Source organism: Nelumbo nucifera, chromosome 2, assembly GCF_055504915.1.
Source record: "Nelumbo nucifera cultivar China Antique chromosome 2, China Antique-T2T, whole genome shotgun sequence".
Classification (NCBI taxonomy): domain Eukaryota; kingdom Viridiplantae; phylum Streptophyta; class Magnoliopsida; order Proteales; family Nelumbonaceae; genus Nelumbo; species Nelumbo nucifera.
The window spans coordinates 87,754,727-87,826,815 of NC_142650.1; the positions used below are offsets into that span (position 1 = coordinate 87,754,727).

The 72,089-nt window shown below is 42.9% G+C and overlaps 2 protein-coding genes and 1 non-coding gene across 3 annotated transcripts; 1 reads left to right on the forward strand and 2 right to left on the reverse strand.

Annotated features, from left to right (window-relative positions):
* Positions 1-11,157: 11,157 nt before the first annotated feature.
* LOC148802424 (small nucleolar RNA R71) lies at positions 11,158-11,264 on the forward strand. Its single transcript, XR_016083228.1, has one exon. It is a non-coding gene; the product is annotated as a small nucleolar RNA R71 (small nucleolar RNA).
* A 54,917-nt stretch (positions 11,265-66,181) lies between these two features.
* On the reverse strand, positions 66,182-66,733 carry LOC104606084 (pectinesterase inhibitor-like). The gene has a single exon (XM_010271134.1). The coding sequence runs from the start codon at positions 66,731-66,733 to the stop codon at positions 66,182-66,184; it is 552 nt and encodes a 183-aa protein (XP_010269436.1).
* Positions 66,734-68,248: 1,515 nt separating this feature from the next.
* Positions 68,249-68,782, reverse strand: LOC148802425 (uncharacterized). Its single transcript, XM_088897899.1, has one exon. It carries the CDS (start codon positions 68,780-68,782, stop codon positions 68,249-68,251), a length of 534 nt encoding a protein of 177 aa, XP_088754025.1.
* Between the last annotated feature and the right edge of the window lie 3,307 nt (positions 68,783-72,089).

Consider the following 72,089-nt stretch of genomic DNA (forward strand, 5'->3'; position numbering starts at 1 on the left):
AGCGGGGGTCAAAACCTAGGTATGTTGGGACAGTCTGAGAATTCATCCCGGTGAGTGATCATTGTGACATGATCAACCCCTTTGTCGGACAAAGGTAATGATCGGGGATGCACTCTTTCTAATAGAAACCAAGACTGCCAGTAGCCGATTTCAATCGTTGAGATTTGTTTTGCAAAACATATTCTATATGAGATATAAAAGTATATATATATTATGGTTTCCAAACGTTTGCAAAAGGTTTTAATTCCCGGGATTCATGTGAGTAGAGAGTGCAGCACTGTTCCTTGCAGCCGAGGGAGATGTTCTCTCTTGTCAGACAGTGTTTGATCATTATGGGCTGAGAGGTTAAGTGTAAGACCATTGAGGGTAATACCTGATGGGCTAATCTTGCATCTGCCCACAATCCCTGGGTGTTACAAGGTGGCTTGGCCCAGGGACCACTTAGGGTAAGTGTTGGGCCCATAGAGCCCATGTGATGGGTTTCAGGGGGTGCACTGTCCATAACAGTGTATTCGGCCAGGCCTTGTAACAAAGGCTGGGCTGAACCCATGTGGCTGATGTGTATATCAATGTTTGGGTCCCACGCCATACAAGGAAGCCCAACTGGGCAGCAGTTTGGAAGGCTAAGTGAGCACATAACCTTATTGGGCCTAAAGCCCATTTCGAACTGGGCTGTTTGATCAGTTAAATAAGCGAATTCTGGGATTGGATTAGTAGATAGGATAGGGTCTTAACTCTATCCACTCAGAGAGTCCAGATCTAAATCTGGAAAACTCCTAATGAGATTAGGAGAAGGCTGATCTAATCTGCAGATAAGATAAGGGTTTACCCTTATCACTTAAAGGGAAGTCTGATCCAAATGCGATTTGGATCAGCAACTCCTAATGAGATTAGGAGCTGATCCCTTTAAAGTTATAAAAGGAGGAGGGGATGGCAGCCTTTAGAAGATATACATTCGCATCCTCTTCAGACCTGAAATCACAGAAGGAAGAATTCAGCAACCCTACGAAATTTTTTCTTGCCACCTCCTTCCTGCCGCTGCCTCATCTGCCAGTTCGATCTCCAGTTCAGTAGGAGAAATCAAGATTGGATCTTAATACCAGATCCTTGTGAAGGGACTGATAGGAAGTTGTACTCACGTGCCATCCTGCTAATTCTTGCGAATGATTAGGTTCTTGGGAAAAACACTGTTGATTCTTCTCCATCCTGCACTGCGCCATCTTCAGTGGGAGCAGTCTTTGGATCCTTCCTTGGGCGTGAACACCTTGGTTGGGAGATATTATTTCTCTGTATCAGGTATAACCCTTTCCTATTGCTTTTGTTCCGATCTGGTTCGGTTCTTGGTTCAAGATTGATCTTTGAAAAATATGTTTTTTCTAAAATAGGGAATGCGATTCCCAGTAGGATGAAGAGAAATTTTTGAAATTCGCCCTTTCTATTCTGCAAGATTCGGGCATCCATATGATGGATATCTCACCCCTTCAGTGGTATCAGAGCCAGGTTCAAGTCTTGAACCGAATTGAATCAAATCTGAACTTGCGCAAATGGGTAGCAGGCATTCTACCCGATTTCTGCAAATATAAAGTTTTTCTGGAAAATTTGTTTTCAGTTAATGGGCCATTAATCTGAAATTAAATTTTATAAATCTGTTTATTATTTAGAATTGTTCTTTATGATTTTCTTGATTTATGGTCGGTTCATACACATGGAGATCGAAATCTTGATTGGCGTAGGGAACCTGCGATTTTGCAGTTTCTCTTTTTTTTATTACATTGGTCTGTAAAATAATTTTTTTATTTTTTTTATTTTTAGACTGAATGTATAGGCATTCGATCTGATGTAATTATAATAGAAATTAGGTTTTCTATTTATTTTATTTTGGATCGAAGATGGCGGCGCAAGGAAGGAGATTTCGTAGATGGGAGAATCGCTATCTGCGATTTGCAGTTTATGAAACTGCAAACTGTGATCTAACCTCTGTTTTGCAGGATGGATTGTGCGAACAGCCCTATCTGACTGATTCTTGATTTTCTTTTTTCAGTATTTAATTTCAGATTAATTTCTTGAATTAAATCTTTAATTAAAGATCAAACCCTAAACCCATTCGAACCAGATTGGTCCAGACTGGTTGGACCGAATCTAGGGTTCAATGAAGGCTGAATGTCAGCCCTAATTCTCCCACTAATGGGCCTAAGGATTGATAATTAATTGAATGTTTAATTTGGCCCAACCTGTAAAGGCCCAATTTTAAATTGTTAAAACTGCTAAAAGCCCACTTCGTAGATAAATCTATATGGACCAAATTGATCAACCCTAATTTCGGCCCATATACCTAGATAATATTAATAGTTAATATTATGATTGGGCTTTAAAATGGGCTTTACAGATATTAATTGATTGGATCAATTCTTCCCTGCATGTGATGTATGGATGTGTGATGTGCTACGTGCATGGGCCATAAGTGCTTGGCCTATGCTGTTTCGATAGTGGCTCTTGCGCACACCATGGCTGAATGCACATCATTGCCATGGTGTCCCTAATGGTCATTGGATGACCTCCCTCAGTGGTGGGCCCCACACCTCCTGGAGAGGATATGTGCGGAACCCTAAAGGATTTGACCCACCGAAATCTGACTTTATGAAAGTCAGTGGGAGCCACTTTGGTTTGACCTAAATCAAACTAGGGCGTAATCATTTGTTCCCTGCAGCAAATATGAGTGCATGTTATAGGGAGATTCATATGATAAACTCTCTAAAGGCCTTCCATCATTAGCATGAGGATGGGTCCTTCAGTAATGAAGAAACGCACCAGAAAATGGGCTATTCATTTGCTGTTGGGCTTGTCCGAGTGTCTCATAAGATGATAGGGGCATCATAGACCGATGTGGGAGGGGCTTCACCAGAAAATGGGAACTCTCTCACGGTACCTTGGCATTCACGAATATGATGGGTGAGCACTCACTGGGCAGAAAGGTTTACTTGAAAACGGCTCTAAACCTTGTCTGATAGAGGCCAAAGGGAAAACTCATATGATGAGTGGATATGATCCTTCATAGAAAGGTGGTGGGGTTTTTGCAGCTGAAACAATTGGCTCCATGCACCCTATGTGGTTTCCCACATTTCCAGAGACAAGTCACTGTCTCCGTCACTGAGATGGGAGGGAAATCTCAGAGATGAACAAATGGGAATGGAACATAGATTAAAAGCCATATCTATGTAATGAACATGAATCAAATTAGATTGTGGACTAATATTTGCTGTTTTACCAGAAAATGGCAAACGAACAATTTGCAAAGCTTCTTGACGACAACAAGCTTAAGGGCCCGAACTATGCCGATTGGTACTATAACCTCATGCTGGTCCTAACATCTAAAAAATTGGATAAGGTAGTTAAAATTCCTACCCCAGAGCGTCCGAGCGACAGGGCTTTGAGGCCAGAAGGAAGGAGTTCCAAGATTGGGAGGATAAAAACTCCCTAGCCCGCTGCTATGTCATTACCTCTCTAGACAAGATCTGATTGAACTAGCCAAGGACATATTGGATAGTTTGAAGACAATGTACAAAGAGCAGAATCATTCTACTCGGCAGAAGGTCTTGAAACAGTTCATGACCGCTCAAATGTCCAAGGGGCAACAGGTTCACGACCATTGTCTTCGGATGATGGGTTACATCAACGAACTTGAAGCCCTTGGATCCGAGCTAGATCTTGGCACGCAAGTGGATGCCATCCTTAACTCTTTGCCTCCTTCCTTCAACCCGTTCATAATGAATTATAATATGAACAAGTTGAATGTCAACGTCCAGGAACTCAACAACATGTTGCAGAGGGCTGAGGATTTAATTAGGAAGGATGAGCCTGTGGCTATGCTTGTTGAAGCTAGCAAACTGGGCAAGAAAAAGAGGAAGGCAAAGAAACCTCAGAAGAAAGCTGCCAAACCCAAGAAGCAGAAGAAAGACAGGGCATCGGATGCGTGTCACTTCTGCAAACAGACCGGCCACTAGAAGAGGAATTGTCCTCAGTACCTGGAATCCAAGAAAGGTAATTTTGAATCTTGTTTCATAGAAACCAATTTATTGGTGACTTCTGCGTCCTGGTGTATTAACTCCGGGGCTTCAACTCATGCGTGTAACTCACTACAGGGGTTAAAGGTAAGCAGAAGGCTGAATGTAGGCGAAGTGACGCTCTACTTGGGGACTTCTATTGGCATTGCAGCTACGGCAATAGGAACCGTAGAGTTATTTTTTAGAGAAGGATCCATTGTACTTAAAGATTGTCTTTTTGTGCAAAATCTAAGAAGAAATTTGATTTCTGTCTCAAAACTGTGTGCGGATGGATATTCTGTCTTTTTCAGTAATATGATTACTATTAAAAGAAACAACAGATTCATCACATACGGGGAACTGGAGAACGGTCTCTATGTTCTACATCCTTCTCTAGAAACTAACATAACTGAAACTACGTCGGCTGATATCCCCAAGAAAAAAGTACATGATACAGTTAATCCCACGTGCTTGTGGCATTACCGACTTGGCCATATTGGTATTGGCCGAATCACAAGATTGGTAAGGGATGGTCCTTTGGATTTTCTAACTATAGAAGATCTTCCCACTTATGAGCCTTGCCTTCAGGGTAAGATGACAAAGAGGCCATTTAACGGTAAGCCTGAAAGATGTACAAGCACACTTGACCTTATACATACTGATGTATGTGGTCCCCTAAGTGTTAGGATCCATAACCAGCACATGTAATTTATTACATTTACCGATGATTATTCTCGGTATGGTTACGTGTACCTAATGAGACATAAGTTTGAATCCTTTGAAAAGTTCAAAGAGTTCAAACAAGAGGTCGAGAAACAGTTAGGGAGAGAAATTAAGGCCCTTCGATCAAATCAAGGTAGCGAGTATCTCTCTAACGAATTCAAGGACTATTTGAAGGTCAACGGGGTAGTATCACAGTTGGCTCCTCCTGCTACACCACAACTTAACGCTGTTTCAGAAAGGAGGAATAGGACCTTATTGGATATGGTCCGGTCACTTCTCATTCATTCAGAGTTACCCACATCCTTTTGGGGATACACATTAGAGACTGCGATATACGTGCTGAACCAGGTTCCAACCAAATCAGTTCCAAAGACTCCCTATGAGCTTTGGACAGGAAAGAAACCAAGTGTACGACACTTGAAGGTTTGGGGTTGTCCGGCACACGTTAAAAGAACGAGTCTAGACAAATTGGAATCCAAGACCAGCCGTTGCCTGTTTGTAGGCTACCCAAAAGGCTCTGTAGGTTACCTATTCTATGACCCAAGTGAGCAGAAGGTGTTCTGCAGTCGAAATGCACAATTCTTGGAAAGTGATTACATCCTAGACAATCATCGTCAGGAAATTGTTCTTGATGAGGAGAGCTCGGATGTAGTGGGAGGTGTCCCACAAGTTTCAGGTAGTGACCAACCTAGAAGATCTACGCGGGTGTCCAGGCCACCAATCCGTTTTGGTTATGACCAGGATAGTTACCTGGTGGAAGCCTTGACTAGTGAGGAGGATCCCGTGACTTATGCGGAAGCTATGTTGGACATAGACTCACTTAAGTGGATAGATGCCATGAGAGCTAAGATGGACTCAATGGAGACCAATGGAGTCTGAACTCTAGTTGATCTGCCCCCCGGGGTAAAAGCAATTGGTCGCAAATGGATCTAAAAGAGGAAGAGGAGCCCCAATTGTAGGGTTGAGACCTACAAAGCTCGTCTGGTGGCGAAAGGGTACACTCAGAAAGAGGGAATCGATTATGAGAAAACCTTTTCGCCTGTGGCCATGCTTAAATCCATTAGGATCTTGCTAGCTGTAGCAGCATACCATGACTACGAGATTTGGCAAATGGATGTCAAAACTGCATTCCTGAATGGAGATCTTACTGAAGATATCTATATGCAGCAGCCGCAAGGCTTCATAGATGCAGATCAAGAACACATGGTGTGTAAACTAAATAGATCCATATATGGACTTAAGCAAACTTCTAGGAGTTGGAACATCCGATTTGACTCTACTGTCAAAATGTTTGACTTTGAGAAGAATCCGGATGAGCCCTATGTTTATAGGAAGACCAGTGGGGACAAGGTTACGTTCTTGGTTCTGTATGTAGACGACATTCTACTCGTTGGGAATGATGTAGGAATGTTGACTACGGTGAAAGTGTGGCTTTCGCAGTAATTTTCCATGAAAGATCTTGGAGAAGCCTCCTATATACTGGGTCTTCGACTGTATAGAGATAGATCGAAGCGGATAATAGGATTATCCCAATCTGCTTACATTGACAAAATTGTCAAGAGATACAGCATAGAGAACTCCAAGAAGGGAAATGTTCCTTTCAGGCACGGAGTCACTCTCTCCAAGAAGATGTCTCCCAAGACCACTGAGGAGATTGTGGGCATGAAGAACGTTCCCTATGCCTCAGCCGTAGGGAGCATCATGTATGCCATGTTGTGCACTCGTCCTGACATAGCTCAGGCAATGAGTGTGGTAAGCAGATTTCAAGCCTACCCAGGGCAGGAGCATTGGACTGCTATGAAAAACATACTTAAATACCATCGAAGGATAAAAGAGTTTTGCCTGGTATTCGATGATAGTTCACTACAGATCAAGGGGTATACTGATGCCGATTTCCAATCAGATCCAGATGATAGAAAGTCTACATCTGGGTATGTTTTCACGATAGGATCGTATGTTGTTTGCTGGAAAAACAGCAAACAGGGGTCCATGGCAGACTCCACAACCAAAGCCAAATACCTAACCGCAAGTGAAGCTGCCAAGGAAGCCGTGTGGATGAAGAAGTTTGTTCACGAATTGGGAGTAGTTCCATCCAGCACATCACCCATCCCGTTGTTGTGTGACAACAATGGAGCGATTGCTCAGGCTAAGGAGCCACGAGCCCACTCGAAGTCGAAGCACATCGAGAGGAAGAACCACGTACTACGGGAGATTGTTGGTAGAGGGGACGTCCTGATTCAGAAGGTAGCATCAGTGGAGAATGTAGCAGACCCATTGACTAAGCCACTGATACAGAAAGTGTTTGAGAAACACATGGAAGGTATGGGACTTCGTCTTGTACCAGATTGGACTTAAGTGTCCAGTGGGAGTTGTTAGACAGTTGTATGCCCTTAGCTCCAATCAGAATGATGTACATTATGAATTTATTGTAAATGAATAAAGTACATATTTGATTCATGTTCCTGTGGTGTGTTTCTGTGTAATACCCTTAAACTGGACACTTGTGAGACTCGTGTTAGTTTAGAATGTTCACAATCGTTGGATAAGTCTAGGGAGATCTATCCTACCAAGGCTGACACTGGTGTGCTACCAAATGTTGGGGTGGCCTGTCTCAGCCACCAAGGTGAGACCCAAGGCACATGCACTGTAGGATTAATTGAATCTTTGAACCGGACCAGATTTCCAGTATTGCCCTAAACCTTGGAGACAGATGGGCAAAACTGGAAAGTTACACTGACCCCTAGACTCGATTATGATACTGCACTAGGTGTCGGATTGGGTTGTCTTTGATATGCCAATCAGTGAGATCCTTAGCGGATAGTCAAAACCTGGGCATGTTGGGACAGTCTGAGAATTCATGTCGGTGAGTGATCATAGTGACAGGATCAGCCCCTTTGTCGGACAAAGGTAATGATCGGGGATGCACTCTCTCTGATGGAAACCAAGACTGTCGGCAGCCGATTTCAATCATTGAAATTTGTTTTGCAAAATATATTCTATATGAGATATAAAAGTATATATATATATATGTATATATATATATATATATATATTATGGTTTCCAAACGTTTGCAAAAGGTTTTAATCCCCGGGATGCATGTGAGTAGAGAGTGCAACACTATTCCTTGCAGCCGAGGGAGAGGTCCTCTCTTGTCGGGTAGTGTTTGATCATTATGGGCTGAGAGGTTAAGTGTAAGACCATTGAGGGTAATACCTGATGGGCTAATCTTGCATCTGCCCACAGTCCCTGGGTGTTACAAGGTGGCTTGGCCCAGGGACCACTTAGGGTAAGTGTTGGATCCATAGAGCCCATGTGATGGATTTCAGGGGGTGCACTATCCATAACAGTGTATTCGGCCAGGCCTTGTAACAAAGGCTGGGCTGAACCCATGTGGCTGATGTGTAGATCAATGTTTGGGTCCCATGCCATACATGGAAGCCCAACTGGGCAGCAGTTTGGAAGGGTAAGTGAGCACATAACCTTATTGGGCCTAAAGCCCATTTCGAATTGGGCTGATTTGATCAGTTAAATAAGGGGCGAATTCTGGGATTGGATTAGCAGATAGGATAGGGTCTTAACTCTATCCACTCAGAGAGTCTAGATCTAAATCTGGAAACCTCCTAATGAGATTAGGAGAAGGCTGATCTAATCTGCAGATAAGATATGGGTTTACCCTTATCACTTAAAGGGAAGTCTGATCCAAATGTGATTTGGATCAGCAACTCCTAATGGGATTAGGAGCTGATCCCTTTAAAGTTATAAAAGGAGGAGGGGGCGACAGCCTTTAGAAGATATATAATCACATCCTCTTCAGAGCTGAAATCACAGGAGGAAGAATTCAGCAACCCTGCGAAATTCTTTCTTGTCGCCTCCTTCCTGTCGCCGCTTCACCTACCAGTTCGATCTCCAGTTCAGTAGGAGAAATCAAGATTGGATCTTGATATCAGTTCCTTGTGAAGGGACTGATAGGAAGCTGTGCTCACGTGCCATCCTACTAATTCTTCCGAAGGATTAGGTTCTTGGGAAGAACACTGTTGATTCTGCTCCATCCTGCACTGCGTCATCTTCAGTGGGAGCAGTCTTTGGATCCTTCCCTGGGTGTGAACTCCTTCGTTGGGAGATATTATTTCTCCGTATCAGGTATAACCCTCTCCTATTGCTTTTGTTCAGATCTGGTTTGGTTCTTGGTTCAACATTGATCCTTGAAAATTATGCTTTTTCTAAAATAGGGAATGTGATTCCCAGTAGGATGAAGAGAAATGTTTGAAATTCGCCCATTCTCTTTCGCAAGATTCGGGCGGTATGAGTTCATTCCTTGCATTCGGTACTACGGTCTTGCCACCTTTCTTTGGCACTACTTGCACAGGGCTCACCCATGAACTGTTTGAGATAGGATAAATGATACCAGCATCTAGCAGCTTGATGACTTCAGCCTTCACCACCTCTTTCATATTCGGGTTCAGGCGTCTTTGGAGCTGAACAGAGGGCTTGCTTCCATCTTCCATCAGAATTCTGTTCATGCATATAGATGGGTTGATGCCCTTGATATCGGCTACCTTCCTAGCCAAAGCTGTCTTGTGTTCACGTAACACCCTCAATAGTTTTTCTTTTTGCAATTGGGTCAAGGCTGCTGATATGATCACCGATTAGGCTGACGGTGCCTCTAAGAAAGCATACTCCAAATGCGGTGGGAGATGGTTCAGCTCAAGGGTGGGTGGCTCTTGGGTTGAAGGCTTGCTTTTTGGCATTATCGGTCTGTCCAAGCTCTCCAACTTGAGGAATCCTTTCCCTTGAAACTGTGGATTGGCATTTAGGTATGCTGCCATGCTTTGAATCTCTTCATTTTCTCCCCTTGTAACTTCTCCATCTTGTATGCATAGCTCAAGGGGATCGGCCAACCTGCTAACCTGAAAGCAATCATCAACTGCATAATCAATAATATCAATCATGTAACAAGAATCATCACTAGAAGGTGCATGTTTCATAGCATCAGACATTTTAAAAATTATTTCCTCATCTTGAATCCTAAGGTTGATTTGCCCTTGTTAGACATCAATTATTGCCTTCCCTGTAGCTAGGAAAGGTCTCCCTAGGATAAGAGGGACATCAACATCCTCTTGCATATCTAACACAATGAAATCAACTAGAAAGATGAATTTATCAACATCCTCTAGTGGGTTGGGGTTCACCCAATCCCAATTTCTTGAAAACCGAATATGGCATCAAGTTTATGCTAGCTCTTAAATCACACAATGCCTTATCAATTTTCAAACTGCCTATAGTGCAAGGGATAGTGAAACTCCCTGGATCTTTCAGTTTCTAGGGCAGCTTGTTGAGGAGGATTGCCGAGTATTCTTCATTTAGTGCATCTGTAGCCACATCTCCCAGTTTCCTTTTGTTTGCTAATATCTCTTTCAAGAACTTTGAATAATGTGGCATCTGTGCTAAAGCATCAGCAAAAGATATATTAATATGTAAAATCTTAAACACTTCAAGAAACTACCAAATTCCTTTTACAATTTGTGTTGCTTTAACCTATTTGAAAATGGTACTTGCGGCTGTTGGCTTTTCTCCTTCTTCGGATGAGCTTGCTCTTCCTCCTTTTCAGTTTCAAGGGTTGCATCCACCTTGTCTTCATCCCTTGCTTTCTTCTCCACTTCTTGCAGTTCCTTACCACTTCTTAAAGTGATAGCCTGCACTTGCTCTCTTGGATTCACTTTGGTATTGCTGGGTAGAATGCCTGGTACTCTAGCTGATATCACTTGTGCCAACTGCCCGACTTGATTCTCCAAGTTCTTGATTGATGCTTCTTGGTTCTGAAATCTTGTTTCTGCACTTGCTATGAACTTGGTCATCAGCTCCTCTAGGTTTGTTTTATTTTCTGGCTGATTGAAGTTTTGGGGGAAAGGTTTCACCACATTTTGATTTGGCCAAGACTGATTCGGGTGGTTCCTCCATCCGGGGTTAAAGGCACGAGGGTACTGAATGCCTTGCTACCTTTGCAAGTTACCAACAAAGTCTACCTGCTTGGGGGACTACACAAACTGATTTCCAACTTGACTTTCAGTGCTGATATGACCTCCCCCACACCATTCACAAGTCATAGTCTGAACATGCATGGCTGCTATCTGCATCTCATCTATCTTCTTGCTGAGTGCACTAATTTGTGCAGATAGGGCTGTATAGGTGTCTACATTGTGAAGTCCGGACTGTCTCCTAACTTGTGCTCTCTCGGAATGCCATTGGTAGTTGTTTGCAGCCATCTCCTCTATCAGTGCATGGGCAACTTCAGGGGTTTTGTTATTGATGGAACCCCCAACTGCAGCATCCATAATGGTCTTGTTGGCTTCGGTTAGCCCATTATAGAAGGTTTGGACTTGCAGCCATACGGGAAGTCCATGATGAGGGACCTTCCTTAACAACTCCTTGTAACGCTCCCATGACTCATACAATGACTCTCCATCCTGCTGAAAGAAAGTGGTGATATCATTCCTCATCTTTGCTGTCTTGGACAGAGGAAAATACTTGGAGAGGAATTGGCTAGCCATTTCATCCCATGTTGCTATAGATCCAGCCGGCAAAGAATTCAGCCAAGTCTTGGCTTTGTCCTTCAATGAGAATGGGAACAACCTGAGCCTCACCGCATCATCACTAACCCCATTGTGCTTGAATGTATCACAGATTTCCAAGAAGTTGGCGATGTGAGTGTTTAGGTCTTCATGAGCCATGCCGCAGAACTGAACTGTGTTTTGTATCATCTGAATGATGGCTGGTTTGATCTCAAAGTTGTTGGCAGCTATTGCTGGTCTTATAATGCTTGAAGCAACCCCGGTGAGGGTTGGTTTGGCATAGTCCATCATGGTTCTTGGTTCGGCCATCTCTTCAATTTCAACTCTCACTTGCCTAGAAGCTCTAAGGCGGCTGCAAAGAGTTCTTTCAATTTCGGGATCATAGGTGATGCTCTCCGTTCCACTTCTGCGTGTCATAAACTGTACAAGTCAAAGTCATAAAGAGGCTAGTATACACATATCAGAAAAGCAATCTACCAAACCAAGAAAACTGAATGCTACAAAAAAAAAAAAAAATAAAAGCAAACAAAAACAATTTGCAAGAAGAAAGAAAACTACTTATATGCTAAGGAGGCTAGTATACACATATCAGAAACATAATATACAGAATTGAAATCAGATTAACAATGGCTAATGGGTTCCTAATATTGCTATAATAAATCCCTGGCAGCGGTGCCAAAAACTTGATGCATAATTGCTTACACTTAACAAGTGCACTAGCCGCTCAAGTAGTAAAGAAAAGTATCGTTCCCATGAGGATTTATACAACAACTACTAGTAATAATTCTGCCATTTATTATCTGATAAACCAAATTCTTAACCTAATCAAAATCTGAATTCCTAACTAGCAAACTATCCCTATCCAATTCGGATCAAACAACTTTCATGCAATCAAGAAAACAAGCTGTATGTGAACACTACAGATTCGGTCCAACAATCAATTCTCAAGGTTATTCAATTGAATTGGGATTTAGCCATGGTTTGGTGAAACCCTAATGACATGAATAGCCTCTCTTAAGCGCATGCTCATTCTATCCATGAGTGATAATTCTTATATATCTATCAAGAATTTAATCCCCATGCATGCATTAAGATCAAGAATTCGAAGGGCATCATTTCAGATTTGAATGAACACCAACCGAATCATACAAGTTATCTCTAAATTGTATTAAATTTTATTCTTGATTAGCAGATCAGATTATCTAAACTCTTTCTTAAGCAATTTAGACATTCCAAGATTCAAGAACAATTTGGCCACAGCTATAGCAGATTATCTAAACTCTTTCTCAAGCAATTCAAACAGTCCAAGATTCAAGATCAATTCGGCCAAGCTATTCTAACATTTAAAACCCTAATCAAGAAACATCAAGAATGAATCCAATCAATCGAATAACCGTAGAGAAATAATTACAGATCTGAATTCTCATGAAACATTGTTCAATTACTAACAAGAAAGAGAAATTAATGGACAAGATTGCATGAAACCCTAGCTGAATTCGGTTACCACTTGCACAGAACCAAAGAAGAAGACAACCTAGAGTCTTGATTGATCTTCGATCTCCTTGAAGGGCTTCTTCTCCAATTTCGAATTCAGCAATCTTCTCTTCTCTTGAATCTTCTCTTCTCTCCTCTTCTTGCTTCTCTCTTCTCTTAATTTGCAAAAAGGGGTTCGAACCCTTTTTCTCTCTTTCTCTTCTCTTTTTATAGTTTTCTCTTCAGCCCCCTCTCTCTTCTAAAAGGTTGCCGCCTTTAGGAGCCCCTGGGGCTGCAACTTGGGCTGCAATTTGGGCCTCCCCCTTGCTGGGCTGAAAGGTCTCCCTTGGAGAGCTTCGGCTAGGCTTTCACCTTGGGTTCCCCTATAGGGTGTAGCATGGGCCTGGCTTCTTTATGGGCCAAAAGTGCCCTCCTTATTGTTCTCGACTGGGTCTGTCTTCTAGATGGCTGAATTGATTCCATCTTTACCCTTTCAACATGGTTTTATGCTATCTTCCCCCTAAGTTGTTCCACATTCTTGATTTCCTGAAATCAATCTAAATTAGGGTAAGAAACCATACAAATCATCATCAAAACCATGTATAAAACATCAAAAATTATGTATAGCTTGCGCACACATCACGGATCCCCTAGATGAGGCCGACCCCATGAAAATGGTATGAGTTGGGTCTTGCCTCCCCTAGGACACACTTTTAGAACTGGCTAAGTGTGGACTTGAGTTGTAGGCTGGTTCAACAAAAGAAGAGGAACTTTGCACCAGAATGTTGGAAAGCCATCAGAGAGGAGGTAGACAAGCTGCTTGATGCCAACTTCATAAGAGAGGTACACTACCCTAAATGGTTATCTAACATTGTTATGGTTAAGAAGGCTAAGACACATATGCATTGACTCCATAGATCTCAACAAGGCCTACCCCAAAGATAGGTTTCCTTTGCCAATGATTGACCATTTCGTCGACACCACCACGGGGTATGAACTACTAAGCTTCATGGACGCCTTCTCCAGATACAACTAGATAAAAGTGCATCTTAATGACGAAGAGAAGACCTTTCATCATCGAGCACGACACTGACTACTACAAGGTGATGCCCTTCGGATTGAAGAACGCTAAGGCCACTTACTAGAGGCTAGTAAATAAGGTCTTCATAGAGCAGATCGGTAGAAACATCGAGGCCTATGTAGACGACGTGGTTGTGAAGAGCCTCAAGGCTAATCGGCACATCTAGGACCTCAGTGAGACATTTGGGGTTCCAAGGAAATACAACATGAAGCTGAACCCTGCTAAGTGTACCTTTGGGGTCACCTCGGGTAAGTTCCTAGGCTTCGTTGTCACTCAATGAGGCATAGAGGCCAACCTTGAGAAGATACACGCCATACTGGACATGGAGCCCCCTTGGTCAATCAAAGAAACCAAGAAGCTCACCGGTCGAGTCGTAGCTCTCAGTCGATTCATCTCCAAGTCGGTTGACCAGTGCATACCCTTCTTTTGGGCCATTAAGAAGCTGAAGGATTTCTAATGGATGGAGGACTTCTAGAAGGCCTTTGAAGAGTTGAAAACCTACCTTGCATCCCCATCATTGCTTACGTGGCCCATCTTAGGAGAGACTTTGTTCTTGTACCTCTTGGCTAAGGATGTGGCAATCAACTCGGTGTTGGTTTAGGAAGACAGTGGAGTTTAAAGGCTGACATATTAAATCAACAAGGTCCTCCTTGAGGCTGAGACCCTGTACCCAGAAGTAGAGAAAGTAGTGTTCACGCTAGTGATATCGGCTTGGAAGCTCAAGCCTTACTTTCAAGCCCACAACATATCAGTGCTGACCAACCAACCCCTCAAGTCGATACTCTTGAAGCCTGTGACCTCGGATTGGCTAACCAAGTGGACTATCGAGTTGTCAAAGGTCGACATTTACCATCAGTCGAGATCTACAATAAAAGCGCAAGCATTGACGGATTTTCTGATCGAATGCACCTTCAGCCATGAATGAAGTCAAGCCCTCGAAAACGAGGAGAAGCTTCAGTTGACTTGGACCTTGTTCATAGATGAATCCTCCAACGCCAAGCGTAGCGAAGCTGGGCCCATACTCGCCCCAGGTGACAATAATTTGGAGATGCATTGCGGTTCAATTTCCCCACTTCCAACAACGAATTTGAGTATGGGTCCTTTCTCTGCGGCCTCCAACTTGCAATAGACCTTAGAGCCAAGCACATTAAAGTCTTCAGTTACTCGCAATTGGTAGTGAACCCAGTAAAAAGAGAATATGAGGCTAGGGAACCAAATATGGCCAAGTACTTGACTAAAGTCTGAGAGTTAACAGGTTACTTCCAAAACTTCGCCCTGCACCAAGTCCCTCAGGCTGAGAACGTATGAGTCGACAACCTGTCAATACTTGTGAGCTACTCGAGATCGGCCCTTGGCCGAACTATACACATTGAGAACTTAGCATAGTCAAGCATCAAGGAGAGATAAGTGTGTCTCATCCAAGCTGAATGGTGTGGAATGGATCCCATTCTTGCCTATTTGCAACATGAACAGTTGCCATCTAACAAGAATGAGGCAAGGAGAATCCGATGGTAGCCAGAATAGTATGCCATACTTGAAGGCAAGTTGTATAGAAGATCATTCACACTATCATTCCTCAGATGCCTTCGCTGAGAGGAGGGTGAGTACGTGCTAAGGGAGATTCACGAAAGCATCTGTGGTAATCACCTAGGGGAAGGGCCTTGGAACAAAAGGCGCTCAAGCAAGGATATTTCTGGCCGGCCATCCAGAGGGATGCTGTTGAATTGGTACAGAATTGCGACTGATGCCAAATGCACTCCAACATCCTCCATTGGCTTGTGAGTACCTCGTTGACCCTCCACAGCCCTTGGTCCTTTGCAGAATGGGGAATGGATCTCCTGGATCCTTTCCCTTGGTGATGGGGAACAAGAAACACCTCGTTGTTGCAGTAGATTACTTTACTAAGTGGGTTGAACTCGAGTCCTTGGCAACCATTACGGGGATGGTGATTAAAGTTTCTTCTAAAAGAACATCATCTTCCAATTTCGCATCCCATATGTGCTTGTCATCGACAATGGTCAGTAGTTTGATGACTCTAAGTTCAGAGAATGGTGTGGAAGTGTAGGAACCAGACGATAGTCACCTCGGTCGGCTACCCCCAAACTAATGGATTAGTCGAGGTCACCAATAAGACGATCCTAGATAGATTGAAGGTGAGGTTAGACAGAGCCAAAGGACTTTGGGTGGATGAACTACCTAGTGTACAATGGGTGTGCTGGAAAACACCTTGGACTACTGTGGGTGAAACTTCCTTTAACTTGACATATGGGATAGAGGTTTTTATCTTAGTAGAGATTGACCAACTGACGCTTCAAAACAAGGCATACCAAGAAGTTGAGAACAGTGAAGAATTAATGAACAACCTTGGTCTATTGGAAGGTGTCCAAGAGCAAGCCCAGATCAGGGTCGTGGCCTACCAGCAAAGAGTTGCAAGATACTACAACTCTTTTGTTAGAGAGCGTCAATTCAAGGAAGGTGACATCATCCTTAGAAAGGTCATGGTTCCTGAGCTCAACATCGGAAAGATCAATCCAAAGTAGTGATAGCTATAAATATATAACTCTAGCAAGTGCACTAGTTATCAAGTAGTATAATAATATCGTTTCCACGGGGATTTAACAAAATAAGTATTAGAATCACAGTCTTCCCTAATTATTTGGACAATCGAAATTTAGATTTAAGGAAACAAGAACTACTGAAAATAAAAACTGGAACAAAGAGAAAATGGAAACAAAGGTGATTATTAACCGAATATGCAATGATGAAATCGCTAGGACTTTTGGTCCACCTAACCAATGTAATGAATATTGATGGGTCCAATTATCCAAGACTAATTGTTATTCCCATAAGCTGAGATTTTCACAAATTTATTTAATATTCTCTCTTGAGATATACTAAACCTACGCCCATCAGGTAACCCTTCGATCTCTCGAGTAGAGCTCTCAAGATGGAAGTGCATTAAGTCCAAGAAAACCATTAAATTCAGATGAATCATGTATATATATATATCTCTATATACCATTCAATTCACACTATGAATTATTCTGTCAATTATGTGAATTCCTCTCTCAATTCATTTACATAACCCAAATCAATTAAGAGGTGGCCAATCTAGTCCGCCCCCTCCTTATAGATTAAAGGGGAGAGGGTGGTCTCCTACTTTCTCTTGAAGTTGATCTTTACGAGAAATAGAAAGTCCTATCCTAATTCTAATCCTATCTCTTTATCTCTTGAACTCAATCCCTTTTTCACTCTAAGATTACATCAAGAATTTAGATCTAGAAGGATTCTTCTTAGTTTCTTGTTCTTGGATTCGTAATAGACCTCCTCTGCGAATTGGGCTTCAGCCAGGCTTTTCTGCGAGTTGGGCTTCAACTGCGGATTGAGCCTTCCTACGAAATTGCCCCGACTTCGGGCCCAGATTTGACTTCGATACAGGCCGAATCTGTGAAAGCTCAAAACATGAAAGTTGTGAATTTTTCTCTTATCTTTTCAGTGGATCTTGAATCAGCCCATTCGGAGTTCGGAGACGCGAGTTAGACCCAGATCACTGAATGATGTCGAAACTGTGAAAAAATCATCCGATTTGTCTTTCTTTGCTCTTGATGCCTTCTTTCATACCCTGGACCAAAATACAAGAGATACGAGTCCAATTAGATGCTAATTTAGTATAAAAGACAGAATAATTGGGGATAAAAATATGATAAATTCTACTCTCATCAGTAGGAAGGGCCCTACAAAATCAAGCAAGTAGTAGGACCTAACACCTTTTGGTTGAAATATATGAGTGGAAGACAGGTGTCTTGTACTTTGAACTTTGAAAACCTCCGGATGTACTATTAATAGAAATGTAAATATGATTAATGGAATTTTGTGAATGAAAAGTGCAAGTTCCTATCTGTTTGGACAAGTCTCTCTTGGTGTAAATGTTCTCATTCCATCTAATCACTACGACCCCTCTACATCATCCCTCGACCATAGAATACAACCTTCCTTTAGGTTACATGCTAGGACCTGATGTTGGATGTAACATCCGGCACTGCACCAAAGGTTCATAGTCAAGGGGGTTTGAAGAACATGTGGTCGACGACCGAGATCCCCTGGGACGCCCTTGACTCTGCGGTCCTTCGTCGAGACCTTTTTCATCTGCTAGTCGCGGACGCCCTCAGCTAGTTGCATTTGCGCAGTTGCCTTTCTCTTATCGGCCTTGACATTGCCCCTTGGCCGAGGAGGGTTCTCCTCATTTTGTCTTCTTTGCACCCCTTGGCCGAGCCCTTTCGGCTCTTTGCAGCTACCACCGCCAACAACCTCGCCTTCATGTCGCTGTCCATCTCTGCCAACAAGAAAAATAATCAAGTTAGGAAAACCACAACAAAGATTAAATACTATCATAACTAGCCGACGACAGGAGTATCCATACCAAGGGGGTAGGACTAAGGCCAGCCGTCACCAAGGCCTCCTCCTTCACCAAGGGTCCAGCATGAAACATCCCGCCAAGCCGAAGCCAATTCATCATGACCTTCTCCTAGCCATTGTTATGTGGTGCGATCCTCTTGACTAGCGAATCTGGGTCCCCTCAACTGGACTAAAAGGACTAACCCCAAGGACAACTAACGAAGAAGAACTTCTTCTTCTAGCTATGTACGGATGACGGGTTGTCCACCACCTTTCCCCATGGCCCTAGAAGTACTATAAGCCTTCCCCATAGGGATGCTTCTTCAATGTGAACAAACTCTGAAATATATTTAGAGTCATAAACACATCTTGGAGGTGGGCTGTCACCAACAATGCCACTATCGTCCTAACGATAGTGTAGGCTGAAGTGGTTCAGAATTTATGGGATGAGGGTTGCAGGGGAAAGTGTAGGCCGAAATGGAGATAATGCTCGTGGACACAAACCTCCCCTTCAGGAGTGAGCCACGGACGGTCACCGACGCGAGGGACTCTAACTCTATAGTCCCCAAGGATGTGATACTTCTCGGCCAAAGCCCTGACTTGCTCCTTGTCGAGAATACTATCTAGGTCATAGCGGGGGTAACACCCTAGCGTCATGCCTTGGTGCTTGGTCTTGATCACTCCTCGGTTGTGGGTTCGACAACCTCCCAAGGGGCAGTCCTCTCCCTCAGGATTTTGAGCAAATGGTGAAGTTTGCTTGACCATACTCACTATTTATAGGAAAATGTACAACCCATATTTGATTGATCTAGCGGCCATGAACTTGCTGACCCGACAGCCCAAACTGACAGGCTCCACGTGGCACTGACCTCGGGGAAACGAAACGACACTAAGAGTATGGGCCAATTCGTCCGTTGACTCTAGCTCAAGGGTATGCTGAACTGAACCCTCTCCCCTACCGTTTTGAGCATGACTTCAACCTGTCAACACCATCACCCATCACACCTACACTTGTGTAGGGCACAACCAAGGGGCAGTGCACTACATACACCTATGGGTCCACGGTCACGCGCCCTCGACTTGGGGTGATCTATTACTGACACGAAGGATGAATAGAGGAGCAATCGCTACACAGCTACTGAGAAGAAGCTTCTATAGTCGAGGCCGACACCTCCACACAACTTTGTCGCCCTTTGGTTGAAACTGAGGCCTCCACACAACTCACCAACCGATCTCAGCCACAACGGCCTTGAGAGTGGGGTGCAAGTGATGTAAGGATATTTGTCAACCTGCGGATATTGACATGTGGTGTCAACCAGATGCATCCCAACCATTCATCAACTGCCTCCAACTGCTCAATACTGCTCCTCTCTTAAGGCAACTCTGACTATGAAAGGGGGCTCTCACATTGAGGTAAATGCATACACACAAGGCTTGAGTTATAGCTTTCCTCTCTTGCTTGGTTCGACCCCTGCAATACTCGGCTAACTTGACGAGTCTTCACCCCTAGTATAACTCCGGAGGCCTTTGATGCCTTCTTTCTCTTTGCAGGTTGGACCTGTCAGCTTTGGACACTTGAAAATACTTTGTTGCCCTCGGCTCCAGATTTGGCAGCAAAACTAGGCATATAGGGTGAGTCCATATTCTATTTTCCTATTACTCCATTTCAACCTAATTAATTAAAAGAATCACATTTTATAAAAAAATCATTTTAATTTTTTGAAAATAAAGAAAATTTTCATTAAAAATAAAAAAACATACATCCATAATAGGTGTTATGGCAACACAAATAAGAAAAACATACCAATAAGCAACAAACTCTAGCTCATCCACACACAAAACAATGATCAAATTATCGGAGATTTGGTACATCCGAACTAGGAGAACTAACTTCGACTCCTTGACTTTGAAGGTTCCACATATCCTTAGTAACATTTCTCTTTCACCACTTCCAAAGCCCCCTAACACTCTAGGAATATAGTCTCCTCAATCTATCCCCCTTAAATTGCCTCGTAGGATTCTTCCACTACTCTCTTCACTCTTCTTCTATCCAGTCATTTTCCTTTTTTTCTTCTCCTTCTTCCTACTCCTCTCCTCCCTCCCCAATTGTATTTTTCTTATTCATTTCTAACCTCCTGCTTTCTTTCAAATTACTCTATTGCTTTCCTAACCACCCTCTCCCCTCCCAAAATGAATAGGCCAAGTGACTTGCCCAATTCCACCTATCTCTCCACCCTCTTCTCCTCTCTATCTTTTCATTTTAGAATATGTTTGGTTTGAAGGAAAAAGTAAGGAAAGTTAAGGAAACCATTACAAACCTTATATATGTTTCCTTGCCTTTCCCTTCTTTTCCCTACTTTTTCCTTCAAACCAAACACAACCCTAGAGATTTTCCCTTCCTCATTGTCCTCCTTCCACATCCCCCTCTTTTAAATCCATTCCTAAACTTTTTAACTGATTTTTCTTGTCTCCTGCCTAACACCTCATCCTTCCTGTCTTGATAAGTAGCATTTTTTTTCAAAAGTAAACTTTGCTCTTTTTTTCTTTTTCCTTTCCTTCTTCCCTTTCTTTCTCTGCCCCTATTTCCTTCTCCTCCCTTTGCCCACTGCCTTATTCCGAAGGATTTGATTTAGAAGGGAGAATCAAATTTACCTTAAAATTCAGACATGCTATGTGATGCTGCGCAATCCGGGCACTCCTATCTGGCAGCTGACTAGCTCCTCGTTGGCGACGGATGGTACCTGAGAAGAAGATGGTGAAGGAGACGGTGAAGGATTCCCGGGGACTTGTCCGGTGGGAATACTTCGATGCTTAAGTTAGAATGCTAGAGAAAGCAATAAAGAGTGCAAAGAAGGCTAAGAGTGCAGGTCGCGCTAGATCACTGAGTGTTCGAGATTAGCTTGAGATAGAGCTCAGACGGCGCCAAATGATGTTGCGCAATCCGGGCACTCCTAGATGGCAGCTGACTGGCTCCTCGCTGGCGACGGACGGTACCTAAGAAGAAGACGGTGAAGGATTCTCGGGGACTTTCTCGGTGGGAATACTCCGATGCTTAATTTAGAACGCTGGAGAAAGCAATAAATAGTGCAAAGAAGGCTAAGAGTGTAGGCCGCGCTAGAACAATGGGTGTTCGAGATTAGCTCGAGATAGAGTTCAAATCTGTTCAAGATGTAAGATATACGATCCCTGATAAGATACCTTCTCCCCTTCGATCATGGGGCTCTTAAATTTGAGCATTCTTGTCAAATCAAGCGTAACCGCCACTAGACCTCGGTCGCAGCCGTTATCTGCCATGGTTGCACAGGTGACTGTTGTAGAGTACTACCGAATCGGATGAGTGACACGTCCCGAAAGGATAGACACGCTACCATCTATCGAGAGACGTGGGTGCAGTCTGTCGAGTTGGCAGGGACTGCGCCATCAGTCAGGAGACGTGGTGCAGTCTAACGGGTACGGTCTTGTCAGATAGAAGCTTCTTGAAAACATCGTGTCACTTAGCAGCGAGTTGCCTTGTAGCGAGCTATCCCGTAGAGAGCTATCCTACAGCGAGCTATTCTATCGCGAGCTACCTTGTAGCGAGCTCCCAGGGGTACTTTGAGGTGATTCCTCTTGAGGTTGCCCTCGAGGCAATTTTTCTACCTAAGTATTGGAGCGAGCTGGTTATCCTAGCTCGCGAGCTGGTTATCCTATCCTAGCTCGCGAGCTGGGATAGACATGCCTTGGAGTATTCCCTTTCTGTACATCGGGGGTCCTCGAGCTCGCCTGTAGCGAGCTTTCCCTGTGGCGAGCTGTGACATAGCGAGTTGTCCAACGGGTTCGATACATAGTCACGGTGAGGCTGTTGTGCTGAGCTGTTACTTGTGTTGAGTCATGTCCACGTGTCACCGTCTCAAGGGGTCGGGTCAAATCACCCTCCATCAATTGCCTACCACTTCTCGGGCTAAGGGTGTTACCTTAGCGTGAGGAGTTCATGAAGTGTGACGGGTGGATTTGACCCGAAGTTCAAACTTTATTGACTGATCGCAATAAATGTGTGCAAAAAAGTCAGGGGGTCTCTGACTTTTTGAATGCCGAAAAATGCGTCGAAGTGGCTATTAACTACGGATGTCATGTAGTCGTCATTACCTTAATCATGCGAGACGTGCAGCCAGTCACGTTTCAGCTTCCGGAGGTGTGCGGTCAGCCTGACTGCGAACCGTTAGATCCGTTTTAATCTGAGCCGTCGATTTGAGGGCACGGTGGCTATAAATAAGAGGGCCCCTGGCCTCATTTCTTTTATGCTAACTTGTCTTGCCTTCGGATTCTGACGTCGCGTCTTCATCTAGCTGCCCGAGCTCTTCTTCTACTCCCACTGTCTTTTCGGTTCATTTCTTCCCTGGTGAGTCTTATCATTTTGTTAGTATGTCTGGGTATCCATACCACGTCCTTTCCCGGGGTGATGACCAAGATGACGCCCCTTCGAGCTCAGGGGGAGCTTGGGGGCAGGCCTGGGAAGCTCGGGAGGCTTCTAGCGAGACTACTTCTACCTCTCGGGGCGGGGATCTAGATAGATCGGGAGGCTTCTGGCAGCTGATTGGCTCCTCGCTGGCGACGGACGGAACCTGAGAAGAAGATGGTGAAGGATTCCCGGGGACTTGTCCGGTGGGAATACTCCGATGCTTAAGTTAGAATGCTGGAGAAAGCAATAAAGAGTGCAAAGAAGGCTAAGAGTGCAGGTCGCGCTAGATCACTAAGTGTTCGAGATTAGCTTGAGATAGAGCTCAGACGGCGCCAAATGATACTGTGCAATCTGGGCACTCCTAGCTGGCAACTGACTGGCTCCTCGCTGGCGACGGACGGTACCTAAGAAGAAGACGGTGAAGGATTCTCGGGGACATTCCCAGTGGGAATACTCCGATGCTTAATTTAGAACGCTGGATAAAGCAATAAATAGTGCAAAGAAGGCTAAGAGTGTAGGCCGCACTATATCACTGAGTGTTCGAGATTAGCTCAAGATAGAGTTCAGATATGTTCAATATGTAAGATATATGATCCCTGATAAGATACCTTCTCCCCTTCGATCATGGGGCTCTTAAATTTGAGCGTTCTTGTCAAATCAAGCGTAACTGCCACTAGACCTCGGTCGCAGCCGTTATCTGCCAGGGTTGGGCAGGTGACCATTGCAGAGTACTACCCAATCGGATGAGTGACACGTCCCGAAAGGATAGACACGCTACCATCTATCGAGAGATGTGGGTGCAGTCTGTCGGGTTGGCAGGGACTGCGCCATCAGTCAGGAGACGTGGAGCAGTCTAACGGGTACGGTCTTGTCAGATAGAAGCTTCTTGAAAACATCGTGTCACTTAGCAGCGAGTTGCCTTGTAGCGAGCTATCCTGTAGAGAGCTATCCCACAGCGAGCTGCCTTGTAGCGAGCTTTTCTGTTGCGAGCTACCTTGTAGCAAGCTATTCTATCGCGAGCTACCTTGTAGCGTGCTCCCAGGGGTACTTTGAGGTGATTCCTCTTGAGGTTGCCCTTGAGGCAATTTTTCTGCCTATGTATTGGAGCGAGCTGGTTATCCTAGCTCGTAAGCTGGGATAGACTTGCCTTGGAGTATTCCCTTTCTGTACATCGGGGGTCCTCGAGCTCAAGCTGTAGCGAGCTTTCCCTGTGGCGAGCTGTGACGTAGCAAGCTGTCCAGCGGGTTCGTTACATAGTCACGGTGAGGCTGTTGTGCTGAGTTGTTACTTGTGCTGAGTCATGTCCACGTGTCACCGTCTCAAGGGGTCGGGTCAAATCACCCTCCATCAATTGCCCCCCACTTCTCTGACTAAGGGTGTTACCTTAGCGTGAGGAGTTCAAGAAGTGTGACAGGTGGATTTGACCCGAAACATGATTGACTGATCGCATTAAATGCGCGTGCAAAAGTCAAGGGGTCTCTGACTTTTAGAATGCCGAAAAATGCTCCGAAGCGGCTATTAACTCCGGATGTCGTGTAGCCGTCATTAGCTTAATCTTGCGAGACGTGCAACCAGTCACATTTCAGCTTCAGGAGGCGTGCGGTCAGCCTGACTGCGAACCGTTAGATCTGTTTTAATTTAAGCCGTCGATTTCAGGGCATGGTGGCTATAAATAGGAAAGCCTCTCGCCTCATTTCTTTTATGCTAACTTGTCTTGCCTTCAGATTTTGAAGTCGCGTCTTCATCTAGATGCCCGAGCTCTTCTTCTACTCACACTGTCTTTTCGGTTCATTTCTTCCCTGGTGAGTCTTATCATTTTGTTAGTATGTCTGGGTATCCATACCATGTCTTTTCCTGGGGTGATGACCAAGATGACGCCCCCTCGAGCTCAGGGGGAGCTTGGGGCAGGCCCCGGAAGCTCGGGATGCTTCTTGCGAGACTACTTCTACCTCTTGGGACGGGGATCCAGATAGCTCGAGAGGCTTCTGGCAGCGGACTGTCTCCTTGCTGGCGACTGACGATACTTGAGAAGAAGACGGTGAAGGATTCCCGGGGACTTGTCCGGTGGGAATACTTCGATGCTTAAGTTAGAATGCAAGAGAAAGCAATAAAGAGTGCAAAGAAGGCTAAGAGTGCAGGTCGCGCTAGATCACTGAGTGTTCGAGATTAGCTTGAGATAGAGCTCAGACGGCGCCAAATGATGCTACGCAATTCGGGCACTCCTAGCTGGCAGCTGACTGGCTCCTCGCTGACGACGGAAGGTACCTAAGAAGAAGACGGTGAAGGATTCTTGGGGACATTCCCAGGGGGAATACTCTGATGCTTAATTTAGAACGCTGGATAAAGCAATAAATAGTGCAAAGAAGGCTAAGAGTGTAGGCCGCGCTAGATCACTGAGTGTTCGAGATTAGCTCAAGATAGAGTTCAGATTTGTTCAATATGTAAGATATATGATCCCTGATAAGATACCTTCTCCCCTTCGATCATGGGGCTCTTAAATTTGAGCGTTCTTGTCAAATCAGGCGTAACTGCCACTAGACCTCGGTTGCAGCCGTTATCTGCCAGGGTTGCATAGGTGACCATTGCAGAGTACTACCCAATCGGATGAGTGACACGTCCCGAAAGGACAGACACGTTACCATCTATCGAGAGACGTGGATGCAGTTTGTCGGGATGGCAGGGACTGCACCATCAGTCAGGAGACAAGGTGCAGCCTAACGGGTATGGTCTTGTCAGATAGAAGCTTCTTCAAAACATCGTGTCGCTTAGCAGCGAGTTGCCTTGTAGCGAGCTATCCCGTAGAGAGCTAATCCACAGCGAGCAGCCTTGTAGTGAGCTATTCTGTTGTGAGCAACCTTGTAGCGAGCTATTCTATCGCAAACTACCTTGTAGCGAGCTCCCAGGGGTACTTTGAGGTGATTCCTCTTGAGGTTGCCCTTGAGGCAATTTTTCTGCCTAAGTATTGGAGCGGGCTGCTTATCCTAGCTCGCGAGCTGGGATAGACTTGCCTTGGAGTATTCCCTTTTTGTACATCTCGGGTCCTCGAGCTCGCGCTGTAGCGAGCTTTCCCTGTGGCGAGCTGTGACGTAGCGAGCTATCCAGCGGGTTAGTTACATAGTCGCGATGAGGCTGTTGTGCTGATCTGTTACTTATGATGAGTCACGTCCACGTGTCAGTCTCAAGGGGTCGGGTCAAATCACCCTCTATCAATTGCCCCCCACTCCTCGGGCTAAGGGTGCTACCTTAGCGTGAGGAGTTCATGAAGTGTGATGGGTGGATTTGACCCGAAGTTCAAACTTGATTGATTGATCGCATTAAATGCGCGCGCAGAAGTCAGGGGTCTCTGACTTTTCGAATGCCAAAAAACTTGCCAAAGCGGCTCTTAACTCCGAATGTCGTGCAGCCGTCATTACCTTTATCTTGGGAGATGTGTAGCTAGTCACATTTCAGCTTCAGGAGGCGTATGGTCAGCCTAACTGTGAACCGTTAGATCCATTTTAATCCAAGCCATCGATTTGAGGGCACAGTGGCTATAAATAGGAGGGCCCCAGGCATCATTTCTTTTACGCTAACTTGCCTTGCCTTCGGATTCTGAGGTCGCGTCTTCATCTAGCTGCCCAAGCTCTTCTTCTACTCACACCATGTTTTCGGTTCATTTCTTCCCTGGTGAGTCTTATCATTTTGTCAGAATGTCTGGGTATCCGTACCACGTCTTTTCCCGAGGTGATGACCAAGATGACACCGCCTCGAGCTTAAGGGGAGCTTGGGGGCAGGCCGCGGAAGCTCAGGAGGCTTTTGGCGAGACTGCTTCTACCACTCGGGGCAGGGAGCTAGATAGCTCGGGAGGCTTCTAGCAACTGATTGGCTCCTCGCTAGCGACGGACGGTACCTGAGAAGAAGACGGTAAAGAATTCCCGGGGACTTGCCCGATGGGAATACTTAAATGCTTAAGTTAGAACGCTGGAGAAAGTAATAAAGAGTGCAAAGAAGGATAAGAGTGCAGGTCGCACTAGATCACTGAGTGTTCGAGATTAGCTTGAGATATAGCTCAGACGACGTCAAATGATGTGACGCAATCCGGGCAGTCCTAGCTTGAAACTGATAGGCTCATCGTTGGCGATGGACGGTACCTAAGAAGAAGACGGTGAAGGATTCTCGGGGACTTGCCCGGGGGGAATACTCCGGTGCTTAATTTAGAACGCTAGAGAAAGCAATAAATAGTGTAAAGAAGGCTAAGAGTGCAGGTCGCACTAGATCACTGAGTGTTTGAGGTTAGCTCGAGATAGAGTTCAGATATGTTCAAGATGTAAGATATATGATCCCTGATAAGATACCTTCTCCCCTTCGACCATGGGATTCTTAAATATGAGTGTTCTTGTCAAATCAGGCATAACCGCCACTGCACCTCTGTCGCAGCCGTTATCTGCCAGGGATGTGCACCTGACCGTTGCAGACTACTACCCAATCGGATGAGTGACACATCCCAGAAGGACAGATATGCCACAATCTGTCGAGAGACGTGGGTGTAGTCTGTCGGGCTGGTAGGGACTACGCCGTCTGTCAGGAGACGTGGTGCAGTCTGACAGGTACGGTCTTGTCAGATAGAAGCTTCCTGAAAACATCGTGTCGCTTAGCAGCGAGTTGCCTTGTAGCAAGCTATCCCGTAGCGAGCTATCCCACAGCGAGCTATCCCACAGCGAGCTGCCTTGAAGCGAGCTATTTTGTTGCGAGCAATTATGTCATGAGCTACCATGTAGCGAGCTCCCAGGGGCACTTCGAGTTGATTCCTCTTGAGGTTGCCCTGGAGGCAGTTTTTCTGCCTAAGTATTGGAGCGAGCTGGTTATCCTAGCTCGCGAGCTTGGATAGACTTGCCTTAGAGTATTCCCTTTCAGTACATCGGGGGTCCTCGAGCTCGTGCTGTTGCGAGCTCTCCCTATGGCGAGCTGTGACGTAGTTAGCTATCCTGCGGGTTCGTTACTTAGTCGCGGTGAGGCTGTTGTGCTGGGCTATTACTTGTGTTGAGTCATGTCCACATGTCATCGTCTCAAGGGGTCGGGTCAAATCACCCTCCATCAATTGCCCCCCACTCCTTGGGCTAAGGGTGCAGCCTTAGTGTGAGGAGTTCATGACGTGTGACGGGTGGATTTGACCCAAAGTTCAAACATGATTGACTAATCACATTAAATGCGCGCGTAGAAGTCAGGGGGTCTCTGACTTTTTGAATGCCGAAAAACGCACCGAAGCGGCTCTTAACTCTGGATGTCGTGCAACCGTCATTACCTTAATCATGGGAGACGTGCAGCAAGTCACGTTTCAGCTTCGGGGGGCATGCGGTCATCCTGAATGCGAACTGTCATATCCATTTTAATCCGAGCCGTCGATTTGAAGGCACAATGGCTATAAATCGGAGGCCCCAGGTCTCATTTCTTTTACGCTAACTTACCTTGCCTTCGGATTCTGAGGTCACGTCTTCATCTAGCTGCCCGAGCTCTTCTTCTACTCACACCATCTTTTCGGTTCATTTCTTCCCTAGTGAGTCTTATCATTTTGTCAGTATGTCTGGGTATCCATACAATGTCTTTTCTTGGGGTGATGACCAAGATGATCCCTCATCGAGCTCAGGGGGAGCTTTGGGGCAGGCCCCGGAAGCTCGAGAGGCTTCTGGCGAGACTGCTTTTACCTCTCAGGGCAGGTAGCTAGACAGCTCGGGAGGCTTCTGGCAGCTGACTGGCTCCTCGCTAGCGACGTACGGTACCTGAGAAGAAGACGGTGAAGGATTCCCGGGGACTTGCCCGGTGGGAATACTCCGATGCTTAATTTAGAACGCTGGAGAAAGCAATAAATAGTGTAAAGGAGGCTAAGAGTGCAGGGCACGCTAGATCACTGAGTGTTCGAGATTAGCCCGAGATAGATTTCAGATATGTTCAAGATGTAAGACATATGATCCCAGATAAGATACCTTCTCCCCTTCGACCATGGGATTCTTAAATATGAGCGTTCTTGTCAAATCAAGCGTAACCGCAACTAGACCTCTGTCGTAGCCGTTATTTGCCAGGGTTGTGCAACTGACCGTTGCAGAGTACTACCCAATCGGATAAGTGACCCATCCCAGAAGGACGGACACGGCACAATCTGTCAAAAGTCATGGGTGTAGTCTGTCGGGCTAGTAGGGACTGCGCTGTCTGTCACGAGACATGGTGCAGTCTGACGCGTATGGTCTTGTCAGATAGAAGCTTCTTGAAAACATCACGTCGCTTAGCAGCGAGTTGCCTTGTAGTGAGCTATCCCATAGCGAGCTTTCCCGCAGCGAACTGCCTTGTAGCGAGCTATTCTGTTGCGAGCTACCTTCTAGCAAGCTATTCTGTCGTGAGCTACCTTGTAGCGAGCTCCCTCGGGTACTTCGACATGATTCCACTTGAGGTTGCCCTAGAGGCAGTTTTTCTGCCTAAGTATTGGAGCGAGCTGATTATCCTAGCTCGCGAGGTGGGATAGACTTGCCTTGGAGTATTCCCTTTCAGTACATCGGGGGTCCTCGAGCTTGCGCTGTTGCGAGCTCTCCCTGTGGCAAGCTGTGACGTAGTGAGCTGTCATGTGGGTTCGTTACCTAGTCGCGGTGAGGCTGTTATGCTGAGCTGTTAGTTGTGCTGAGTCATGTCCACATGTCACCGTTTCAAGGGGTCGGGTCAAATCACCCTCCATCAATTGCCCCCCACTCCTTGGGCTAAGGGTGCTACCTTAGTGTGAGGAGTTCATGAAGTGTGACGGGTGGACTTGACCCGAAGTTCTAACTTGATTGACTGATCGCATTAAATGCGCGCGCAGAAGTCAGGGGGTTTCTGACTTTTTGAATGCCGAAAAATGCGTCAAAGCGGCTCTTAACTCCGGATGTTGTGCAACTGTCATTACCTTAATAATGGGAGACGAGCAGCCGGTCACGTTTCAGCTTCAGGAGGCATGCAGTCAGCTTGACTGCGAACCGTCAGATCTATTTTAATCCGAACCGTCAATTTAAAGGAACAGTGGCTATAAATAGGAGGGTGCCAGGCCTCATTTCTTTTATGCTAACTTGCCTTGCCTTTGGATTCTGAGGTCACATCTTCATCTAGCTGCCCGAGCTCTTCTTCTACTCACACCGTCTTTTCGGTTCATTTCTTCCCTGGTGAGTTTTATCATTTTGTCAGTATGTCTAGGTATCCGTACCACGTCTTTTATCGGGGTGGTGACCGAGATGACGCCCCCTCGAGCTCAAGGGGAGCTTGGGGCAGGCCCCGGATGCTCGGGAGGCTTTTGGCGAGACTGCTTCTACCTCTCAGGGCAGGGAGCTAGATAGCTCGGGAGGCTTCTGGCAGCTGTCTAGCTCCTCGCTGTCGATGTACGGTACCTGAGAAAAAGACGGTGAAGGATTCCCGGGGACTTGCTCGGTGGGAATACTCCGATGCTTAAGTTAGAACGCTGGAGAAAGCAATAAAGAGTGCAAAGAAGGCTAAGAGTGCAGGTCGCGCTAGATCACTGGGTGTTCGAGATTAGCTCGAGATAGAGTTCAGATATGTTCAAGATGTAAGGTATATGATCCCTGATAAGATACCTTCTCCCCTTCGACCATGGGATTCTTAAATATGAGCGTTCTTGTCAAATCAGGCGTAACCGCCATTGCACCTCTGTCGTTGCCGTTATCTGCCAGGGTTGTGCAACTGACTGTTGCAGAGTACTACCCAATCGGATGAGTGACCCATCCCAGAAGGACAGACACGCCACCATCTATCGAGAGACGTGGGTGTAGTCTATCGGGCTGGCAGGGACTGTGCCATCTATCAGTGGACGTGGTGCAGTCTGACGGGTACGGTCTTGTCAGATAGAAGCTTCCAAAAAACATCGCGTCGCTTAGCAGCGAGTTGCCTTGTAGCGAGCTATCCCATAGCGAGTTGCCTTGTAGCAAGCTATTCTGTTGCGAGCTACCTTGTAGCGTGTTATTCTGTCGTTAGCTACCTTGTAACGTGTTATTCTGTCGCGAGCTACCTTGTAACGTGTTATTCTGTCGCAAGCTACCTAGTAGCGAGCTCTCAGGGGTACTTCGTGGTGATTCCTCTTGTGGTTGCCCTTGAGGCAGTTTTTCTGCCTAAGTATTGGAGCGTGCTGGTTATCCTAGCTCGCGAGATAGGATAGACTTGCCTTGGAGTATTCCCTTTCACTACATTGGGGGTCATTGAGCTCGCGCTGTTGCGAGCTCTCCCTGTGGCGAGCTGTGACGTAGCGAGCTGTCTTGCGGGTTCGTTACTTTGTCGTGGTGAGGCTGTTATGCTGACCTATTACTTGTGCTGAGTCATGTCCACGTGTCTCCGTCTCACTGGGTCGGGTCAAATCACCCTCCATCAATTGCCCCCCACTCCTCGGGCTAACGGTGCTACCTTAGCGTGAGGAGTTCATGAAGTGTGACGGGTGGATTTGACCCGAAGTTCAAACTTGATTGGCATATCGCATTAAATGCGCGCGCAGAAGTCAGGGGGTCTCTAACTTTTTGAATGCCGAAAAACGTGCCGAAGTAGCTCTTAACTCTGGATGTCATGCAGCTGTCATTACCTTAATCATGTGAAACGTGCAACCAGTTACGTTTCAGCTTCAGGAGGCATGTGGTCAGCCTGACTATGAACCTTCAGATCCATTTTAATCAGAGCCGTCAATTTGAGGGCACATTGGCTATAAATAGGAGGGCCCCTGGCCTCATTTCTTTTACGCTAACTTGCCTTGCCTTCGGATTCTGAGGTCACATCTTCATCTATCTGCCCGAGCTCTTCTTCTTCTCACACCGTCTTTTCGGTTCATTTCTTCCCTGGTGAGTCTTATCATTTTGTCAGTATGTCTGGGTATCCGTACCACGTCTTCTCTCGGGGTGATTACCAAGATGACGCCCCGTCAAGCTCAGGGGGAGCTTGGGGGCAGGCCCTGGAAGCTCAGGAGGCTTCTGGCGAGACTGCTTCTACCTCTCGAGGTAGGGAACCAGATAGCTCGGGTGGCTTCTGGCAGCTGGCTGGCTCCTCGCTGGCGACGTACGGTACTTGAGAAGAAGACGGTGAAGGATTCCCGGGGACTTGCCCGATGGGAATACTCTGATGCTTAAGTTAGAACGCTGGAGAAAGCAATAAAGAGTGCAAAGAATACTAAGAGTGCAGGTTGAGCTAGATCACTGAGTGTTTGGGATTAGCTTGAGATAGAGCTCAGACGGCGCCAAAAGATGTGCAATCCGGGCACTCCTACCTGGCATTTGACAGGCGCCTCGCTGGCGATGGACGGTACCTAAGAAGAAGATGATGAAGGATTCCCAGGGACTTGCTCGGTGGGAATACTCCGATGCTTAATTTAGAACGCTGGAGAAAGCAATAAATAGTGCAAAGAAGGCTAAGAGTGCAGATTGGGTTAGATCACTGAGTGTTCGAGATTAGCTCGAGATAGAGTTCAGATATGTTCAAGATGTAAGATATATGATCCCTGATAAGATACCTTCTCCCCTTCGACCCTAGGGCTCTTAAAAATATGAGCGTTCTTGTCAAATCAGGCATAACCGCCACTGGACCTCTGTTGCAGCCGTTATCTGCCAGGGCTGCGCAGGTGACCGTTGTAGAGTACTACCCAATCGGATGAGTGACATGTCCCGGAAGGACAGACACGCCACCATCTGTCGAGAGACATGGGTGCATTCTGTCGGGCTAGCAGGGACTGCGCTATCAGTCAGGAGACGTGGTGCAGTCTGACGGGTACTGTCTTGTCAAATAGAAGCTTCCTGAAAACATCGCATCGCTAAGTAGTGAGTTTCCTTGTAGCGAGCTATCCCGTAGCGAGCTATCCCACAGCGAGCTGCCTTGTAGCGAGCTATTCTGTTGCGAGCTACCTTGTAGCGAGCTATTCTGTCGCGAGCGACCTTGTAGCGAGCTCCTAGGGGTACTTCGAGGTGATTCCTCTTGAGGTTGCCCTTGAGGCAGTTTTTCTGCCTAAGTATTGGAGCGAGCTAGTTATCCTAGCTCGCGAGCTGGGATGGACTTGCCTTGGAGTATTCCCTTTCAGTACATTGGGGGTCCTCGAGCTCGCGCTATAGCGAGCTCTCCCGGTGGCGAGTTGTGACATAGCGAGCTGTCCTGCGGGCTTGTTACTTAGTCGTGGTGAGGCTATTGTGGTGACCTGTTACTTGTGCTGAGTCATGTCCACGTGTCACCATCTCATGGGGTCGGGTCAAATCACCCTCCATCAAATTTATTCATTGAATAGAGAGAATATAACAACAGGATATTCTATAGTACGAAAAATTACTCATGGCAAACCAAACTACATAGGGCATGTTGTTAGAGCCTTATTATCAATTTAAAGCCAAAATTAAATTCACAAAACTAGAATTTAGAGAGCAAAAGCGCTTGATTTATTTCCAAGCAACCTGTGGACCACATCTACCCATATCCATCGTAAGTTAAGTGATGAGTCCCAATAGTGTGACCGAATTCCAAGGTGATATATGGCTGTTAGGGAAGAAAACAAGGTGGGTTTAGTGAGGGTTTTGTAAATTATAGACCTTACTAGCTTCCCTTAGCCACCTAACCTATGCTTTTTCTAAAACTTATAGTGGGTTGGATTTTGAAAATCCAAATTTTCATCACATGGAAATGTAAAACCCTCTACAACCCTACCCTCCCTCCGTTTAAGGGTTGGGTGTATTGGGTTTAAAATCCACATCTAATTTTCTATTATTTATTTTTATATATAAATAATAAATAAATAAAATAACATGAACAAATAGCAAAGTTAACAATTATTTGATTAAGACATAAAAACACAAAGTATCAATTATCCTTCACATAAAATTCAAAATATGATTAAATTTAACACATAATATTTAACTTTCTTATGCTTTCAACAATAAGCAAATCAGAGAGGGTTAGGTTTAACCTAATATCATTCTCTACACTACCTGTACAGGTTGTAGAATCCCAAAACCTATCCTTGCCCCAAAATCTATCATTCAAGCTAAAAAGCCCATCCCAATCACTACAGGTACCTACATAGTAGGGTATAAACTATCGTCGCTAGTGGTCGCATGACGATTTGTCTTCAAAGAAACCCACCAATTACGTGAACCGAACGCTGAGTAGGTTGGCCTCAGCCGGGCATCTTAATAAATTGGGACTAGATAAGAATGACCAGCGAGGACCTTGGACTAGGCCATAAAGTATCGGACTAAAATTCTTCGATGAGCAAAATTAGTTTGGCTTCGTTTAGTGCAAAGTCCATTCGAACGGTCATTACAATCTTACATTAATTAGGAATATCTTCATACTTATATGCTTTATTTCATGGAAAGATATTTTCAATACAAGGCTATAAAAACTATTCAAACCCTATGAACACGGGTTTGCACTGATCGAAGCTGAATTCGAGTACAACACCTTCTTTTTAAATGCTTTGGTATTCTATGCAATATTTCATCATAGGCTAAATCCAATTTAGTAATGTTTTTATCCTAGGAATATCTCTATGTAGGTAGGGTAAAGGCTAGGTTTGGGGAAGTGGTCTCATTGAAAAATAGAGAAAGACCGAGGGCTAAAGGGGACTGGATCTCAAGCTAGGGTGTCAAGCTGGGGTGGTAGAGTGAAGGGTTGAGAGATCCATCCCATGGACGCCCAAAGATTGCGGAATAAGGGGCGAATTTCAAAAATTTTTCTCTCCCTTCAACTGAGAATTGCATTCCCTATTTAGAAAATCATATTTTCATGGATCATTCTTGAACCTTAAACTGAATCAGATCTGAACCAAAAGGAGTAGGAGAGAATTATACCTGATACGAAGAAGTAGTATCTCCCAACGAAGGTGTTCACGCCCAAAGAAGGATCCAAAAGCTGCTCCCACTGAAGATGGCGCAGTGCAGGATGGAGCAGAATCAACAGTGTTCTTTTCCAAGAACTCTGTCCTTCGCAAGAATCAGCAGGATGGTACGTGAGCACAACTTCCTTTCAATCCTTTCTTAAAGAACTGATGTCAAGATCCAATCTTGACTTCTCCCACAACCGGAGATCGAACTGGCAAACAGGGCGGCAAGAGAGCATTCGCAGGGTGCAGAATTCTCTCTTCTTGATTTCAGCACTAAAGAAAAACTGATGATGATCTGTCTCTTAGGCTGCCGCCCCCTTCTTTTGTTAACCTAAAAGATCAGCTCCTAATCCAATTAGGAGCAGCTTATCCAAATCATATTTGGATAAGACATCTCTTTAGGTGACAGGGATAAACCCTTATCTTATCTGCATACTAGATTAGCTTTCTCCTCTTCTCATTAGGAGGTTTCTAAATCTGAATCACATTCAGATCTGGACTCTCTGAGTGGATAGGGTCAAGACCCCATCCAATCTACTAATCCATCTCAGAATTCGCCCCTTTAATTAACTAAATGAATAGCCCAGTTCGAAATGGGCTTTAGGCCCATTAAGCTTATGTGCTCACTTAACCTTCCTAACTGCTGTTAGACAGTTTATGTATGCCCTTAGCTTCAATCTGATTTGATGTACTTGTTATTTAGTGGAAATAAATAAAGTGCATGTTTGATTCATGTTGTTTGGTTTAATTCTGCGTAAAACCCTAAAACTGGACATTTATAGAGATTCATGTTAGTTTTAAATGTTCACAGCCGTTGGATAAGTTTGGGGAGATTTATCCTGCCAAGGTTGATGTTGGTGTGCCACCAAGTGTTGGGATGGCCTGTCTCAGCCATCAGGGTAAGACCCGAGGCACATGCAGTATGGGATTACTTGAATCCTTGAACCGGACCAGATTTCCAGTCTTGCCCTAGACCTTGGAGATAGATGGGCAAAACTGGAAAGTTACACCTGACCCCTAGACTCGATTATGACACTTCACTAGGTGCTGGATCAGGCTGCCTTTGATATGCCAATCAGTGAGATCCTTAGCGGGGATCAAAACCTGGGTATGTTGGGGCAGTTTGAGAATTCATCTGAGTAGGTGGTCATAGTGACAGAATCAGCCACTTTGTCGGACAAAGGGTAATGATCGGGAATGCACTCTCTCTGATGGAAACCAAACTGCCGGCAGTTGATTTCAATCGTTGGAATTTTGTTTTGCAAAATTAATATACTTATATTATATGTACGGTTTCAAAATGTTTGCAAATGGTTTTAATTCCCGGGATCCATGTGAGAGGGAGGTGCGGCGCTGTTCCTTGCAGCCGAGGGAGAGGTCTTCTCTTGTCGGGCAGTGCTTGATCATTAAGGGCTGAGAGGTTAAGTGTAAGACCATTTAGGATAATACCTGATGGGCTAATCTTGCACCTGCCCACAGTCCCTGGGTTTTTATAAGATGGCTTGGCTCAGGGACCACTTAATGTAAGTGCTGGGCCCATAGGGTCCATATGATGGACTCAAGGGGTTCATTGAGCTTTTTAGTGAATTCGGCTGGGCCAAACCCATGTGGCTGGTGTGTAGATCAATGCTTGGGTCCCACGCCATACAAAGAAACCCAACTGGGCAGCAGATTGGAAACTAATTAAACACTGAATACTTAATGGGCCAAAAGCCCATTTTGAACTGGGCTGATATGATCACCCATAGATGGGGCGAATCTGAGATTAATGTTAGTGAAAAGGATGGGGCTTTTAACCTTATCCACTCTGGGAGACCAAATTCAAATCAGATTTGAATCTGGTAACCTCCTGATAAGATCAGGAGTAAACTAACTTTATCTACAGATAGGATTAAGATGATCCTCTATCCAGATATTGATTTGGATTGGGATAACTCCTGATTAGGAGGTTTCTTAATCAAGAAGAAAAGAGGAGAAACCCTAAGAAAATACATCAGATTTCGAACCACCCTTTTTGGATACACAAGGGATACCTTCTGCGAATTTTGAGATCAGATCTCATACTCTCCAGAAAAGGAGAAAAAGCAGTTCAGCTTTTTCGGTTTTGGTTCTCTCCTCCTGTCGCCGCCATCTGCCATTGCAGGATTGGATCTTTGTAGAAAAGAAAGTCAAGAAATCTGTTCTTGACATCAGTCTTGCAAGAAAGACTGAAAAGGTTACAGTGTTTAGTTCTTCCAGAAGATTCTTGTGAAGGATCCAGTGTGTAGGACGCACCCTGCTGGTTCTGTTCCATCCACAGCTGTGTCATCTTTAGCAGGAACAGATCTTGGAGCATTCTTTGGGCGTGAACACCAACTTTGGGAGATACTGCTTCTCCGGATCAGGTATATTCCTCCCATTTTCCTTTTGGTACAGATCTGGTTTGATTATGGTTCAAGTAGGATCCTTGAATAATATATTCTAAATTTAGGGAATATGATTCCTAGTTGGGAGAAGGTAGGAAAATTTTGAAATTCGCCCACCCATTCCGCAACCTTTATGGCGTCCATTGGATGGATCCTACCATTCTTTCAGTGGTATCAAAGCCACAGGTTCAAATCTTGAACCAAAAGAAAATCAGATCTGACCCTGCGCAGATGGATAGAAGGTGTTCTTTCAAGATTTGCGCAGATTGTTTTCTTTTTCAAGAAACTGTTTCTTGTTAAGGGCGATTGATCTGAAATTAATTTTTATTAAATCCAAAATTTTATTTAGAATTGTTCCTTATTTATTTTGATTTAATGGACTGTTCGAACCTGGAGATCGCACTGCAGATTTGGCGCAGATGGTCTGCGCACCCTTTTTTCTTTTCTATTTCATTTAATTCGGTCTGTAAATAATTTTTTTTTTATTTTTAGACTGAATGTATAGCATTTGATCAAGAATGTAATTAATAGAAATAGGATTTCTGTTTTTTTATTTTTTCTTGATTAAAGAAGAAGGAAGAAGATGGCGGCGCTGGAGATTTGCAGTTGGAGAAATCGCTTTCTGCGATTTGTAGTTTGTGAAACTGCAACCCTTGTGATTAACCTCTGTTTTGCAGGTGGTGCGAATAGTCCATAGATTGATTTGTGATTGTTTGAAATCAAAATTATTAATTTCAGATCTTTCATGAATTAATTCTTGAATTGAAAATCAGTTTTGGATCCTCTCGGACTGGATTGGACCAAAACTGTTTGGACCGAATCTGGGGTTCGAAAGGAACTGTTTTTCAGTCCATATTTCTCACACTTGCTGTTCCAAATCTGATGTTCAATTACAGGGATTAATTCGGCCCACCTGTAAAGCCCAGTTTTAAAGGGTTAAAACTGCAAAAGCCCGTTATTGTGAGATGAGCTGTATGGGCCGAACTGCTATCTACGATTCAGCCCATACACCTAGTAGACATTAATTGTTAATGACTTAGATTTTAAATGGGCTATTCGATGGGCTTTACAGCAGTTAATTGATTGGATCAATTCCTCCTTTACATGTGATGTTTGGATGTTTGATGTGCTGCGACCATGGGCCATAAGTGCTTGGCCCATGAAGACTCGTTAGTGGCTCTTGCGCACACCATGGCTGAATGCACATCATTGCCATGGTGTCCCTCAAGGTCATTGGATGACCCCTCCTTGCTTGATGGGCCCCACAACCCTGAAAAGGGATGCGTACGGAACCCCTAGCCGATTAAGGCCCACCAGAAAATCTGACTTTATGAAAGTCAGTGGGAGCCACTCTGGTTTGACCTAAATTAAAAATAGGGCGTAATTTTGTTCCCTCCGGCAAATATGAATGCATGTGATAGGGAGATCCATATGATGGACTCTCTAAAGGCCTTCCGTCATTAGCACAATGATAGGTCCTTCAGTAATGAGGAAACGCACCATAAAATTGGGCTATCCATTTACTGTTGGATCTATTAGAGTGTTTCATAAGATGATAGGGGCGTCATAGACCGATGTGGGAGAGGCTTCACCAGAAAATGGGAACTCTCTCACGGTACCTTGGCGTAACCTGAATATGATGGGTGTGCACTCACTGGACAGAAAGGTTTACCTGAAAACGGCTCTGAACCTTGTTTGACAGAGGCCAAAGGGAAACTCATTTGATGAGTGGATATGATCCGTCACAGAAAGGTGGTGGGATTATGCAGATGAAATAGTTGGCTTCACGCACCCCATGTGATTTCCCACATTTCCAGAGACATTTCGTCGTCTCTGTCGCTGAGAAAGGAGGGAAATCTCAGAGATGAACAAATGGGAATGGAACATAGATTAAAAGCCATATCTATGTAGGTAACATGAATCAAACTAAGGTTGTGGACTAATGATTTTGCTGTTTTATCAGAAAATGGCAAACGGTCAATTTGCAAAGCTTCTAGACGATAACAAGCTTAAGGGCCCAAACTATGCCGACTGGTACAGAAATCTTATGCTGGTCCTAACTTCCGAAAAGTTAGATAAGGTGGTGAAAAATCCTGCCCCGGACTGTGGGCAGATGCAAGATTAGCCCATCAGGTATTATCCTCAATGGTCTTACACTTAACCTCTCAGCCCATAATGATCACACACTACCCGACAAGAGAGGACCTCTCCCTCGGCTGCAAGGAACAGTGTTGCACTCTCCACTTATATGGATCCCGGGAATTAAAACCCTTTTGCAAACATTTGAGAAACCATAATATATATACTTTTATATCTCATATAAAATATACTTTGCAAAACAAATCTCAACAGTTGAAATCGGCTGCCAGCAGTCTTGGTTTCCATCAGTGAGAGTGCATCCCCGATCATTACCTTTGTCCGACAAAGGGGCTGATCCTGTCACTATGATCACCCACTCAGATGAATTCTCGGACAGTCCCAACATACCCAGGTTTTGACCCCCGCTAAGGATCTCACTGATTGGTACATCAAAGACAGCCCAATCTAACACCTAGTGCAGTATCATAATCGAGTCTAGGGGTCAGGTGTAACTTTCCAGTTTTGCCCATCAATCTCCAAGGTCCCGGGCAATATTGAAAATCTGGTCCAATCTGTATGTGCCTAGGGTCTCACCCTGGCAGCTGAGACAGGCCACCCCAACCGAATTGGTGGCACCACAGTGTCAGCCTTGTCAGGATAGGTCTCCCCAGACCGACCCACTGGCTGTGAACATTCTAAACTAACACGAGTCTCATTAAGTGTCCAGTTTAAGGGTATTACACAGAAACATACCAAGGGAACATGAATCAAATATGCACTTTTATTCATTTACAATAAACTCATAAAGTACATCATTCTGATTGAAACCAAGGGCATACAAAATTGTCTAACATAGAGTTGGGAGTCAATGATAATGGTGCTTGATTGCCGAATGAGTTTCATTACGAAGAAGATCTCTATTTATGGGGGAGATCTCGAGATCCTGAAAGGAAGGAGCTTAAAGGTCATTGTTTTCTATTAGGAAAGGTAATATTGGATTTGTTGTCAATCATTAAGGGCACTACTGGGTTTTTGTTAGATAGTGTATACCCTTAACTCCAATCAGATTGATATATATATAGATTTACTGTAATGAATAAAAGTACATAATTGATTCATGTTATATCTGGTGTGTTTCTATGTAATTACCCTTAAACTGGACACTTATGAGACTCGTATTAGTTTAGAATGTTCTTAGCCATTGGATAGATTTAGGGAAGTTTATCCTACCAAGGCTAACACTAATGTGCTGCCAAATAGGTTGGGGTGGCTTGTCTCAGCTGCCAAGGTTAGACTTGGAGAACATGTTGTGTGTGTTTGTTTGAAACACTAAACTCGGACCATTTTCCAATTATGCCCTATACCTTGGAGATTGGTGGGCAAAACTGGAAAGTTACACCGAACCCCTAAACTTAATTATGGTAATGCTCTGGGTGTTGGATTGGCTTGTCTTTGCTATGCCAATCAGTGAGATCCTTAGTGGGGGTCAAAACCTGGGTAAATTGGGGCAGTCTAAGAATTCACTCGAGTGGGTGATCATAGTGACAGCATTAGCCCCTTTGTTGGACAAAGTGAATGATCGGGACAACACTCTCTTTGATGGAAACCAAAACTACCGGCAGTCGATTTCAAATTTGTTTGAGATTTGTTTTGCATAATATATTTATACGAATATATATATATATATATAATGTTTTAAGAAATTGTTTTAATCCCTGTGATCCATCCGAGTAGAGAGGGTAACACTACACCTCGCAACCAAGGGATAGGTCCTCCCTTAGGCAATGTTTGATCATTAAGGGCTGAGAGGTTAATTGTAAGACCATTTAGGGCTGTTATACCTAATGGGCTAATCTCACATAAGACCATTGTCTTTGGGCCTTCATAGGATGGCTGGACTCAAAGACCATTTAGTATAAATGTTGGGTCCATTAAGAGCCCATACTGATGGACTCAGGGGTTCATTATGCTTAGTAGTGAACTCGGCCAGACTTTGTCACAGAAGCTAGGCTGAACCCATATGGGCTTTTATGAGGTCATTGTAGGGGTCCCACGCCATACAAAGAGAGCCAAATTGGTCGGAAACTAAAAGGGGTTGTGAGCCCACTTGCTTAATGGGCCTAAGGCCCATAATTAATTAGATTAATTAAGAAGTCACATGGCAGCTTAAGCAGTCATGTGACTTGAGAAAATTTGGGTATGGATATGGGCTTAGATCAGCAATGGGACAAGAGGATAAATCTTATCCACATAAGGAGTCCAGATCCAAATTAAGATTTGGATTAGGAAGCTCCTAATTGGATTAAGAGGAGGGCGAACTACTCCAGACTTCACCCTTCTGCTCTCAGTTTTCTCCCTCTGCTCTTGTTGCCTAAACCCAGTTCGTTCTCTAGTTCTTGGACTAATAGAGATAAGTTCTCACTTCTGATTTTCCATGAAAAATCAGATTAATTTCGTACTCATCTCCCTTGCTCAATCCAAGCTGTTGGATTGCAGTTCTTGTTAAAGGACTGCATTGCTGAACTGGCTTCACCCTAAGCTGCGCCATCTCCAGTGGAAGCTGGTTTTGGAATTCTCTTTGGGTGTGAACACCTACTTTGGGAGCTACTCGTGTGGAATCCGTATCAAGTATTCTTCTCCCTTTTCTTTTGGTTTCAGATTTAGTCCGATTCGGTGAAAGAACGATCCTTGAAAGATGTAGTTTTTCTAAAGCTGGGAATACGATTCCTAGAAGGGTAAAAAGAAATTTTTGAAATTTTGCCCTACCATCTAGCATGGTTCAGCCATTCATATGATGGATTTTCCCTTCCTTCAGTGGTATCAGAGCCAAAGGTTCAATCTTGAACCAAAATAAACCTAATTTGAAGCAAGACCCAAATCGACAGAATTGTTCTACTCGATTTGCGCAATTAGCAGTTTATTGAGAATTCAGTTCTCAGTTTTTGGGCATTTTGATCTGAAATTATTTTTATTTTATTTTGCAATAATTTTAGAATTGTTCTATTATTATTTATTCATTTTTTGGGCTGTTGGTGTGATGGAGATCGAATTCTTTTTGGCACCAAGATTTGTGCACCCTGCAATTTATTCATTCGATTTTAGTTTGTAAATAATTTTTTTTTAATTTTTAGGCAAAATGTATTAAGATTTATTCTGATGTAATTAATAGAAAAATAGGATTTTCTAATTTTTTTTTACATTGGAAGACATGCTGAAATGCATGGAGGAGAAGAAGATATTTTTGCAGAAAAATCTACAATCTGCGATTAACCAGTTTTCTTATTTCTATATGGGCCGAACTGCTTTTGGAAACTTAGCCCATAAACCTAGATGATATTATTTGATAATTCATGGGCCTCAATGGGCTGATTGTGTGTTAACATAAATTAATTAAGGTTTTACAAGCTTTTGATTGATAGGATCAATTTTGTTTATGTGAATGCTTGTGATGTGCTGAATGTGATTCGTACATAGGCCATAAGTGCTTGGCCCATGTTTAATCATATGTGGCTCTCGGTGAACACCGTGGCTGAATGCACATCATTTCTATGGTGCCCCCACATCATGGGATGATCTCCCTTCTCAATGGTCCCCCTGATCAGTTTCTTCCCAAGAGGAAGCCCATGGAACCCAAGCCCACTTTGGGCCCATTTGAATCTGACTTATGAAAGTCAATGGGAGCCACTTTGGTATGACGTAAACCAGAACTAGGGACTATTTTAAATTGTTACCTCCAGATTAATATAAGTAAAAGTGATAACGAATTTAATATGATGAATTCTTTAAAGGCCTTCCATCATTAGCATGAAAGCAGGCTAAATCGGTGGGTGGGGATGCACCATAAAATTGGGTAATCCATTTGCTGGTCTAGTTAGTTGGATTGCTTCATAAGATGATAGGGGAGTCATAGACTAATGTGGGAGAGGCCTATCCTAAAATGGAAGACTCTTTCATGGTACCTTGGGGTCCATGATATGATGGGTTAGCACTTAGTAGACAAAAAGGTTTAATCTAAAATGGTAATGAAACCAAGTGTAAGACACTTGAAGATTTGGGGTTGTATGGAACATGTAAAAAGAATAAGTGTTGACAAATTGGAATCCAAGACTAGCCATTTCCTATTTGTAGGCTACCCTAAAGGCTCTATAGGATACCTCTTCTATGACCCAAGAGAACAAAAAGTGTTTTGTAGTCGAAATGCCTACTTCATTGAAGAAGATTATAACCTAGACAATCATCATCAATAAATTGTTTTTGATGAGGAGAGCTCAGGAGTAGTGGGATATATCCTATAAGTTCCAGATAACACCCAACTTAGAAGATCTACCCGGGTTTCTGTGCCTTTAGTTCATTATGACTATGATCAAGAAAGTTACTTGATGAAAGCCACGATCAGTGAGGAAGATCCCATGATTTATGCGGAATCTATGTTGGACATTGATTCTTTGAAGTGGGTAGATGCCATGAAAGTCAAGATGAACTCAATGAAAACTAACGGAGTTTGGACTCTCGTAGATCCACCCCGATGGGAAGGTTGAGGCCTACAAAGCTCATCTTGTAGTGAAGGAGTACACTCAAAAAGAGAGAATCGATTATGAGGAAACCTTTTTTCCAGTGGCCATGCTTAAATCCATATGAATCCAGCTAGCTGTAGTAGCACACTATGACTATGAGATTTGGCAAATGGATGTCAAAACCACATTCCTGAATGGAGGTCTTATTGAAAATATCTATATAAAGCAATCGAAAAACTTTATTGTTGCTGGTCAGGAACACATGCTCTGTAAACTAAACCGATCCATTTATGGACATAAGCAAGCTTCAAGAAGTTGGAACATCCAATTTGACTCTACCATCAAACAATTTGACTTTGAGTAGAATCCGGATGAACCCTGTGTATATAGGAAATTAGTGGGAGATAATGTTATGTTCCTGGTTTTGTAGGTAGACAACATTCTACTCATTGGAAATGATGTAGGAATCTTAACTACGATGAAGGTATGGCTTTTGCAGCAATTCTCCATGAAAGATCTTGGAGAAGCCTCCTACATCTTAGGACTTCGACTCTATAGAGATAGATCGAAAAGGATAATAGGATTATCCCAATCTTTTTACATTGACAAGATTGTCAACAGATACAATGTGGAGAACTACAAGAAGGGATTTGTCCTTTTTAGATACAGAGTCATTCTCTCTAAGGGTATGCCTCCCAAGAATCCCGAGGAGATTAAGGGCATGAGAGAGGTTCCCTATGCCTCTGCCGTGGGGAGCGTCATGTCTATATTGTTGTGCAGTCAGCTAGACATTTCTTAGATCGTGAGTGTAGTAAGAAAATACCAATCAAATATAGGATATGAGCATTGAATAGGTATAAAGAACATACTCAAATACCTTCGAATGACAAAAGAGTTTTGTATGGTATTTGATGGTAGTTCACTACATATCCTAGGGTATACTAATGCCGATTTTCAGTCAGACCCAGATGATAGAATGTCTACATCTAGATACATCTTCACGATGGGGTCCTGTGTAGTTACTTGGAAAAACAGCAAACAAGGTTCCACAACAGTTTCCATGACCGAGGCCGATTATATTGTCGCAAGTGAAGCTGCCAAGGAAGCAGTATGGATGAAGAAGTTCAGTCACAAATTAGGAGTTGTTCCTCCAGCATATCACCCGTTCCACTGTTGTGCGAGAACATTAGAGCCATTGCTCATGCTAAGGAAACAAGAGCCCACTTGAAGTTAAAACACATCGAGAGGAAATACCATGTACTGTGAGAGATTGTTAGTAGAGGGGACGTCTAGATTCAGAAGGTAGCATCATCAGTCAATGTGGCAGACACATTGACTAAGCCCCTGACACAGAAATTGTTTGATAAACACGTGAAATGTATGGGACTTCGGCTTGTACCCAATTGGACCTAAGTGCAAGTGGGAGCTGTTAAACTATGTATACCCTTAATTCCAATCAAATTGATGTACATAAACATTTATTGTAAATGAATAAAACTACATAATTGATTCATTTTATATCTGGTGTGTTTCTATGTAATTACCCTTAAATTGGACACTTATGAGACTCATGTTTGTTTAGAATGTTCTTAGCCATTGGATTGACTTAGGGAAGTTTATCCTGCCAAAGCTAACACTAATGTGCTACCAAGTAGGTTGGGGTGGCTTGTCTCAGCTACTAGGGTTAGACCCGAAGCACATGTAGTGTGTGTTTGATTGAAACACTAAACCCAGACCATTTTCCAGTTATGCCTTGGACCTTGGAGACCGGTGGGCAAAACTGGAAAGTTACAACTAACCCCTAAACTTGATTATTGTATTGCATTGGGTGTCAGATTGGGCTATCTTTGATATGCCAATCAGTGAGATCCTTAGTGGGGGTCAAAACCTGGGTATGTTGGGGTAGTCTTAGAACTAACTCGAGTGGGTGATCATAGTGACAGGATCAACCCCTTTGTCGAACAAAGTGAATGATTGTGACAATACTCTCTGATGGAAACCAAAACTGCCAATAGTCGATTTAAACTTGTTTGAGATTTGTTTTGCAAAGTATAATTATATGAAAATATATATATATATATATATATATATATATATATATTTATATATAATGTTTTAAGAAAAGGTTTTCAAAATGTTTTAATTCCTGGGATCCATCCAAGTAGTAGGGCTGTTCACAGGTCGGGTTGGGTCGGTTTACTGGGGTTTTCCCAACTGACCCGACCTGGTTGGGTTACCTGAGATGGAAACCGAAACCGACCCAGTGTTAAGCAAAACCGACCTGATCGGTTTGAGTCGGGCTGGGTCAGTTTCGGTTTTGCTCCTGTACAAAAAGGACATAGAAGCCTAGAAGGAAATATCTATTCTAAAAACTGAAAACTGAAAAGTGAAGTTTTTAAGATATTTTTTGGAAATATATTTAAAAAGTTAGAATTAGAATAGAAGACAAAAGTTATCAAGAAAATAGAAAGTCAAACTGTTTTATAGAAAGAAGGCTGAAATTTGTATATTTCAAGAAACCTTCTAAGTTCTAATCTAAGTAAAAAATGACACCTAATTCTAATTGTAATTGCCTAATTGGTTGCCTATTTGGTATAAAAGACTATAGAAACTAGGATAGAGACAACTTAGTTTAATAGGAACTAGAAGAGTAGGTTAGGTTGTAATTAGGAATTAGGATAGAGGCAACTTAGTTAAGTAGGAACTAAGTCGGTTCGGTTTATGAATTTGTACAACCCGAAACCGACCGGTGCTTATGAAAACCCGGCCAACTCGGGTTGGGTCGGTTTGGGTTGGTCGGTTCGGTTGGGTTGGGCCTTCTTATGAACAGCCCTACCAATTAGACAGTGCAACACTACACCTTGCAACCGAGGGAGAGGTCTTTCCTTGTTGGGCAATGTTTGATCATTAAGGACTGAGAGGTTAAGTGCAAGACCATTTATGGCTGTTATACCTGATGGGCTAATCTCACATAAGACCATTGTCTTTGGGCCTTCATAGGATGGCTAGACTCAAAGACCATTTAGTGTAAATGTTGGGCCCATTAAAAGCCCATACTGATGCACTCAGGGGTTCAATGTGCTCAACAGTGAATTCGGCTAGTCTTTGTCACAGATGCTAGGCTGAACCCTTATGGGCTTTTGTGAGGTCATTGTAGGGGTCCCATGCCACACCAAGAGAGCCAAATTGGTCGGCAACTAATGGGCCTAAGGCCCATAATTAATTGGATTAATCGTGAAGTCACATGACAGCTTAAGCAGTCATGTGACTTGGGCAAATTTGGGTATGGATATGGGCTTAGATAAGCAACGGGACAAAAGGATAACTCTTATCCACTTAAGGAGTCCAGATCCAAATAAAGATTTGGATTAGGAAGCTCCTAATTGGATTAGGAGATGCTGATCTTTAAGGCTTATAAATGGAGGAGGGCAAACGACTCCAGACTTCACCTTTCTACTCTGAGTTTTCTCCCTCTGCTCTTATCGCCCAAACCCAGTTCGTTCTCCAATTCTTGGACTAATAGAGATCAGTTCTCACTTCTAATTTTCCAAGAAAAATTAGATTAATTTCGAACTCATCTTCCTTGCTCGATCCATGTTGTTGGATTACAGTTCTTGCTGAAGGATTGCGTTGCTGAACTGACTTCACCCTAAGCTGCGCCATCTTTAGTGGAAGTTGGTTTTGGTATCCACTTTGAGTGTGGACACCTACTTTGGGAGCTACTCGTGTGGATTTCGTATCAGGTATTCTTCTCCCTTTTCTTTTGGTTTCAGATCTAGTCCAATTCGGTGCAAGAACAATCCTTGAAAGGTGTAGTTTTTCTAAAACTGGGAATACGATTCCCAGTAGAGTAAAAAGAAATTTTTGAAATTTCTTCCTACCATCCAGCATGGTTCGGCCATCCATATGATGGATTTCCCCTTCTTTCAGTGGTATCAGATCCAAAGGTTCAATCTTGAACCAAAATAAACCTGATTTGAAGCAAGACCCAAATCGGAAGAATTGTTCTACCCGATTTGTGCAATTAGCAGTTTATTAAGAATTCGGTTCTCAGTTTTTGGGTGTTTTGATCTGAAATTATTTTTATTTTATTCTGCAATAATTTTAGAATTGTTCTATTATTATTTCTTGATTTTTTGGGTTGTTGGTGTGTTGGAGGTTGAATTCTTTTTGGTGCCAAGATTTGTGCACCCTGCAATTTATTCATTTGATTTTAGTCTATTAATAATTCTTTTTTAATTTTTAGACAAAATGTATTAAGATTTATTCTGATGTAATTAAAATAAAATTAGGGTTTTCTATTTTTTCTACATTGGAAGACATGCTGGAACGCGTGGAGGAGAAGAAGAGATTTTTGCAGAAAAATCTGCAATCTGCGATTAACCAGTTTTCTTATAGGTTTGCAGTTTGTCTAGATCAGATTCATACCATCACACTTTTAGCCCTAGATTATGTGTTACTGTTGTGATTGATTATCATTTCTCAGCTGTTAATAATTTCAGATTGAAATTTTGTAAATTGTAACTTGTTTCAAACACCAAACCCTAGGCCGAATTGACCAAGTTTGGTTCAAAATGGTAGGACCGAACCCATGGTTCAATGGGGTCTAATCTTAGACCCATGGGTCACCTTTTAGGTGGCTCAAATTTGGTTATGTGCCAAGGGTTTGATGGCCCATCACATGATACAATTCAGCCCACTCTTGAAAAACCTAATTATGCTAAGTTAAAGCAACATCGGCTCATTTTCAGCATAACTGCTATATGGGCCGAACTGCTTTTGGCAATTTAGCCCACAAACCTAGATGATATTATTTGATAATTCATGGGCCTCAATTGGATGATTGTGTGTTAACTTAAATTAATTAAGCTTTTACAAGCTTTTGATTGATTGGACCAATTTTGTTTATGTGAATGCTTGTGATGTGTTGAATGTGATTCGTATATGGACCATAAGTGCTTGGCCCATGTTTAATCATATGTGGCTCTCTGCGAACACCATGGCTGAATGCACATCATTTCTATGGTGCCCCCACATCATTGGATGATCTCCCTTCTCAATGGGCCCCTTAATCAGTTTCTTCCCAAGAGGAAGCCCACGGAACCCTAGCACGTTTTGGGCCCATTTGAATCTAACTTATGAAAGTCAGTGAAAGCCACTTTGGGATAACGTATATCAGACCTATAGACTATTTTAAATTGTTCCCTCTAGCTTAATATAAGTGAAAGTGATAGGGAATATCATATGATGAATTTTCTATAGGCCATCCATCATTAGCATGAAGGCGGACTAAATCGGTGGGTAGAGATACACCATAAAATTGGGCTATCCATTTGCAGGTCTAGTCAGTTGAATTGCTTCATAAGATGATAGGGTTGTCATAGACCGATGTGGGAGAGGTCTATCCTAAAATGGAAGATTCTTTCACGGTACCTTGGGTTCACGATATGATGGGTCAGCGCTTAGTAGACAAAAAGGTTTAACCTAAAATGACAATTAACCTTTTCTGATGTAGCCAAAGGGAAAGCTCATTGGATGGGTGGATATGATCCTTCATAGAAAGTGGTGGGGTTTTGAAGCTGCTACAGTTGTCTCCATGCACGTATGTGATTTCCTACATTTCAAGAGACATGCACCGTGCCTCCGTCACTGAGATAGGAGGGAAATCTCAGAGATGAACAAATGGAGATGGAGCATAGATAAAAGACCATTCTATGGAAGATAACATGAATCAATTTTAGGTCATGGATTAATATCTGTTGCCTTTTATCAAAAATGGAAAACAAACAATTCGCCAAATTGTTCAATGATAACAAACTTATGGGACCCAACTATGCTGATTGGTATCGTAACCTTAATCTGGTTTTGACGTTCAAGAAATTAGACAAGGTTGCCAAGAACCCTACTCAAGAATGTCCGGGTGATAGGGCTTCTGAGGTTTGTAGGAAAGAGTATTAGGAATGGGAGGAGAAGAATTCTCTTGTTCGGTGTTTCATCATAGCATCTTTGGGCAATCAGATCCAGAGACAATTTGATAAGATCGAAGTGTCCAAAGACATTCTAGATAGTCTAAAGATAATGTACGAGGAGCAGAATTGTTCTACCCGTCAAAAGGTCCTCAAACTGTTGATGACCACACAGATGACCGAAAGCCAATAGGTGCATGACCACACCATGAAAATGATGGGGTACATCAACGAACTAGAGGATCTTGGTTCTCAATTGGGTGAAGACACCAAAACTGATGCCATGAACTATAACATGAATAAGCTAAAAGTAAGCCTTTAGTAACTCAACAATATGTTGTAGATGGCCAAATAACTGATTAAGAAGGACAAGAGAAAGAGGAAGGGAAAGAAGAAGCCTTAGAAGAAAAGTAGGCAAACTGAAAAAGCAGAAAAAATGACAAAGCATTGGATGCATGTAACTTTTGGAATCCAAGAATAAAGAAGGTAATTTTGAATCTCTTCTCATAGAGACCAATGTGTTGGTTACTTCTGCATCCTGGTGTATTGACTCTGGGGCTTCTACTTATGCATGTATTGCAGGGGTTCAAAGAAAGCAGAAGGTTGAGTGATGACGAGGTGATCATTTACTTGGGGACTTCTACAACTGTTACAGCTACAACTATAGGAGCTGTAGACTTAGTTTTTAGAGAAGGAATTGTCAAACTAAAAGAATGTCTTTATGTACCCACTTTGAGAAGAAATTTGATTTCTATTCCCAAATTGTGCAAGGATGGTTATTCTATTTTATTTAGTGATACGATTACTATTAAGTTGAATAACAAATTCCTTCCTCATGGAGAACTTGAGAATGGTCTCTATGTCCTCCATCCTTTTCTAGAAACAAACATAACTGAAACTACATCAGAAATTATCCCCAAGAAAACAACACGTGATACGGTTAATCCCACGTGCCTGTGACATTACCGACTTGGCCATATTAATATAGATCGTACCACAAGATTGGTAAAGGATGGTCCTTTGGATTTTCTAACTATAGAAGATCTTCCAACTTGTGAACATTTCCTTTAGGGTAAGATGATGAAATGGCCATTTGTGGGATAGCCTGAACGATCTACAAGCACACTTGACTTGATACATTCTGATGTATGTGGTCTTATGAATGTTAGGACACGCAACCAACACTGTTATTTCATAACCTTTACTGATGATTACTCTCGGTATGGTGACGTGTACCTAATGAGACATAAGTCCAAATCCTTTGAAAAGTTCAAAGAGTTCAGACAAGAAGTCGAGAAATAGTTGGGGAGATAGATCAAAGCCCTTCGATCAAATCGGGCAGGCGAATATCTCTCCAACGAATTCATGGACTACCTGAAGGACAATTCTGGATTCAGTGTTTCAAATAAATACACACTACATGTGCTTCAGGTTTAACCCTGGCAGCTGAGACAAGCCACCTCAACCAACTTGGCAGCACATTAATGTCAGCCTTGGTAAGATAAACTTCCCCAAGTCTATCCAATGGATGAGAACATTCTAAACTAATACAAGTCTCATAAGTGTCCAATTTAAGGGTAAATACACAGAAATACACCAAATATAAAATGAATCAATTATGTACTTTTATTCATTTACAATAAATGTATATGTATATCAATCTGATTAGAGATAAGGGTATACACTATTTAACAGCTCCCATGTGCACTTAGTTCCAATCGAGTACAAGCCAGAGTCCCATACTTTCCACATGTTTCTCAAACACTTTCTATGTCAAGGGCTTAGTCAATGGGTCTACCACATTCTCCGCTGATGCTACATTCTGAATCTAAATGTCCCCTCTACCAACAATCTCCTGCTGTACATGTACTTCCTCTCGATGTGCTTTAACTAAGAGTGGGTTCTTGGGTATTTAGCCTGAGCAATGGCTCCAGTATTGCCGCACAACAGTGGAATGGGTGATGTGCTGGATGGAACAACTCCTAATTTGTGAATCGACTTCTTCATCCATACTACTTCCTTGGTAGTTTCACTTGCGGAAAGATACTCGACCTCAGTCATGAAATCTGCTGTAGACCCTTTTTTGCTACTTTTCCAGCTAAATGCATAGGAGCCCATCGTGAAGATGTATCCAGATGTAGACTTTCTACCATATGGATCTGACTAGAAATCAACATCAGTATACCCTAGGATCTATAGTGAACTACCATTGAATATCAAACAAAATTCTTTTGTCCTTCGAAGGTATTTGAGTATGTTCTTCACAGCAGTCCAATGCTCCTGCCTTGAGTTTGATTGGTATTTGCGTACTACACTCACGACCTGAGCAATGTCTGGCTGAATGCCCAACATGGCATACACGATGCTCATTATGGCAAAGGCAAAGGGAACCTCTCTCATACCCTCAATCTCCTCGAATGTCTTGGGAGACATATCCTTAGAGAGAGTGACTCTGTGTCTAAAAGGGATAAATCCCTTCTTGGAGTTCTCCATGTTGTATTTGTTGACAATCTCGTCAATGTAAACAAATTGGGATAATCCTATTATCCTTTTTGATTTATCTTTATAGAGTTAAAGTCCTAAGATGTAGGAGGCTTCTCCAAGATCTTTCATGGAGAATTGTTGTGAAAACCATACATTCACCATAGTCAATATTCCTACAGCATTCCCAATGAGTAGAATGTCATTTACATACAGAACCAGGAACGTAACCTTATTTCCCACTGATTTCTAATATACACAAGGTTCATCCAGATTTTGTTCAAAGTCAAAATATTTGACGGTAGAGTCAAATCGGATGTTCCAACTTCTTGAAACTTGCTTAAGTCCATAGATGGATCGGTTTAGTTTACAGAGTATGTGTTCCTGACCAACAACAACAAAGCCTTGCGGTTACTGCATATAGATAACTTCAGTAAGATCTCCGTTCAAGAACGCAATTTTGGCATTCATTTGCCAAACTCATAGTCATAGTGTGATGCTACAAGTAGTAGGATCCTTATGAATTTAAGCTTGGCCACTGGCAAAAAGGTTTCCTCATAATCAACTCCCTCTTTTTGAGTGTACTCCTTCGCTACAAGAAGAGCTTTGTAGGCCTCAACCCTCCTATCGGGGCCCTTATTTCTCTTATAGATCCATTTGCAACCAATTGCTTTCACCCCAGGGGGTGCATCTACGAGAGTCCAAACTCCATTAGCTTTCATTTAGCCCATCTCAACTTTCATGGCATCTAGCTACTTCAAGGAATCTATGTCCAACATAGCTTTCACATAAGTCAAGGGATCTTCCTCATTGATCATGGCTTCCAATAAGTAACTTTCTTGATCATAGTCGTAACGAACTAGAGGCCTAGAAACCTAGGTAGATCTTCTAAGTTGGGTGTTATCTGGAACCTGTGGGACATCTCCCACTACTTATAAGCTCTCTTCATCAAGAACAATTTTCCTGGCGATGATTGTCCAGGATGTAATTTTCTTCCAAGAAGAAGGCATTTCAACTACAAAACACATTTTGTTCTCTTGGGTCATAGAAGATGTATCCTATAGAACCTTTGGGGTAGCCAACCAATAGACAATGGCTGGTCTTGGATTCCAATTTGTCAGCACTTGTTCTTTTTACATGTGTCGAACAACCCCAAATATTCAAGTGCCTTACACTTGGTTTCTTGTCGGTCCAAAGCTTAGAGGAAGTCTTAGAAACGAATTTGGTTGGAACTCGGTGTAGCACGTATATGCCAGTCTCCAATGTGAATCCCCAAAAGGATATAGATAGTTTTGAGTGGATGAGAAGTGATAACCATATCTAATAGAGTCTGGTTTCTCCCCAAGTGCTTGGACCATGCTGATTTGATAGTGGCTCTTGTGCACACCATGGCTGAACGCACATCATTGCCATGGTGTCCCTATTGGTCATTGGATGACCTCCCTCAGTGGTTGACCCCACACCTCCTGAAGAGGATACGTGCGGAACCCTAGCCACTTTGGTTTGACCTAAATCAAACTAGGGCGTAATCATTCATTCCCTCCAGCAAATATGAGTGCATGTGATAGGGAGATTCATATGATGAACTCTCTAAAGGCCTTCCATCATTAGCATGAGGATGGGTCCTTCAATAATGAGGAAATGCACCAGAAAATGGGCTATCCATTTGATGTTGGGCTTGTCTAAGTGTTTCATAAGATGATAGGGGCGTCATAGACCGATGTGGAAGGGGCTTTACCAGAAAATGGGAACTCTCTCACGGTACCTTGGCGTTCACGAATATGATGGGTGAGCACTCACTGGACAGAAAGGTTTACCTGAAAACGGCTCTGAACCTTGTCTGACAGAGGCCAAAGGGAAAACTCATATGATGAGTGGATATGATCTTTCACATAAAGGTGGTGGGGTTTTGCAGCTGAAACAGTTGGCTCCATGCACCCTATGTGGTTTCCCACATTTCTAGGGACAAGTCGCTGTCTCCGTCACTGAGATGGGAGGGAAATCTCAGAGATGAACAAATTAGGTTGTGGACTAATATTTGTTGTTTTACCATAAAATGGCAAACTGACAATTTGCAAAGATTCTTGACGATAACAAGCTTAAGGGCCCGAACTATGCCGATTGGTACCGTAACCTCATGCTGGTCCTAACATCTGAAAAATTGGATAAGGTAGTTAAAAATCCTGCCCCAGAGCATCCGAGCGACAGGGCTTCTGAGGCCAGAAGGAGGGAATTCCAAGATTGGGAGGATAAAAACTCCCTAGCACGCTGCTATGTCATTGCCTCTCTAGACAATCCAATACAGAGGCTGTTCGATCAGATCGAACTAGCCAAGGACATATTGGATAGTTTGAAGACAATGTACGAAGAGCAGAATCGTTCTACTCGATAGAAGGCTTGAAACAGTTCATGACCGCTCAAATGTCCAAGGGGCAACAGGTTCACGACCATTGTCTTCGGATGATGGGTTACATCAACGAACTTGAAGCCCTTGGATCTGGGCTAGATCTTGGCATGCAAGTGAATGCCATCCTTAACTCTTTGCCTCCTTCCTTCAACCCGTTCATAATGAATTATAATATGAACAAGCTGAATGTCAGTGTCCAGGAACTCAACAACATGTTGTAAAGGGCCGAGGATTTAATTAGGAAGGATGAGCCTGTGGCTATGCTTGCTGAAGTTAGCAAATCGGGCAAGAAAAGAGGAAGGCAAAGAAACCTCAGAAGAAAGCTGCCAAACCCAAGAAGCAGAAAAAAGACAGGGCATCGGATGCATGTCACTTTTGCAAACAGACCGGCCACTGGAAGAGGAATTGTCCTTAGTACCTGGAATCCAAGAAAGGTAATTTCAAATCTTGTGTCATAGAAACCAATTTATTGGTGGCTTCTGCATCCTGGTGTATTGACTCTGGGCTTCAACTCATGCGTGTAACTCACTGCAGGGGTTCAAGGTAAGCAGAAGGCTGAATGAAGGCGAAGTGATGCTCTACTTGGGGACTTCTGCAAGCGTTGCAGCTACGGCGATAAAAACCGTAGTTATTTTTTAGAGAAGGATCCATTGTACTTAAAACTGTGTGCGGATGGATATTCTGTCTTTTTCAGTAATACGATTACTATTGAAAGAAACAATAGATTCATCGCATACGGGGAATGGGAGAATGGTCTCTATGTTCTACATCCTTCTCTAGAAACTAACATAACCGAAACTACGTCGGCTGATATCCCCAAGAAAAGAGTATGTGATACAGTTAATCCCATGTGCTTGTGGCATTACCGACTTGTTCATATTGGTATTGACCGAATCACAAGATTGGTAAAGGATGGTCCTTTGGATTTTCTAACTGTAGAAGATCATCCCACTTGTGAGCCTTGCCTTCAGGGTAAGATGACAAAGAGGCCATTTAACGGTAAGCCTGAAAGATGTACAGGCACGCTTGACCTTATACATACTAATGTGTGTGGTCCCCTGAGTGTTAGGACCCGTAACCAGCACATGTACTTTTTACATTTACCGATGATTATTCTCGGTATGGTTACGTGTACCTAATGAGACATAAGTCTGAATCCTTTGAAAAGTTCAAAGAGTTCAAGCAATAGGTCGAGAAGCAGTTAGGGAGAGAAGTTAAGGCCCTTCGATCAGATCGAGGTGGCGAGTATCTCTCTGACGAATTCAGGGACTACTTGAAGGTCAATGGGATAGTATCACAGTTGGCTACTCCTGCTACACCACAACTTAACGGTGTTTCAGAGAGGAGGAATAGCACCTTATTGGATATGGTCCGGTCACTTCTCGTCCATTCAGAGTTACCCACATCCTTTTGGGGATACGCATTAGAGACTGCGATATACGTGCTGAACTGGGTTCCAACCAAATCAGTTCCGAAGACTCCCTATGAGCTTTGGACAGGAAAGAAACCAAGTGTACAAAACTTAAAGGTTTGGGGTTGTCCGACACACGTTAAAAGAACGAGTCTGGACAAATTGGAATCCAAGACTAGCCATTGCCTATTTGTAGGCTACCCAAAAGGCTCTATAGGTTACCTATTCTATGACCCAAGTGAGCAGAAGGTGTTCTGCAGTCGAAATGCACAATTCTTGGAAAGTGATTACATCCTGGACAATCATCGTCAAGAAATTGTTCTTGATGAGGAGAGCTTGGATGTAGTTGGAGGTGTCCCGCAAGTTCCAGGTAGTGACCAACCTAGAAGATCTACCCGGGTGTCTAGGCCACTAGTCCGTTTTGGTTATGACCAGGATAGTTACCTGGTGGAAGCCTTGAGTAGTGAGGAGGATCCCGTGACTTATGCGGAAGCTATATTGGACATAGACTCCCTTAAGTGGGTAGATGCCATTAGAGCTGAGATGGACTCAATGGAGACCAATGGAGTCTGGACTCTAGTAGATCCACCCCCCGGGGTAAAAGCAATTGGTTGCAAATGGATCTACAAGAGGAAAAAGGGCCCCGATTATAGGGTTGAGACCTACAAAGCTCGTTTGGTGGCGAAAGGGTACACTCAGAAAGAGGGAATCGATTATGAGGAAAACTTTTCATCTGTGGCAATGCTTAAATCGATTAGGATCCAGTTAGCTGTAACAGCATACCATGACTACGAGATTTGGCAAATGGATGTCAAAACTGCGTTCCTGAATGGAGATCTTACTGAAGATATCTATATGCAGTAGCTGTAAGGCTTCATAGCTACAGGTCAAGAACACATGGTGTGTAAACTAAATAGATCCATATATGGACATAAGCAAGCTTCTAGGAGTTGGAACATCCGATTTGACTCTACTCTCAAAATGTCTGACTTTTAGTAGAATCCGGATGAGCCCTGTGTTTACAGGAATACCAGTGGGGACAAGTTTACGTTCTTGGTTCTGTATGTAGACGACATTCTACTCATTGGGAATGATGCAGAAATGTTGACTACGAAGAAAGTGTAGCTTTCGCAGTAATTCTCCATGAAAGATCTTGGAGAAGCCTCCTATATACTAGGTGTTCGACTCTATAGAGATAGATCGAAGCGGATAATAGGATTATCCCAATCTGCTTACATTGAAAAAATTGTCAAGAGATACAGCATGGAGAATGACGGGTTTGTCGAAGCCCTCAAAATTAGTACTAGTCCCATAATAAAAATATTTGCAATAAAAGTGGTTCTAGGTCGAATCCCACAGGGAGCAAATCAGTAATCTCTTAGCCGAATGGATAAAGTAATTGTGTGGGAAAATTTAATAACTAAAATTAAAAGAATAACAAACTAAACAAACAAGAGAAAATCAGTCTTACCAAATTCTGGTTCAAGGGTTCGGGTTGAATCGATTGGCCATCGATCCTAGGTAAATTTCAGCATTCTTGCCATTCAAGCATTTAACCTTAGATTTATTAGGATAGCCATAATAAACCTTGTGTTTTCCTAATTCAGTTGACCAAACCCATCATTCGATCAACACTTATCACCACTCAACTGGGTACGATAGCGTCCATATTAAACAGTGATAGCATTAAGATTTGTGAAAACAGTTAAACCAAAATAACAATAATTGAGATAGCTGCAATTACTGAATCTTATTCCGTCGATTCCATTAAATTGAACCATGTTAAAACATTGGTCAAAGGCTATCACGAACAATTGACCCAAAAAGAAATCAACCTAATTGCTACTTGCACCATTATTCGTGACAATTACAGATCACCGAAATCATGGATAGCAGTAGGAAGATCAACATTAATTCAATTTGTCAAGCTAATTAACATCAACGTCCAACAAAAATATGCACAAGAATCAATGAATACTTGAATTAAAAGCAAGAAAATAAAGTAACTACTGAACCTCACAATGACACAATCGAACATCCCCCCTTGAACCAAAAAAAGAAGCTTAGCTACTCATGATCTGCGCAATCTCCATGCCTTTCTTCTCCATAGCCGAATTGCTTTCTTGAGCTTCTTGGCCTCTTGATGATCTCTTGGATCTTGGAATGAGTGATGCTAGAGCTGGTTCGCCCCCCGCTTTATATAGCCAGAGGAGAGGGCTGTTTTCCAACTCCTTCTAGGAGATCATCTTATCTTTAGGGAGTCTTGATCTTCTTTGAACTAATCCTATCCTATCTCTTATCTAATGATCTAATCTCAATCTTCTTATTTCTCTAGGATTACATTCAAGACTTTAGATCAGATAAGACTCTATCCTTGGAGATTACATTCGAAATTCGGACTCTTAACTCTTGAATTCGAGTTGGGCTGCTTTAAAACTTGGGCTGCTTCAAGGTACTTCTGCGAGTTGGGCTTAAGTTGTGAAATGGGCCTGGCTACAAACTTGCTCCGACTTTGGGCTCATTTTCGTACTCAGTTCGGGCTGAATCTGTAGAAACCCAAAACATAAAAGTTGTGGGCCTTCCTTTCATCTTTCTAATGCTTATTGAGTTGTCCAATTCAAAGTCTGGAATTGAGAGTTAGGCCCAGATTACTGACTGTCGCCGAAACTGTGCAAAATCACCCGATTTGCCCTGTTTACTTCCAATTGCCTTTTTATTGCCCTGAATTGAAACACAAGAGTAATGAGTCCATTTAAGTGCTAAATAAATGTAAAAGAGTGAATATTAGGGGATAAAATTAAGGTTCTTTTTGGTCTCATCAGAGAACTCCAAGAAGGGAAATGTTCCTTTCAGGCGGGGAGTCGCTCTCTCCAAGAAGATGTCTCCCAAGACCTCTGAGGAGATTGAGGGCATGAAGGACGTTACCTATGCCTCAGCCGTAGGGAGCATCATGTATGCCATGTTGTGCACTCATTTTGACATAGCTCAGGCAGTGAGTGTGGTAAGCAGATTTCAGGCCAACCCAGGGCAGGAGCACTGGACTGCTGTGAAAAACATACTTAAATACCTTCGAAGGACAAAAGAGTTTTGCTTGGTATTCGATGGTAGTTCACTATAGATCCAGGGGTATACTGATGCCGATTTCCAATCAGATCTAGATGATAGAAAGGCTACATCTGGGTATGTTTTCACGATAGGATCGTATGTTGTTTGCTGGAAAAGTAGCAAACAGGGGTCCACAATAGACTCCACAACCGAAGCCGAATACATAGCCGCAAGTGAAGCTACCAAGGAAGCCATGTGGATGAAGAAGTTCGTTCACGAATTGGGAGTAGTTCCATCCAGCACATCACCCATCCCGTTGTTGTGTGACAACAATGGAGCGATTGCTCAGGCTAAGGAGCCACGAGCCCACTCAAAGTCGAAGCACATCAAGAGGAAGTACCACGTACTGCGGTAGATTGTTGGTAGAGGGGACGTCCTGATTCAGAAGGTAGCGTCAGCGGAGAATGTAGCAGACCCATTGACTAAGCCATTGACATAGAAAGTGTTTGAGAAACACATGGAAAGTGTGGAACTCCGGATTGTACCAGATTGAACCTAAGTGCAAGTGGGAGCTGTTAGACAGTTGTATGCCCTTAGCTCCAATCAGAATGATGTACATTATGAATTTATTGTAAATGAATAAAGTACATTATTGATTCATGTTCTTGTGGTGTGTTTCAGTGTAATACCCTTAAACTGGACACTTATGAGACTCGTGTTAATTTAGAATGTTGATAGCCGTTGGATAAGTCTTTGGAGGTTTATCCTGCCAAGGCTAACACTGGTGTACTGCCAAATGTTGGGGTGGCCCGTCTCATCCACCAGGGTGAGACCCAAGGCACATGTAGTGTAGGATTAATTGAATCTTTGAACCGGACAGATTTCTAGTATTGCCTTGGACCTTGGAGATAGATGAGCAAAACTGGAAAGTTACACCTAACCCCTATACTCGATTATGATACTGCACTAGGTGTCGGATTGGGTTGTCTTTGATATGGCAATCAATGAGATCCTTAGCTGGGGTCAAAACCTGGGTATGTTGGGACAGTCTGAGAATTCATCTCGGCGATTGATCATAGTGACAGGATCAGCCCCTTTGTCGGACAAAGGAAATGATCAGAGATTCACCTTCTCTGATGGAAACAAGACTGTCGGCAGCCGATTACAATCGTTGAGATTTGTTTTGCAAAATATATTTTATATGAGATATAAAAGTATATATATTATGGTTTCCGAACGTTTGTAAAAGGTTTTAATTCCCATGATCCATGTAAGTAAAGAGTGCAGCACTGTTCCTTGCAGCCGAGGGAGAGGTCCTCTCTTGTCGGGCAGTGTTTGATCATTATGGGATGAGAGGTTAAGTGTAGACCATTGAGAGTAATACCTGATAGGCTAATCTTGCATCTGCCCACAGTCCTTCGGTGTTACAAGATGGCTTGGCCTAGAGACCACTTAGGGTAAGTGTTGGGCCCATAGAGCCTATGTGATGGGTTTCAGGGGGTGCACTGCCCATAACAGTGTATTCGGCCAGGCCTTGTAACAAAGGTTGGGTTGAACCCATGTGACTGATGTGTAGATCAATGTTTGGGTCCCACGCCATACAAGGAAGCCCAATTGGGCAGCAGTTTGGAAGGCTAAGTGAGCACATAACCTTATTGGGCCTAAAGCCCATTTCGAACTGGGCTGATTTGATCAGTTAAATAAGGGGAAAATTCTGGGATTGGATTAGCAGATATTATAGGGTATTAACTCTATCCACTCAGAGAGTCCAGATCTAAATCTTGAAACCTCCTAATGAGATTCGGAGAAGGCTGATCTAATCTGCAGATAAGATAAGGGTTTACCCTTATCACTTAAAGGGAAGTCTGATCCAAATGTGATTTGGATCAGCAACTTCTAATGAGATTAGGAGCTGATCCCTTTAAAGTTATAAAAGGAGGAGGGGGCGGCAGGCTTTAAAAGATATACTTTCACATTCTCTTCAGAGCTAAAATCACAAAAGAAAGAATTCAGCAAACCTGCGAAATTCTTTCTTGCCGCCGCCTCACCTGCTAGTTCGATCTCCAGTTCAGTAGGAGAAATCAAGATTGGATCTTGATATCAGTTCCTTGTGAAGGGATTGATAGGAAGCTGTGCTCACGTGCCATCCTGCTATTTCTTGGAAAGGATTAGGTTCTTGGGAAGAACACTGTTGATTCTGCTCGATCCTGCACTGCGCCATCTTCAGTGGGAGCAGTCTTTGGATCCTTCCTTGGGCGTGAACACCTTCGTTGGGAGATATTATTTCTCCGTATCAAGTATAACCCTCTCCTACTACTTTTGTTCAGATCTGGTTCGGTTCTTGGTTCAAGATTGATCCCTGAAAAATATGTTTTTTCTAAAATAGGGAATGTGATTCCTAGTAGGATGAAGATAAATTTTTGAAATTCGCTCATTCTATTTTGCAAGATTCGGGCGACCATATGATGGATATCTCATCCCTTCAACCTTTGCCTCATACTCTGCCACCATGCAAGACTGATAGGTACATTGTGCCTTAAGGTCTGCAAGACACCTGGTAACCGCCTCCAGCCTGGCTTCCGATACCTCTACGGAATGACGCACATCCGCTAGAGATCGCTTATAAACCAACGGCATGTCCCCGAGACCCGCCCTCCAAAATACATGTGCCAGTCAAATGACACGTTCCTCGACCCCTGTGACATGGAAACCGATCGTGGAGAGACTCTCACAAGTCCTCAACCTCTACGCGAGCATTGGCCACGAAATCTGGTCATGGGGGAGGTTCATAATCTCGGACATCACCGACGCGAGTGTATTCAGTGCTTAACTGACAATGACGAAAGGCAGCTCCATTGGAGGCAGCCAACCAAACTGAACAACCACTTCTGCAAAACATACTATTTCCCTCGACACTACAAACCCATCTCGTGGACGAGCGCCATGAATAGGCACTCTGTCAACAACATCATACCCCAAGGGGGTTATACCATTCTCCTTACTCCGACCCCACTGGAGATGATGGACCATGGCGTACTCCAAAGACAACGCCGACCCCATTGGAGACGATGAGTTAGAACCCATAGATTCACCAATAGGCATCTGTGCATCATTTTGATCAAAAGCCATTCCTAACCACGAATGAAAAAGAGAGAGGAGACGAATCGTAGTGACACGAAGTAGGACACCCTGCACCTTTTTATAGGAAGCCTATAATTCAAAAAGGGGAAACTGAACAGGCATGTTCAGATGAACCATCACACACGACAAAACGACACACTCCACTAAACGTAATGATACATCTAACGCCGTCACTTGGCCAGCGAAAACCTGAGTGACGCATGCGGCACCTGTCACATCAGCATAAGAGAAATAATGACCACCGCTAAAACCTAAACACCAATTCATCTACAATGGAAGTAGTCAAATAGCCGCACCCACAACCATATTTCTAGTTATCTTTTGGTGATTTCCTTCCTAACAACATTCAGGGGGGACCAAAACACGCGATTTACATAACACTGAATGTTGCCAGAAAACAAATCACCAAAAGACAGGGGGGTTATGCTTTAGACCGTAATAAGGTACCAAACACAAACACAAGATACACATGATTTATACAAAATCACAAGGTAGGCAAAACACCAGACCCAACAAAATCGCCACATAATTCAAAAACGAAAGCAATATGCTTATCGATAAAATCCAACTTACCAATAAGTAGGGGGGCTAATGTAGGTGTGTACAACTCACTTAGACCCTTAAAGAGTACTCAAACACCAAGAGTAACACCACAGAAATAATTACAAGCAGTCCATAGTCAATCCCCATTTGCGATTAACCTACATTCCATCATGACCGTTGCGATGAACCCGTAGCATGCTAAACAGACTTACTGCCCATGAACCCATTCCGGGCAATGGGTCGAGAAGGACAATGGGCCAAGCCCATGGCGAGACTCAGGTATGTACCCAAACATAGAAATCCATTACAAAGAAGCACCTTGCAAATCGCCACATGGCATTAACGAACACCGACCTTCGGACGGTGACGTCATTTTCTCCACGTAGGATTAGTCATGGCACACAAAAAGGTAGTAGCACATGTGAATAATGAAGGATCTCGGGGATAAGGAAAGTTGATCCTCGAGGATATCTTCATGAAGCACGTGGCGACACATAGTAGCATACCCAATAATTTCCAGCGATTAATATATTCCCCTTTCCCAATACGGGGCGAAAATCCTCATCTCCTACCTTTTAAGACCTTGGAACCTCCTTCATAAATAGAGGGTCCCCCTCACACCGGGGATCATCGAAATAGAAGCATCTCTCAACATTGATACCCTCGAACACCCTATTATCCTTCGGAAAACACATTTTCCCTGATCCCAACACCCAAAAAAAGTTTTCTTGACTCTCCTTGCATGCTCTCCTTCGTCCTTCGAAGAAGAGACTATTTCCTAATCCAGCCAAACACCTCCTCCCTACACATTGGTTTCCATAAAAAACCTCCAAAACCACTTACATAGAAGGGCCAAGTTGAATGATTTTAATTTTCTGATTCCCAAGTCTGCACAGTTGATTTGCTTGCAGATCTAATCCCTAATAACCAAATGATATTTATCCCTTTTCTGTCATTTTCTCTAATATTGAACAGTTATGACTTCTCTTTCATTGTTTTTTATAGTAAGAACCTAAATTGAATTTAATAATCTCTTCAATGAGTTAAAATTGTAAGATAAACAGTAGGCACAAGCATGGAATATCTACAATTTCAAATACAACACTGGTTTTGTTTGGTTATGTGTGATTAGTTATGATTAGATTATTGCTTATGTGTGATTAGTTATGATTAAATTTTCTTTGTGTGCAGATGCAATGAAAGCCTTGCGTGAGCATTTGAAGAATGAATACCAAACTTACTGGCTGAAAGCTGCCACCTTTCATGAGGCTCTTCTGAGTTGTTTGTCTTCAACTAATGGTGCTGTTTGGGATTTAACAAGACAAGGATACCAAGTGCTGTCTAGGATTTCATGGAGCCTTATGCATGGATTTTCAATACCTTGTACTTTTTTATATGTCAATTGGATATTGTATTTAAGCAATTTGTTTTGGATATTTTAATAACTATTAATTTAATTAAAAGTTTTTATTTTTATTTAAATTGAATTTTATGTATTATCTGTCATGAGATTTGTATTAAACAAGTACAAAGAGATGTTGAAATCAAATTGATATAAATAATAAAAAATAAAAACAACAAAGGTGGCAGTCATACAATTGCCACCTTAGACATAAAAGGACCTAAGGCGGCAGTCTAAAGAGATCTAAGCTGGCGCTCCAGACCGCCACCTAAAAATGGAAAAAACATTTTAACTGGCCTAAGGTGACGGTCTAAGGAGATCTAAGCCAGCAGTCCAGACCGCCACCTAAAAATGGAAGCAATATTTTGACTGACCTAAAGCAGCAGTCCAAAGAGATCTAAGACGGCGATTAAGATCGCCACCTTTATTAACTCTGAGCTGACGGTTCTGATATACCACCGGTTTAGGAATAATTGAACCACGTTGGACCTGTCCTCAAATGCAGCTGTCTTGACCTAGGCCGACAGTGGTTTAGGGGCAAACTTATGATCTAAGGCAGTGGTCTAAAGGGCTAAGCCAGAGGTCTTGCGACCGCCGCCTTTGACCATTTTTCAAGTAGTGTTATCAAATAATGGGGGTAAATTTTGTGTTGGTCTATAAGCAATAGCTCATCTTCCTTGCAGCAACTCCCTGCCTCACTCTCGTAGCCAATCCAATTCCATTCATCTATCCAAACCATAGTATCATTTGGTACTAGCAGTATTCTGAATCTTGGTTTCCATAACCCAAGGAAAGCAAACCAGAAGAGGGAAAACAAAGGTTGTCTATCAGAAGAATTAATTTTTGGAGAAGCAAAATCTTGTTCAGGGGCACAAGGAATGAGACCTATAGGTTTTGGAATGATCAGGATGCACCATTCAATGGTTCTTATCCAATTTTGTGTATTTGGATTCTTTCAAAGCTCTGAAAATGATGCATAAATTAGATGGTCTAAAAACATCATAGTTATTCGAACTCTTCAATATATAGCAGATACATGACCATTCGATATATAGCAGATACATGGCCATGATTTGGTGTAGGAACACACCAAGTGGACACAAGAAAGAATCCTTCAATTTGACACAAGTTGGACCCGTTGACAGGTGGGTGGGTCCAAAATATCCAAGTGTACAGTTTTCTATGAGCTTTAAAGTTTTGTTGCTTGTGTTCACTTGTATCCAATGTTTTCAAACCATCACCCGTCACAATTCAACGTCTGTTTGGTTCGGGGGAATAGGGGTCAGAAATTGGAATAGGAATGATTCATTCTGATTTTAATTATTCGTCGGGTGGAATTGGAATCTATTTCTATTCTAGTGGAATGGAATTCTTCCCATTTGAGGGAATGGTCATTCTCTCCCTGTCGTTGTGAATAAAATATCATTCCAGTTGATTTCAATTCTCATCATTTCAATTTCGATTCCAATTCTGAGAGATTCAAATTTCGGTTTTGATTCCAATTCCAACTATGAACCAAATGGAACCTCAGATTGGGGTTAACCCTTAATCTGTCATTAGTCAAAAATCTGTTGACTTGGCAATGAATTTAAGATATGTGTATCAGCATGCCGCCCTCTCAAGGATATCTGTTAGGAAATTGGGGTTAATGAAACTTGGACGAGAAGATCTGAGGTGTGTTTGAAGACATATTGTCTTTAGAAATTTATTTGCCCTCATTCAGTTTCACACTGATTTTGCTATTGGGTTAGCAGAAAATCCATTCCCAAGATACAACAGCACGTTGCTTGGTAGCAAACCCCCATACTCTCCTCTTTATTTCTACAGAGTATAAATAAGCTACTATTTAAAAACTCAAAACAAGTCTTGTAATTTTCCAATGTGGGACAAGTTAAAAACAGGTTTTAGTAAGGAAAAAAACTATTTTTCAAGACATGTATGCAGATGTATTTTTCATGTAATTGGTCAATCAAATCACATTGGATTTAATCTCTAATGGGATTAAAATCCAAATATCAGGGCCCAAAAATCACCATCCCTAATTCAGAATGATTGATGAATAATCACAACCGGTAGAAGGCAATTACAGTTCAACTAACATAGATTTTGATTGAGTAGAGCTGACACTTTATTTCATTAATTGAACAAGAGTTAATGAAGTTTTAACAAGAGAAGATAGGTTGAATGGAGGATTCTAATTGCGATCAGACCACAGCCCATCAACCAGAAATATTAGTTAAGATAACAGTAATCGCATCACAAAGATCTTTGACACCGATTGATCCACCCAAAACCGTTGATGGTATTGGAAGCTGCGGAGCTTTCACAAACTGGCCAATGCAGTAATCTATCTGGGGGAGAATTTGATCATGAATGACTCCCTTGGCAAGATCATAAGCCCCTGACTGAACATTCTGTCGAACTCCTTGGAAATCACTTTGAGCATCAAAGAATCGCTCGGCACAATCTTCCAGCACGTTTTTCAATTCACCGGCCGGAGCATTATCAGCGGCCTTGCGGGTGTCGTTATATAACTTGGTGCAATCTCTCTCTGCACAGTTAACGGCAATCCCAGCTAGACCTTTAGCATCTGCGCTCTTGCCTGCAGGATCTGAGTTGAGACAATTGGAGCATATACCTGGATCTACTGTTTTGCTACACAGTTTTTGAATCAAAGCATTGTCAGCGCTTAGAAATATGGTGGGTTGATAAGAGAAGAAGACAAGGGAGAGAGCAAGAACAAGGGATGAGAAACTACCAAGAGAATCCATGATTCCTTTGCCCAAAGGTCGAGGGTAAGAGGGTTTAAATAATATTAGTTTTCTTGCTAATTAATGCTAATTAATGGTCCTTGAGGAAAGAATTGTGACAGAATATTAACAATATTGTAAACGTGCTGTATTTAGTTTTGTTTCCAATTATAGAGAAGTGTTAAGATTAGACAGGGACACCGTCCTAACTATTAATGGTTATTATTGGAAGGGAATAAAAGTTGTATTAATGGACTGAGCTGTATTTCAAGAGTTCAAATCCACTTGGTATCCCTGTCTTGTTAAATCCCAAACAGCACTTGGTACACCATTAGTTGGAGACAAACAACTCAGAAGAGCCTCATGAAAGATGGCTGCTTTCAGCCTGTAAGTTTGGTATTTATTCTTCCAATGCTCACGCAAAGCTTTCATTGCATCTGGACACAAAGAAAATCTAATCATAACTAATCACACATAAGCAATAATCTAATCATAACTAATCACACATAACCAAACAAAACCAGTGCTGTATTTGAAACTATAGATATTCCAGGCTTGTGCCTACTGTTTATCTTACAATTTTAACTCATTGAAGAGATTATTAAATTCAATTCAGTTTCTTAGTATAAGAAACAATGAAAGAGAAGTCATAAATGTTCAATTATCAGAGAAAATGACAGAAAGGGGATAAATATCATCTCGTTATTTGGAATTAGATCTATAAGAAAATCAATTGTGGAGGCTTGGGAATCAGAAAATTAAAATCTTTCAACTTGGCCCTTCTATGTAAGTGGTTTTGGAGGTTTTTTAAGGAAATCAATGAATTGTGGTCATATACCTTTAAGCATAGAGAAGCTTCCTTGTAATGCAAGTCACTCAGATATAACTTTAAGGAGATATGAGCGCACCTGGGGTTGTCAAGGACTTCCTGGGGTTGTCGAGGAATTTGAGTGCAATCCTGGGATTGCCAGGAGATAAGAGTACATATGGAGACATATCCGAGGGTTAGTACACAGGTTGTATTGTTCAAAGTAGGGAGTTATAAATTTGTCACATCATCAAAATACGTGGATGCATCAAGGCTTTATCACAGAAACTGTGAAAGAAACTTTATCGCAAAATGCGAACTATTAACATATGTACTAGGAATTCATCACATTTATTTATAAGCAAAGTACAATTATATAAGAGTGCACCTGGGGTTTCTAGGGCCTTCCCAGGGTTGCCGGGGAATTTGAGTGCAATCCTGGGGTTGCCAGGAGATAAGATCAGTATAAATGGACACATATCCAAGGGTTAGTACACAGGTTATATTGTTCATAGTAGGGAGTTATAAATTTGTCACAGTATCAAAATACGTGGATACATCAAAGCTTTATCGCAGAAACTGTGAAAGAAGCTTTATCACAAAATGTGAACTGTTAACATATGTAAGAATTTTTAGTAGAAAAGCAGAGACAGTGAGACAGTATCTTTGATACATTCATTTCTAAAGTAAATACATGCAGTAGTGAAATTACATCTTAGACCATGCTACTAAAAGTAAGGCCTCAACCAGTATCCATTGATTGTTTCATCATGTTCCTCTGTATCTATAGTTTTCAATACATAGTAGCCAGATGCATGAGCTTCTTTGATCACATACGGCCCCTCCCATGTTGGGGAAAATTTTCCGGTGGACTTGCCTTGTCTAACATTTATCACCATCTTGAGTACCTTGTCTCCTTCTTTGAAGCTCCTGGGTCTTAACAATCTATTGAAATATGTAGCTAGTGCTTGTTTGTATTTGATTTGTCTCTGTAAGGCCCTATCCCTATCCTCATCTTTGGCTTCCAGTTTATCTGCTAGTAAATGATCCATGTCCTCAGGTCTGATCCTTTTTCCCATTGTGAAAGCTACACAAGCGGCCACTACTCGTATTTCTACCGGCAACACTGCTTCTTGGTCATATACTAATGAGTAACGTGTCACATGTGTGCTTTTCCTAATAGTGGTGCGATAAGCCCAAAGGGTTTCTGACAACTTTTCTGACCAATCCTTTTGGTTATCGGCCACCGTTTTACTCAACATTCTCAGTAGGGTCTTATTGGTGGCTTCAGCTTGCCCATTTCCTTGTGGGTAGTATATTGTCGATGTCCCTAGTCTTGTGCCATGTTGCGCTAGAAGGTTGCAGACTTCCTAACGTTTGATGGATAGGCTATTGTTTTCCAAAATCCTCATTGGGACCCCAAACTAGTGAACTATGTGCTGCCTAAGGAAGTCGGCTATGTTCTCTGTGCAAATCCTTCGCAAGGGTATAGCCTCTGCCCATTTAATGAAGTAATTTGTGGCCACTATGATAAAACAATATCCTCTAAAAGGGGGGTGGATTTTACCTATGAGGTCTATCCCCCAAGTGTGGAAGCGCTAGGGTGTAATGATTGGATGAAAGCTGTTGGCGAGTTTGTGTATCCTTTCAGTGTGGATCTAGCATTTATAACATTTGTGCACATGTTTCTGAGTTTCTTCCATCACGGTGGGCCAATAGAAGCCTATGTGCAAGATGTGATTATACAATGCTAACCGTCCCTGGTGTGTAGCGGGTTCAGAGCTATGGGCTACCTCTAGTATTTCTTCGTTCTCATCACTAGCTAGGCATCGCAAGGGTTTCCCCATGTGTAACTTTTTGTATAGGATTCCCTCTTAGAGGTAGAACCGCCTAGCTTTAGATAGGAGCTTTCTTCTCAATGTTGGGTCTATGGTTAGCATGTTGTCTTCTAGGTGGCTTATGTAATGCTCCTCCAATCTTACTCACAAACCATGAGGCAGTCCCTCCCATCCACCTATGGGATACACTTATCGCATTTGTGTTGTACCCTGGTAGAGTCTGACTTCAACATAGGCTAGTAGTATCCTAGTCTTTCTAATTTACTATGTAAGGTGCTTACGATATCCCCACCAGCTAACTTTCTATGGTATAGTACTCCATGAAGGGAAGGGAGATCCATCATATGGACGGCTGAACCATGCAAGGTGGTTGGGCGAAAATTCAAAAATTTCTTTCTCCCTTCTACGAATCCCATTCCCTAATTTAGAAAAACTACTTTTTTCAAGGTTCGTTCTTGAAACAAACCGGACCAAATCCGAAACCAAGATTAGGGAGAGGTATACCTGATGCGAAATCCATACAAAAGCTCCTTCCAATGTAGGTGTTCATGCCCAAAGAGGTTACCAAATCCTTCGTCCATTGAAGATGACATAGCTTAGGGTGAGGAAAAATCAGCAAGTAGTTCTTCAGCAAGAACCTCTGCGTCTTCAGCAAGAATCGAACTAGGTTGTGAGCACAGCTTCAAGATTGTTTCTTCCACCAAGAAATGATATTAAGATCCAATCTTGATCACTCCAAGAGGTGGAGATTGAACAGGGTAGGGTGGCTAGAGCAGAGGGAGAGAGAACTGAATGCAGAAAGTAGTAAAACTATGTAACCTTTTTTCCAGTTCACCCTCCTCCTATTATATAACGCTTAAAGAATTGACCTCCTAATCTGATTAAGAGTTTCTTGATCCAAATCATTATTTGGATCCGAATGCTTTAAGTGATAAGGCTTATCCCTTACCTTATCTGCAGATCAGGATCAGCTTCTCCTAATCAAATTAGAAGTTTCATAATCAAATCTCTAATTGAATCTGGACTATTTAAGTGGCTAAGAGTTATCCTCCTATCCTTTTCTGTTGATGCAAACCTAGATTCGCCCCCTATTTAATTAATCATATTAAGCCTAGTTCGAATTGGACTTTAGGCCCATTAAGCATTCAGGCTAATTTCCCTTCAAGTGCTAGCAAATTTGGTACTTTTTGTATAGCATAGGACCCCATCATTGATCTCCACATCAGCCACATGGGTTCGGCCCAGCCTCTATTACAAGGCCTGGCTAAATTCACTGCTGAATACAGTGAACCCCCTGAGTCCATCAGTATGGGCTCTTAATGGGCCCAACATTTACACTAAATGGTCCTTGGATCCAGCCATCTTATGAAGGCCCAAGGACTATGGGCAAATGTGAGATTAGCCCATCAGGTTTATTATCTCTAAATGGTCTTACACTTAACCTCTCAGCCCATAATGATCAAACATTGCCGACAAGAGAGGACCTCTCCCTCGGCTGCAAGGTACAGTGTTGCACTCTCTACTCACATGGATCCCGGGAATTAAACCTTTTGCAAACATTTTGTGAAACCATAATATATATGTATATATCTATATAAATATATTTTGCAAAAACAAATCTCAACAAGTTTGAAATCATTTGCTGGTAGTTTAGGTTTCCATAAGAAAGAGTGCATTCACCGATCATTCACTTTGTCCGACATAGGGGCTGATCTTGCCACTATGATCACCCACTCAGGTGAATTCTCAGACTGTCCCAACATACCCAGGTTTTGACCCCCGCTAGGGATCTCACTGATTGGCATATCAAAGACAGTCCAATCCAACACCTATGTAGTACCATAATTAAGTCTATGGGTCAGGTGTAACATTCCTGTTTTTCTCATCAATCTCCAAGGTCTAGGGCACAACTGGAAAATAGTCTAGTTCAGAGATTCAAACAAACTCACACTACATGTGCTACAAGTCTCACCCTAGCAGCTGAGACAAGCCATCCCAACCGACTTGGCAAGAAATTAGTGTCATCCTTGGTAGGATAAACCTCCCTAGGTCTATCCAATAGTTGTGAAGATTCTAAACTAACACGAGTCTCTTAAGTGTCTAGTTTAAGGGTATTATATATAAACACACCATAATAACATGAATCAGCTATCTACTTTATTCATTTACAGTAAATGTCAATAATGTACATCAATCTGATTGGAGCTAAGGGCATACACTATCTAACAACTCCCACTTGCACATAGGTTCACTCGGGTTCAAGTTGGAGTCTCATACTTTCCATGTGTTTCTCAAACACTTTCTTTGTCAACGACTTAGTCAATGGGTCTGCCACATTCTCCACTGATGCTACCTTTTGGATCTGGATGTCCCCTCTACCAACTATCTCCCACAGTATGTGGTACTTCCTCTCGATGTGCTTCGACTTCGAGTGGGCTTTGGGCTCCTTATCCTGAGCAATGGCCCCAGCGTTGTCACACAACAGTAGAATGGGTGATGTGCTGGATGGGACAACTCCTAATTCTTGAATGAACTTCTTCATCTAAATGGCTTCCTTGGCAGCTTCGCTTGCGTCAATGTACTCAACCTTGGTTGTGGAATCTGCGGTGAACTCCTATTTGCTGCTTTTCCAGCTAACTGCACAGGACCCCATTATAAAGATGTATCCAGATGTAGACTTTCTATCATCTGGGTTTGACTGGAAGTTGGCATCGGTATACCCTTGGATCTG

Coding starts and splice junctions, on each gene's coding strand:
- LOC104606084 (XM_010271134.1), bottom strand. CDS start 66,733: ATGGATTCTCTTGGTAGTTTCTCATCCCTTGTTCTTGCTCTCTCCCTT.
- LOC148802425 (XM_088897899.1), bottom strand. CDS start 68,782: ATGTTGAGTAAAACGGTGGCCGATAACCAAAAGGATTGGTCAGAAAAG.